Here is a 72,089-nt window from a genome sequence, read left to right on the forward strand (position 1 = left end):
ACAAGGCTACGTCAAGGCTGAGATCTTTATTCCTGACTTTAATGGAAACACCTAGTGAGACAAAACCAAGTGTCATGGTGGTTGGCTGTTTCAGATAATTCTGCTAATTCTATGAATGCGGGACGCATGTTACTAGATCCCTCAGAGCCCTTTGTTTTTTGTTTTGTTTGGGGGTTTTTTGGTTTTTGTTTTTTTTTTCTGGCTGCACCCGCACAGCATATGGGATCTTCTTAGCTCCCCGACCAGGGATCAAACCCTCACCCCCTGCATTGGAAGCATGGAGTCTTACCCACTGGACCACCAGGGAAGTCCCCAGAGCTCTTTGATTTAAAGTCAAGAATGTAAATTAATTCTGTAAAATGTCTTTTGGAATTTATTGAAATGAAATTTTTCTCTTTCAGTGATTTACATGTTAAAATCTATTTCTTGTAAATCTAGAGAAAAACCCACCTGGTCAAGTGGTATATTTTATTTACTGATATGAGAGCATTTTTTTTCTATTCATATTAATAAGAAAAGCTGATAAACAGTTTTCTTTTGAAAGATACTCTCTCTCCAGTTTCACATTTAAGGTTATCTTAACTATTTGAAAGCGGATTAGGTAACTTTCCTTTTTTCTCTCTGCCCAGAAGTGATTTAAAGAGTAAAGATGTTTTGTAGTCTTGGAAAGAGCTTATCCATAAAACTTCCTAGGCCTAGATACTTTGTGGAGAAATGGTTCTTTGACAACTTTTCAGATTTTTCTCTTCATTATTTATCTAATTTTTCTTAGGGAAGTTTTGTATTCTTTGTAAGTTGCCCATTTCATCCAGGTTTTAAAGACTATTAACATGGACTGGAATGTAAACTTCTCTCATTTCTCAGTCTCCTCTACATATGTAAATTTCTTCGCCCACCCTTATTTTGTTATTTTCTTCAGAGAAATGTCCTTCTCATTAGTGTTTTCAAAGAAATCAGTTCTTATAATTATCAACTGTGGGTTTTTTTTTTTTGTCTTGAGTGTAGTAATTTCTGCTTACCTTCCTCTAATTTTCTCATTTATTTTGTTATTTTCTACCTCCTTGAGTTGAATATTTAATTACATTCATTCTCCTTATCTAAATAATTCGTTTAAACTCTGCATTTTCTTCTGATTACAGCCTTGACCACACACACATTTTGATATACAATGTATTTAATAGCCTCTTAAAGTCCAAAAGTGCTTGCTGTTTCTTTTGTGGGGTTGTTTTTTTTAATGGTGGAAAATATCAATTTTATGACTGATTTATTTCTTGATTTGTAATCCCTACACTTTTGATACAGACTTAAAATATCATATAAGGCCCTTAGTTTGTCTGCCTTGAGAGTGAAGCAGACAATACCTTTCTTCTTCTTTCCTTCACCTACATCACATCATGCAGCTCACATCTCAGTGTCCACTTCACAAGGTATTGGTTAGGAATCATCCTACCCTCATCTTCCCAGCTCAGAGGTAAAGCATCCCCTGTACAATGATACCCAGAAACACACCTTTTTTCTCATCAGTTGTTCTTAAAATGTGCTGAAACCCATGATTAAAATAGGTACTTTTTTTTAGGTTTCAATACTCAATATTCTAAGAATGAAGTGACATTAGAGAAGTAATTGCTATAGTGCAAGATGTTGAAAAGGTGAATAATAAAAATCAGATGGATTTCTTGGAAAGGAAACCAGTCTACAGTGCAAACACAAGACCTGGGTGGAGACACAGAACTGGGGGAAGAAATTAAAGCACATGAGAGTTAAGGGGAATGGTCAGAACAGCTTCAGAAAATGAGACTGAAGGAGCAAAAGGCATGGGAGTCCAGCAAGACAGAATGACCCTAAGGACAGAATTTCACATTGTGAGAGGCCCATTAAAAGTCTGAAACTATTAAAAGAATTGGGATGACATGACGTGTCCAATTAAATATGTTGGTTTTTCAATGTGTTTTCTCATATTTTTATTATCACTTGGAAGCCTTAGGCTTTATTATGCTTCCCTTGCATAACGGATGAACCTGGAATCTATAAAAGTAAAAGTTTCTCAAAAGAACAAGGTAGCGACCAGGTAATGGAATAGGTATCCATGTCCCTGAGCCGGAGCACACTGTCCCTTGGATGGAACGTCTTTTACTTTGCACCTCTGTGGTAGCTCTCTTCAAGATGCTTCCATCCACCCATCCCATTCCTGTACACGCATGCTGCTTCTTCAGTCAAGAGGTGGATTCCAATTCCATTCTCCTTGAATCTCGGTTGGCCTTAGTGACTTGCTTAACGAATAGAATACAGCAGAAGTGACGCTACTTCTATGACTCCCCAGGCTAAATCATAAGAAGCCTTGCAGTTTCCACTATGTTTTCTCTTTTTGGGGTGGGGGGAGGAAATCTCTTTTTTGGTCTCTTGGATTGCTCATTCTCAGAATCCATCCACAGTGCTGTAAGCCTCCGGTGCGACACGGAAAAGCCACGTGTAGGTGTGTCTCAGCTGAGTTCCCAGCTGGCTTCAACTGTCAGCTTTTGAGTGAGGCTTTTTAGCCACTCAATGCAACTGGACCTTTAGTTGACTGCAGCCTCCTCTGATATCTGTCTGCAGTTATCTGAGTCCCCAAACCCACAAGAACCATGAGAAATAATAACACACTGTTATGCACCACAAAGTTTTGGAGAGGTTTTTTAAACAGCAATAGATAACTAGAATAATCTTCTATGTTTCAATGACCCAAATATATGCCCTTCTGAGGATTGCATGCCTACTTTACTATATTCAGATTCCTTTTCCAGGTTAAAGTCAAACCATGTTTACCAGAAGCAAGTATACCTTTGATCCATTATTATGTTATTTATTGGTCAAAGAGCAATGACATTTCCAGCTTCTTATTGAGACACCTCATTTTTGTCCCCATTAATCACCTAATGGTAATTACGGTAAATCTCCAGACTCTGAACTTAATAATCTGCTAAGTTTATTCAACTCAACAGATATTTATCAACTCCCTTTTATGTATTGTGATAAAGACCGTGGGGGTGACAGAATACATGGGTTTCTGCCGTCAAGAATCCTTTAGTTGAAGAGCTAACTAAAATATAAAGACATCATAACTCAAGGAAGAATGTGATGTTTCCCCCCACAATAATCACAAATAAAGATACACTCGGGCTCAGAAGAAGGTATCATTCAGGAGACAGTGTAGGGCAGGAGAAAGCAGAGGCAGAGCTACTTTGAATGCTGGATCTGCCACTAACACGGACAAGTTACTTAAACTTCTGCCTTTATAATATAAGGATAAACACACTTCATTAACCAACACTTCTGTTAATAAGTAGTGTTTAGCAACTACTTTACAAGATTATGAGAACTGAATAAAATGAGGAAAAGAAACTACTGGTTTATTGATGGTAGCTAGTGTCATTTTCATCATCATCACTGTCATTCATCATTTAATTAGTAGGATCAGAAAAGACTTACTGGAGATAACAGCATTTGAGCTGGGACTTAAGAAAATAATGTTCTTACCCAACACCATGGACAAAAATTAACTTAAAAGGGATCAAAAGCCTAAACATAAGGCTAAAACTATAACTCCTTTAGAAGAAAGCATAGGTGTAAATATTTATGACTTTGGACTTCACAATGAATTCTTAGATATGACACCAAAAGCACAAGCAACAAAAGAAAAAATAGATACATATATTGAATTTCTTCAAAATTCAAAACTTTTGTGCTTCAAAAGACACTATTAAGAAAGTGGAAATAAAAACCCAAATAATGGGAGAAAATATTTGCAAATCACACCTATGATAATGGACTTGTATCTAGAATATATTTTTAAAAAATTCTTACTACTCAATAATAAAAAGATAAATAAACCAATTAAAAATAGGCAAAGAATCTGAATAGGCAACCCTCCAAAGAAGATATACAAATAATCAACAAGCATGTGAAAAGATAGTCAACGTCATTAGTCTTCAGGGAAATGTAAATCAAAACCACAGCGCGATACTACTTCAGCCACACCAGGACAACTGTAATCAAAATGTCATATAATAGCAAGTTTTGGTGAGGATGTAAAGAAATTAGAACCCTCATACTGCTGGTAGGCATGTACAATGTTGCAGACATTTTGGAAAAGAGACTGTCAGGTTCTCAAATGGTTAAACAGAGTTACCATATGACTCAACAATCTCACTCTTAGGGATATACCCCCCAAAATTGAAAACCTATTCAAATAGATACTTGTACATGACGGTTCATAGATGCGCCATTCACAATAGCCAAAAGGTGGAAATAAGGAAAATGTGCATCGACTGATGAATGGATAAGCAAAATTGTATGGATCTACAATAATATTGTATGGAAAATTGTATGGATAAGCAAAATTGTACGGATATACAATAATATTCCATCGTATACCCATACAAAGGAATATTATTCAGTCACCAAAAGGAATGAAGTACTGATACAGGCTAAAATATGGATGAACCGTGAAAACATTATGCTAAATAAAAGAAGCCAAAGACCACATATTATGTAATTCTTTTCATATGAAATGTCCAGAATAGACACTTCTATAGACACAGATTAGTGGTTGCCTATAACTAAGGGAATGGGAAGTTGGGTGATAACTAAAGAGTACAGGGTTTCTTTTCAAGGTGATTGAAAATGTTCTATAATTGATTATAGAGATGGTTGCACAACTCTGAATATACCTAAAAACACTGAATTTTGTACTTTAGATGAGTGAATCATATTGTATGTGATTTACATCTCAATAAGACTGTAACCAAAAAATCGATATTCACTATCTCAACACTCGGGAGTGAAAAGCAGTGAGAGGAGATAGAACCCAGAGGTCCAGGCAGAGAACAGCAAGAGTAATGTTGCAGAGGTGGGATGCCACCAAAGCATAAGATGTGCGTAGGTGATAGAGTTGGAGAGTAGCCTCAGGGGAGGCAATATGGTGGAGGCTACGGGGGCCAAACTGTCATTAAAGACTGCGCCTACAATTGGTCCAGCAAAAATAGGCCAGGGACATGAGCTAGTGTAGTGACAATGGAAAGAGGAGACACATCCAAGAAATACTATGGTGGTTGAATTAATGGGACATTAGTTTTGCCCGTTGAATGGGGGCTTAGGTGTACGAGGGACTCAAGTGTGACTATAGAGTTTTGAGTCAGAGAATAGAAAAAAGGATGTTTAGCTGCTAGAAATCAAAAGTCAGGAAAAGGAGCTGATTGGGCAGAGCCAGATGGAGAAAGTACAGAGTCATGGGCAAAGGCAGAACCCTGGAAAACACTTACCTTTCCTATCTGTGAAATGGGCCAAATGATGATGACCTCTTTCTAGTAGGGTTTTAGATTTATTGCTGTTATTGGTTTTGTGGGTGGTTTGGGGGTGGATGGGGATGAGGGAGACTGACATTTATTGAGTGTTTACTATGCATCAGTCACTCTGCACAGTTTTTTGAATATATATCATCTTCGTTTCTCACAACAACCCCATAAAGTACATATTACTCTCATTATCTTCGGGGCTTGAAACCAGATCTATCTGGTTAATGATGATGTCTACTTCCTGTAGTTGTAAACCATAAATGAGGCAGCGTGTCTGAGAGCCTAACCCCGGGTCTGGCACTCAGAGGCGATCAACAAATATTCACGGTCTTCCCCCAGACCTGCAGCCACCTGCCCTCCATGGCTGCTGACCACGTCTCAAAGCCAGGATTTGAAGTTATGGTCCAGCCTCTCCCTCCCTCACCCAAGTTCTTTGGCATAGTGCAGTTAAAGTTCCATCCCTCTGCCCCGGGTCCCTTCCATATCTGAAATGACTCTCTCCCCCTCTACATCTGTATTCCCCCTGCTTCTCTCCTCCAACCCACCCCTCCCCCGGGGCCCCCATCCCACCGATATCCCTTCGGGCATTGCTGAACCAGTGGGGCTTGAATAATGATGAATGTGTGTTGGATTTGGGGCTAAGGTTAAATGCTTGTTGGGAATTTGATGGAGGTCACACACCCATCTCATGTATAACTGACGTCACTAGGATCGAGACTGCTGAAAACAAACACCATGCTCCTGCTCTATCCTCTCCAACGAATCTCAATCACAAGAGAAGAAAGTTGCAGAAGGCTCACCTCTGTGAACTCTTCCGGACGCGCAGGCTCAGCGGCCATGGCTCACGGGCCCAGCCGCTCCGCGGCATGTGGGATCTTCCCGGACCGGGGCGCAAACCCGCGTCCCCTGCATCAATCGGCAGGCGGACTCCCAACCACTGCGCCACCAGGGAAGCCCTCTGTGAACTTTTATAACAGCAAATTGTAGCTCATCAGAGCCAATTCTTCAAGCCATTTGGTTTAATCGAAACCAGAGTTTCTCATCTCCCCTTTTACGATCCCATTTCAGGGCTCTGTGAAGTGGTTGGACAACGTGTCCATATGTTATTATTCTGATGAAGACAATCAGAGCCTAGTGGTTAGGAATCACCTGGCCTTATCATCCATTAAAGGAAAATCTCATTAACCAAAAGGCCTATGTTTTGTTTCTGAATTCCAGAGATAAAAACCCAAAGGAGCTGAGAGACGTGAACTAAAAAATTCAGTTGCCTTGGAATTTTGAAAACAAATTCTATCTCTTCGGTAGCGTCTTTAATTAAGCGCTCATATGGAGTTGGAAGCAAAATATTCAGTCCTAGATGGGTTATCTGAGCATGTTTCTCTCTTTGCGATTGTAATTCTCATAGTCGAACATGAGATTTAGAATTCCCGGAAAACCAGAGTAGCTTTAATCAGCTTTTTAACTAGTGTTCAGAAATCATTAGGCCTCCTAAGTGGTATTCAATGACCACATTTGAATGGGGCTCTCTGAGGAAACCATGACCTAGAACCCTTCATATACCGAATTGTACCCAGTTTAAGGTTGTCCATAAAAAAAAAATGTGTAAACAATTTAAAGAACGTGGTTAGACTAGAAGACGGGTGGATGAGTTATAGAATCATTGTAAGGAATTTTGCAACGCTAATTTCCAAGGCCGGGACATGAAGACAAGGGATATGGATTTTGCAGCAAGGAAACCTCCTATCTGGAGACAAATTCTCAGAGCAAAGCCACATGCACTTCTGTGACCTCTAGTTCTCTCCCAGCTAAAATAAAGAGACATTTGGGCAAAGGAAAGTTACATGGAAAATCATTTGAGTGTCCATCCATTATTTTGTTTTGCTTGCTGTCTTAATGGAGAATGTGTTGGATTTGAACCAGCGTTTCTCAAAGGGAGTTCTGCAGAGCATCAGTATAGAGTGGTAATCCACGGAGGAAAGAGTTTGGGGACAACCCACCGACATGCCTATTATATAAGATCCAGACGAAAGAGAGGTGCCGCTGAAAAGGGATGTCAGAGGACCAAGACGGACCACGCTGTCAGCCCCAGGAAGTCCTCTGACCCTGACCCTCAGGAAGGTGGGTACCTGAGTTTTCCGTCCAACGTGCTCTGCAGAGCTGAGGCAAGTGGACACAAGTCAGCAGGACAGCCCGTGTCTCAAGGAGGTTCTACTTTATGAAACTCTCCAGACGGTAAACTCGGTTGGTGGGGGCTGATTGTAGTGCTTTGCTCATCCCGCGAATTAGGCGGCCTGAACTCCTGCCTAAGACCTGGGAATGTTGAAGACCCCTTCCCGGGAGATTTGACTCAGGAATGCTGGGGTGAAACCCAAGAGTCAGCTTTGTCCCATCGGGGAACTGAATATGCCCCCAGGATGGAGCTGTGTCCACACCCCGTGGTCAGCTACGTGGATTCCAGAAGGATGGTCTCTAACCAGCCCCAGTACCTCTTGATAATATGATTCACGTCTCTCCCTTCAGTGAAAGACTGACCTTAGGTATGGAGGAATTTAATATATTCTGGAAGAACTGTAGACTTTGTCTTTTTTGGGTTTTTTGGCTCCGAATAATTCCTGTAAGTAAGGTATGCAAATATTACATTTTCCTGTGGCTCGCCCTGTACGTTTTAACTCCCAGCATCTCGGCAGCCCTCATTTAACATTCGGATGACAATACGTTTCTCAACACTTAGAAATAAGTCGTCTACGGCCATGACATCGATAAATTAGAGCTGCTAATAGTGTGCGATGTCGATTTTTCAAGCTCTCAGCAAACATCAGAGTTTTCCGTTGCCAGAAACTGGGTGGAATGAAACGTGAAAAGGAGCCTTCCGATCCAACACGTGATGGAGGACCGGCGAGAGGGTTGGATTTACGAACTGTGAGCCTTCGTCCTTGGATGCCTGCGTGGCTACAAGTGAGGTCATCAAGAAGCAGGTGTGTGGCTTCTAACAGGTGTTTCCAAAGGAGTCTTTCAGTCCTGGCTCTGCTGCTCTCTGGGGCACAAGGACGTCAGATGGTGTCAAATCAACACAAATGTTCTCCTGAAGGGAACTGCGAAGTCTGAAAATGATCGCCACGTGATTGGAAAAGTTGCTTCAGAAAACTGTCATGAATTTCAGTGCAGGCAAAGTCCGAAGTCTGAGAATTGTATGGAAATCGGGAGGGTTCTTTAGACTTCAAAGAAGAAATTCCTAAAATACATGCTTTTGCTGGTCTTGCCTTCTCTAGAGTTCAGAGGTGAATGCGGGAAAGGATGGAAAAGCTCAACGGAATGGGTGTGCCACCCAAGAGAGCCACGGCACGCATGTGGCTCTGTCCGCCTGGCCTGTGGCTGACTCACCAGCTCTCTCCCAGTCTCAGTCTGTGGGGCTTATGGGGCGGAGCCTACATTGCAGCTCCAGGCTTGGACATGTACCTGCTACCCAACCAGAATCCCCGAGTCGTCTACAGAGTCCCCAGAGAAGGTGTGCTCTTCTTATCAGGGTGGTGAGCCACTTGGAAGGGAAGCTCTATTTACCTGGGCCTTTTTGGGTACCAGGTGACGAAGGGCAACCTGAGGTCAAAGGCAACACCAAGCACAGTAGAGCTGACAGCAGCCCAATCCTGAAAGCTCAGTTTGAGTTCCTGGTCCTTGCCATGCCTGAAGATTCAGCCCTGATTTAATTTACATGAGCCCATGTATTCCCTTCTTTGCATACGGCATCGGTTGTGAACATAAGATGCAGACTTCACCAGACAAAAATGTCATGGTAACTCGTTAAAAACAGCACATCCATGGATTGTAGAAAGAAGGTGGGGAATCTAGGACGGAAACCTGGCTTTTTGACATCTGTGGCACACTTGGAAAATTATATTTTGAATGCATCAGGTTTTCTCATTTATCAGATCAGAGGGTGGACCAAGGTCGATTCTCAGTACTTCAACCCCGTTATCTTATTACGAACTCGATGATTTTATAACCCCATTATCTTATTATGAACTCGATGATTTTATAACCCCATTATCTTATTACGAACTCGATGATTTTATAACCTAACACCATCTTTAAATTCATGCAAATGTAATCTCTTCTTTACGTCTAACTGCCTGATTCTATTAGCCACTCTGAATGTCTTCACCTACAGAAGAAGGAATAAAAAATTTGACCTCATAAGTGTTAGCAGGCATCACTTTTTATCTATGATTAATTCTGTTTCCTGATGGTCAATAGGAGAAAGACAAGTACGATTACAATGAAACCCATCACTGGAAATTAGTCATATTGTCAAAAAGCAAGAGGAGGGGCTTCCCTGGTGGCGCAGTGGTTGAGAGTCCGCCTGCCGATGCAGGGGACACGGGTTCGTGCCCCGGTCCAGGAGGGTCCCGCGTGCCGCGGAGCGGCTGGGCCTGTGAGCCATGGCCGCTGAGCCTGTGCGTCCGGAGCCTGTGCTCCACAACAGGAGAGGCCACAGCAGTGAGAGGCCCGTGTACTGCAAAAAAAAAAAAAAGCAAGAGGAGTATATTTGGAGACATTTACTGGACTTCCTTCCTCTACACCTACGTCTAGATCTTCTCTCTCAGAACCTAGGCTTCCATCTCAGCCTGTCCTTCATGTGTCTTGGAGACAAGTTGGGACAAGAATTCTCTGCAAATACAGTAGTTCTAGGGAACTTTCCTGGCTGCCTCTCACTTGGCTTGTGTGTTCATAGCAAAAAGATACCTTGTCTGCCCACGGTTCTCAAAGGATTAATGTCTGCATGTTTCTCCAACGACTGTCTCAAACCCTAGAATCCTGGAAGTATTACTGGATTAGTTGCAGCTAAAAGTCTCCAAATTAATTCAGTTACCCTAATAGGTTCATATGTAATTTGTGAAACGAAGATGCCCTGACATCAAATCCCTTGTAATCAGACATCCAGAGAGACAGAGCCTGGCTTTTGTTTTGATAGCAATCAGGCTGTGCTCAGTTCCCCTCCACATGCTCAGAGGAGGAACTCGTGGAGCCTGTAGACGAGCCATCCATGTGCACTCACTTTTTTCCACCTATAAATCAGAGACGATGACATTTGCCAAGTCTCTGCTTTAAGCCCCGAAGGAGGTAGAGTTGAGGGTCAGAGAGGAAACTGCTGTACGAATGCAATACATCGACTTGGGAGCCTTTGGTTTGGGGAAGAAAAAGAGGGTTCATTCAATTGTGTACTAAGTGTTTCTTTCTGCTCCATGTTGGTCATTGGAAGTGTTGGTAGTTGCTAAGCCAACTTTGGTTGCTCCGAAAAAGGCACTGGGAACCTAAGGTCCAGATGGAGTCATGTCTGATGACCGAATGCAGCAAAGACACTCAAGGTCAGAGTATTTATTCGTCTAGATCCTCCTTGTCAGGCTGTGGTTTGGCAATGGCCATGTGCCTCTACTTATGGCCATGTATCCTATGGACTGGCCCCCTTCCCACTGCAACAGCTCCCCAACTTTTCCCCTTTGAGCCTGGGGGTGTTAATGGCTTTCTGCCCATCAGAGTCCCTGACACATTGCTCTCCTTGGTTGGTTCACTGTGCTCACACAGACCCTTCATTAAACTCTTTCTGGACGTTTGGACCCCCACGTGAACACAGTTAATGACACGTAATCATTTGCGATACATGCTAAGGTGTAAGAAGTCAAAGAGTTATCAATGGTACTTTCCCTACTATCAAAACAAGTCATGAATGTATCTCTTCTGTATCTGTAGTCAAGGTTATCAAAGATGGTTTTTCTCCACCACACGTGGTTCCATTCCCAGCACACCTGTGAGCACATGTGAACATACCTGCACATTTCTCATTGAGAGCTGATTCTGGGGCTCTGCCCACCTCTTCTGCTCCCCAAAACCCCACTAACATCAAAGAGCAAAGGCTCTGTCTACTCCTAATCTTCCCAAACTTTACTTTAGGTATTTCTGAGGACCCACCCAAGATGCTCCATGCTCCATCCTTTGCCGAAAAGACCAAGCCTAAAGGTCTCAAGACCCAAAGGACCCAAGGCAGCAGACACTGCTGTGCCAGGGAGCATGAAAAGTGCAGTGTTGGGACAAGCAGGGAGGAAGGTGAGGCAGGAGCTAGAGATCGATTAAAATGAGGTCAGTGGCCAGAGGAAGGGGCTCTAGCACTGTTGCCTCTAAGGGTCTTAGAATGGCATCTCGGAGTCTTGGAGCAGACGAAAGGGTGAAGACAATGACTTAGTATACAATGCAGTGTCCAGGTAGACTTGCTGTTGGAGTTCAGGAAATCAGAAGCCATGGTCTGCAAAGAATAGAATAAGAAGGGGCGAGGAAAAGTGCCTGCAGAGACGTATCAGAATGAGGATACAGGATTTTGCTGCACATTGGAATCATCTCAGATTTTAAAATGCCGATACCTGGGTCTTATCCCTCCTATCCCCAATTTTTAATTTCATTTGTCTAGAAATGTAGCTTTGGGCATCTGGAGTGTTCAAATCTTTCCCCAGACGATTCCAATACGCAGTCAAAGTTGACAATCGCTGCTTTAGAAAATGTCAGCCAGAATTCTTTGGACTTGGGGTATTCAGGGTTTCTTAGCCATGTTTGAGTACACGTGAATGAGAACAGATACTACCATTAACCCTGGAGCAGGACATAGTGGCAAAGGGATCAGACTGAGGCTGTACCACAGAGGAGATACAAAAGTAATATCTGAAGAACATCTGGTGATGCTCTATCCAACTGGCCAGATCGTTGGGTTGGGTTTGTTTGTTTGTTTGTTTGTTTGTTTTGAGCAGTGGTCCTCAAACTCTAGCAGCATCAAAATCATTGGAGTCTAGAGCTTGTTAAAACACAGAATATTGGTCCCAACCCCAGGAGTTTCTGATTCCGGAGGTTTGGTGGGGCCCTAGAATTTGCATTTCTGACACATTTTTACCAGATGATGCTAATGCCGTTGGTCCAGGGACTGCACTTGGAGAAGCATTGCTCTAGAGAAAGTTCCTCTCCCTTCATCTCTTAGTCTCCCTTGTTTTATGCGATAGAGTGGTTTCTTTACAGTCCCACGGGGAGCCTTCCCACTCTGTGACCACACACAGGGAAACATCAATCATCCCAAGCCAGAAAAGGCAGCAAAATGTTACTTATTCCCCACCAGGTGCTTGCAACTTACCCTCATTGGGAACGCAGGTTTTAGCTGCTGTCATGACAAACCTTGGAACCTATGCGGCAAGGAACGCCCATTTGTCAGCAAGAGCATTTCCTTCTATGATCACAAATGGTTTCCAGTCATGGAGAAAACCCAGGAGACGTGTGAAAAGAGAACTTGCCAAGTCTATGGCTGTAGTCTCAGTTCATCCCCAGAATCAAATTGAAAAGAAAACGAGAGGAATAATTTGGCTTCTCTCTACCCATGCTTGTACTGCTCTCTTGGGAATAAACAGATTTTTTTTTCTATATTTCCAATTTTCAATATTTGCAAAGAAATTCTCCCTTGAGACGTAAGTGGGGTCTTCAGAGAGGTTTCAAGCACTTTTATTAATATCTGAGGAGTCCGTTTTTTTCTTCTTTTCTCACAAACACAAACATCTCATCATTCATTTTTAATTATTGTCTTTTATTTTTTAGGTTGAAACATATTTTGGAAATGGAAAACTCAGTGTTGCCAAGTTTCTCCAGCCTCAGAGGAAAGAAAACGTAACAGCTGGCACAAAGATCTGAACTCTGATGCATTCTTTTAAAGTCACCTCTTTGTGAAGGCTCGGCTGAGGCACTCCGATACCTCAGTCCAGGCGAGGACCAAAGTCTTCTGTTTGTGTGTGTCCCGCATCCACGCTGAAGCTGTGGGACCAGAGGGGTCTGAATCTCAAAGCTGTGTCTTGCAAATGGCGTCCCTGATTCCCTGGATATTCTGATCCCTGCAACATATGCAGACGTGCCTAGGCTGCCCAGAGCAGAGCTAAGGGACACGGGACCACAGAGGACAGGTCCCTACCACCACTTAAACTGACACCAGTAGGCATGATGAACTAGCCTGGTGTACCCTGAAATCTACTGCATGGGACACTAATTCCACAAAGTAGTCATGGACGCACGATTTGGGGAAACACTGAGTTAAAGAAAGTCATTCATATCAATTTCTTTATACCAGGACTTCTGAGAACTCAATATACTATATGCATGGTGAATTTTCAAGAAGAGGTTTTATGGGACCATAGGATACGTATTAGATCATAGGGAAAACGTAGGGGAGCTTCTCTTGGGACATTCCTGAGGAATGGCTTTGGGAAACGATAGTTAGAAAATGTCTAGTCTCTTCCCATATAAATTCTCCCTTCCAAGTCTCAGGTCTCTACTGTGTGGGAATGAGTCTTAACTAACCGACAAGACTCAGAAGTGAGGTTTGGGCTTCCCTCGTGGCGCAGTGGTTGAGAGTCCGCCTGCCGATGCAGGGGACACGGGTTCGTGCCCCGGTCCGGGAAGATCCCACATGCCGCGGAGCGGCTGGACCCGTGAGCCATGGCTGCTGAGCCTGTGCGTCCGGAGCCTGTGCTCCGCAACGGGAGAGGCCACAACAGTGAGAGGCCCGCGTACTGCCAAAAAAAAAAAAAAAAAAAAAGAAGTGAGGTTTGAGCCATCCATGCACCTATGACCTAAGAAGCAAATTTCTCCGAAGCCTTTGAATGTTCCTGCGGCTTCCTCCGCATCACCTCTCTGGAGTAAGAAAACAATTCTGGTGCAAAAGGAAAACCAAGAGAGGACTCTAAAATACTAAGTTTCAACTTTTATAGGCATATTATAGACATTTTCCTTCACTACTTTACATATAAAATATTTGGGTTCGAATATTCTTGCCAACAGAGGTCTGCTTTGTCTAGAGATCCTTTGAAGAGGCCAAGGCATCTTGGTGGAAATCCCTTTTTCCTAAAGAACACCAGCCATTAAATATTGTAAATGGATCCTCAAACAGTAAGCCCAGAACCGGAAATGGTGTAACCTCTTCTACTCATGTCTCTGTCTTGCTTCTTATGCTACGATACATGATTTGCTTTGATATATGACCAAATCCATCAGCATTCAATGTTTTGGCTACGAGTGATGCTGTTTTCTAACACTGTAAATGTTTTAAGTTCCCAATGTATTATATGTTACATTGATTATATATTACCACGTATTGTATGATTTAATTACATCATTTTATAGTCACACTAGTGATATACTGATGAAGTAAACATTGTCAATATTCCCCTTTTCTAGGTGAGAAAACCAAATCTGAATGGAGTTAGCTAATTAACCTTGGTCACACAATTAGTTACCACCAGAGCCAAGATTTGAGCCAAAACCTTCTAAAACCAAAGCCTCTGTTCTTCTCCAACACCTCAAGTTACCTTCCATAACTATTGGAATAAGACTGAGGAAGAAGAAAAAGTGAATGTTTAAGATAATTTCTTATAAAAAAAAAAAAGAACCTCAAAATGCTTGTGAAGTAACGCATGATTAAAAACTGGAAAGGGATGGATTCCCCTGACACCAAAACATGCAGTTGACACACAAGAACAGATGAAAGCGATCTAGAGTTTTCATCATCTGCAAATAATCACATCTCACTGATAATAGATTTTACAGCAAATAAATAGATAGCTCTACAGATAAAAGCTCACAGACCATGGAGGCTACAACTCCTCAAAAATACATTTTTAAAGATGCACTCCAAACTCTCCAAACCAAGGGACTGCAGAGGCTCTTCAGCGTTGTTTATTTCTGGGCCACCAAATTGATAAAAAAAAAAAGAGAGAGAGAGAAAGAGAACTTTCCAGTTGGGAAAATGCAGTTAATCTTCAAGTGTGATTTGTAAAACTCAATTATACCAATTAACTTCATTATTCTATTTGGAAGATCTCTCTCTCTCTCTCTCTCTCTCTCTCTCTCTCTCTCTCTCTCTCTCTCTCTCTCTATATATATATATATATATATATATATATATATATATATATTCCAACCTTCTTTTAAGTTTTAAATCTGGTCCATTTTTACTGCTTTATTTCTTGTTAAGATTGCAATAACTTGTCATTGGTGTGCAGACACTTTCTTAACTATTCCTGTGTTACAAATAAAAGAACCAGTATCGCTCGCAGGTCATCTCTAGGGTCCTGCAAAGCCAAGCACTATAAAATGGTTAGACATTAAGGTGCGGAGAAAACCCCATAAAACGATACATAAAAACGTGTCTTGCTTTGCCATTTATGTGGAAAGATGTTGCAGTTCTATCTTTCAAGCCAAAGACTATTTTAGAATTAAAGTTTCAATCAGAACAGGAATGGGGATAGGTTTCATTCTTTCCTTTTGACCCTCAACTGCCATAGTAAAAATCATGTGCCGTGTTGGCTTCCCCACTGGCCCTTTGATACCTCTCTCCCTCCTCTCTCTCTCTCACGCACACACACTGCAAGCGAAATCTGCTTCTTCTAGCTCAGAAGAACTTTGCTAAATCAGACCTCTAACTCTTGCAGGAATAACTTTGATTTGTTTGTTTAGTCAGATTTATAATTAGAAAAAGAAAGCTTGAGAAATGCAGTTCTGTTCATACTCATTGGAAGAGTTGTTCGTTTAACCATTCAAGGGAGTTGATCCTTTTTGAAAGGACTGCTTTTCACAATTCGTGCAATCACTCTGGCCAGGGGTATGACCTGAGCTCTGCAGGGCAGCCATCGGTATGACCACCAAAAGAACAGTAAGCATGGCATAACACGGAGTAAGACATCAAATTCCAGGCATCAGAGTTTTAATCTCACCATCGTTAAGGATAACGGTGTCATAGGAAGTCAGATAGGTCATCCAGGAAGAGCAAAGAACATCAGAGGTGAGCTCTGGTTCGAGGGCAGAGGACGTCTCTTTTCTGTCAGAGTTTATACCACATTTCCTCTTGGTTATGGATACAGATGGTGATAACAGCTAGAAAGAGGGCAATGATTTGCTGGTTGCTGTAGCAGATGGTCTCAGTGAACTTCTGCCCATATCCCCTTAGCTGTTACTATCTCTGCACGCACCAGTCTGACGGCCTCCAGCTATAAACAACTATGACTGTTTGACCGAAGGCTCTCTCTAGGTATCTGAACCTTCCCGGAAAGCTGATGGTTACGGGGAGTTACCGTCACTTCCAGGAACCCCCAAACAATAACTAACTGGAGTTAGTAAGGACCTTGGGTGGAATCTTCTACACTGTGTCCCGGAGTTCCCAGTGGGGATGAGTCTCAGGTGTGCCAGTGGTAACTACTCAGCAGGACACCCTTTATTTTGATTCCTGTTCTTCCTTGCTCATGTCTCTACCTTTCACTGAGTTTTCTTGGGATCACCTCCCGAATACACTTTTGTACTTGAACCCTGTACCCCCAGAAACCCAGCCAAAGACAGGTGCCCATGCTGATAGAGAAAAAGTAAACATCAGAAATTCTAGATTCATCACAAGAAACTAAAGTTGCCCCACTGCCAAAGACCCTATCTTTACGGCCCAAACTTGTCAGGACAGATGCCGTGAAACATACGAAGTTCTGCAGGAACTAAGTTCTATTCTGTGGAATCCCAAGACCAGTTTTCTGAGCCACGGCCCATCCAGGGAATCAGATGGAAAGCAGATCTCTCTGTCCTTTAGGAAAAACCTAAATGACATTAGCCGTGGAAGTCAGCCAAGGTGTGGCAAGTAACCAAGATGGCTGGCCAGGAAGACATCATTTATGCCAGGTAAGTGTTTTGACTGTGGGATCTGTGAAGGGTCCTACATGGGGAAGTGTGGAGTGCATTCAAGAATGAAAACTGTCAAGTATTCAGAAGCGGGGGTGTGGCTGGTGGAGCTCTGAGCAGTGATCTCTGTGAGCCCAGATTCAGGAGCCAGAGCTTCTCATCCTACTTCTGGTTTGCTTCTCAGTCTGAATAAAACCAGCCGTGGGTAGCTGGACAAGATAAGTGCCTAGAAGACTCAGGATCAGGACACGAATCGAGGTCAATAGTTTCAGAGGAAATTCTGTGGAGACCTTCAGAAAGAAAGAAAGAAAAAAAAAAACCATGGTCTAACAGTAAGTGAATGGCTGGGGCTGGGTGGAACACCAGCGAACAGAAACCCATGGGAACAGTGATGTCTTGACACGTGATGGAGGAAGGTGGAGGAGGAGATCCCATGGGAAAGTCTTGGGGACGTTTACGTGGCTTCAGAAACTTCTTGGAAGTTGGTGAAATCTAAAGAAGAATCGATGTAGCAAGAAAAATGAATGAGGGAGGAATTGGTAAACAAGAGCTCGCAAAGTAAACCGAGAACCAGACCCTTGAAGGACTTGTAAGCCACGGTGAGGAGTTTTGATGTCATCCTACTTGCAATGGGCTGCCCTGGGAGGATTTTAAGTAGGAGGACAATAGGCTCCGATTTGAATTTTAGGAGATCACTTTGGTTGCCAGCAAGAGAATGGGATCATATTTACTGACTACAGTAGAAATTATGCTTTCTCTATGCTTATGTCACACAATCCTCACCACATCTCTATGAAGCAGCTCTTTTTATTATCCCTGTGGCTCAGAGAGGATGTGTTAGCCCCAGGTCACCTCTGGCAGGTGATGGAGGTAGTATTCGAATCCAGCTATAGCTAATCTCAAAGACTGAGCTCTAAATAAACCTCAGCATACACTTGAGAACCTCTATGTAAATTCTCTCTCCCAACTCATTACCCAATGCTTGTTGATGTTCTCTTGGGTCCAGTAATTTGTATCACAGAATCCATTACCTGGTCAATGGCCACCCAGTGTGAATTTGGGGGTTTAATGACATGGGGCTTTGTTTGGGAGCCCCTTTTGTCTGGGGTTGCAGGTATGCCTTCTTCTACCCACGAATCTATTATACCTGTTTATAAGTTATGCTACATTCTCAGTGGTTTTTGGGCAGGTTGCAGGGACAGCAGGATATCACCTGTGGCCGATGTAACTTGGGGTCCTTGAGTTTCTAGAAGCTCTTTCAGTAGACTCAGGCTGGTGCTGGGTTTTTGACTGGGACCTTATCGATGTCCTTGTAAAACCCTATAAGGGTCTTCGTGGATACTTGTCTGCATAAATCCTTGTTTGTGTAAACGTGGACGATTAAAGTGCATCTTGGGACGTCTATTCCTGCCCCCTGCAGCTTTGCTTTTTCTCATCTATTACTGACTAGGAGGGATCAACTCTGTCAGATCTCTAGAAAAAGAGAGGTCGCGTGTTTTGCATCACAGGAACATATTCTCATTTTGAATTTACAGAAACATTCCTGTTACCTCGTACCACCTGGAAACAAACCAACCCAGCTCCAAGCTCCGGCCGTTACAAGTCCCTGCAAATCCCCACCGCACCCCAGCTGCCCTCACTCACTGTCTTGTTTACTTAATAATCTCAAATTCTTTGCAAGTTTTCTTATCTGAGGTAATCAAGACAACTTGAGATGGCTTCCTGGCTTACAGGGATTCCCCCACCCCTGTGGTGAATGACCCTTCCTCCCACGTTCATTCCTCTTCTTGTAAAAGGTAATAAACCCGTGACCCAACCCTGGTCCCCTGCCCCAGTTCAAAGACTGAATGGGTGATTCAAGCCTGGCCAATTAGTGTTCTTCTTAGGACTTTTTTTTCCTAACTAAACTAGAAGAAAAAAAGCTTTTTCCCTTCTCCAGGCATGGAAGTGTTAGGATATGCATCCGGATCTGCTGGGGGCCACCTTACCCACCACGCAGTTGTGTGGCATTCTAACAAAGTAGCCACAGCAGAGGGAAGCAGAGAAGTGAAACTGACAGGTTCCAGATGGTCCCAAGTCCTTGCTCAGAGTGGTTACTACCTCTCTTCTGCGTTTGTTCACGTGAGCCACTAAATTTCTCTTCCCTCTTTATTTTTTTTAATTTTTTTTTTGCGGCACGCAGGCCTCTCACTGTTGTAGCCTCTCCCGTTGCGGAGCACAGGCTCCGGACGCGCAGGCTCAGCGGCCATGGCTCACGGGCCCAGCCGCTCCGCGGCACGTGGGATCTTCCCGGACCGGGGCACGAACCCGTGTCCCCTGCATCGGCAGGCGGACTCTCAACCGCTGCACCACCAGGGAAGCCCTCTCTTCTCTCTTTAAACGGCTCTTGATCCAAACTAGATCCAACCTTTTGTGGAATAACAAAGAAATAAATTAAAGAGCAAGTGGAAAGCAACATCTCTATATGATGAGACAACATAATCATAAGAGTAACAATTTACGGTCTGACGCCGAGGGAGAGAACAGGAGAGCTGAAGGGCAGACACACAGTGTGTACTCGACAGGGCAGTCCTGGGTGTTTACAACACCCATCCTGAGTCTTGGCCAAAAATTTTATGTTCCATAGACTGTTTAAGTCAAGAATAATCTATCTTAGAAATATTTAAATCCAAATGGAGATTTTTTTAAGCTCAGTTGTTTGAAGGACTGAACGTGGTTATTAAGAACCACAGGCTGAATTCCAGATAAAGTATCTTGAAAAGGGTCGACCAGATCCAATTTACAATTTCTTCCCACACTGTGAAATTATTTTCTCCAGCAGATATCAGCTTCTATTCCACAGGCAAATGCTTGGATGAACGTAGGTTTCCCTTCTTTCCTTTCAGGTTTTGTCTTCTTGTTTGATTCCTTTTTTGTGTCATTGTTTGGGCTATCTGTGCCCCACTTGCCCTAGCTTCAGTGCTAGGCTGTATCCCTGTCCCCAGAAAGGAGGGTTTTACAGAAGGCGCTTAGGTTCAAAATGCAGGGACTCTACTTTCTAGCAGTTTCTGTCCTGTACTTTCCCTGGAGCCAAGATCCCAGCTTGTATTAGGAACGGGAGAGGCAGATTCGTGAGTTAACAGGCCCTCCTGTGAGTCACGATTCTAACCGACGCTCCATCCTCCTAGGATGGAGGCTGCGCCATGCTCTTGACAGTTTGCCGCAGGGAAGGAGTCCCTTTGGCAAATTGCAGTTCACCGGCCAACTCCATGGCTCTTCACTGATCACCTTCCTCAGATGGTTTCCTCTCCACCTGCCAGACCACCCTAGACAAACTTGCTGGAACCTGCTCATCACGCACCCTCTCCCACTATGCTGTGAGACCCCTACTCCCGCCTGCCAAGTGTCTTTCCCTATGACCTGCCCCCTCTCCACTCTGCTAACTCCTGTCTAACGCATCTCGGTCCACACCGCAGGTTCCCCCTACAGCAGCTAATATTCCCCTGGCTTTATGTATTTTGTCCTCTCGACCCCATCCTCCAAGTTTTTCAGAACTGTGCCACTATGTACCATCCCCCTGATCCCAAGACAGGTATTTCTAATCTATACCCAGCTTCTTGTCTCCATTTATATTGGGTATTATCTACCCTTTTTTAATAGTATAATTTCCTGAGTATATGATTCTCATACACTTTGGCATGTGAATCTTCAAGGGTTTTTTTTCCCGTAATTCTTCTAAACTTTTTATGGATTTTTCCAATAACTTGTAATTCATATTACATTATATCTATCAACCCCTATGTCATCACCTCTTAAGATCTTTTTATAAAGTCTACCCTGTACTTGTGTTTTTTGTGTAATCTCTCTGTATATAACTTTCCTTTTTCCCCCCTTTTAAATGTTCTGATTTTTCAGCATTCTTCCATTCTCACCACATCGTTCATTTCATAATTCCACCTCCTAGGCAAAGGAGGACTCCTACCCTTCAGCATTTCCTTTTAGGTTGATATCATTTAAATTTTCTGAGAATTTAAAAATGCACTGAAGATCTTGCCCTTTTCTTTCTAATCAAGCCATAATCTAATAAAATACCAAGTAGTTACGCATTTATCATTTATCATTTAAATTTGATATCATTTAAATTGGTTGATATCATTTAAATTTTCTGAGAATTTCATTGATATCATTTAAATATCATTGATATCATTTTAAATTTTCTGAGAATTTAAAAATGCACTGAAGATCTTGCCCTTTTCTTTCTAATCAAGCCATAATCTAATAAAATACCAAGTAGTTACGCATTTATCATTTATAACTGCCTAACTCCGGTGGTAGGAATGTGAACTAACTCTCCACTACCAAATCCTTGTTATTTCATAAGATATTAGAAATAGTCTTCACCAGTGAGACCACCTAACTGACATCCAGAAAGGCAGCAGAATTTCTTGACTCAATTTGTCTGATACTTTTAAAATCCTCCACGTATTCATTCTCCCCTCTCTCATTTTAATTTTCCACTTATTTTCACACATATGAAAAGTAAAACCTTTCTGCATATCAGATGCTGCCTGCTCCTGAGTTTCCTGTTATCGTACGTACTCCATCCGGTGACTGGAGACCACGTTCCTTGTCTCTCTGCCCCGCTACCCTACTCAGCCTCACCGTTCCATCCCGCGGTGGCTGAATCATCCCTAAGAGTTTCAGTTCACTTTCCAATAACAGTGTCTGTTCTGAAGCACACAGTGCAAGTTTTTAAATTCTAAATACATCTTTGTATTGTATGACTACAAAGAAAAAGTCGTTTTCCTTAAGGGAAACAGGAAAGAAAACAAGTTGAAAAGATGAACGGCAATAGAAAAATCATCAAAGACTGGGAAGAGATCATTGATTTAAAAAATTCCAGTGGACCATAAACATATGAAAAATGTTCATTCTCAGGTTCAAAAATGAAAATTAAAATCACAAGATGCCCCTTGCATCTATTAGATTGGCAAAATTAAATACATTCTCAATCTCAGAATAAAGGAAACTTTCTAGGAAATTGCATTCTCCTTGCTAGAAAAAAAGGTGAATTAAAACAGTCTCTCTAGGGCTTCCCTGGTGGCACAGTGGTTGAGAGTCCGCCTGCCGATGCTGGGGACACGGGTTCGTGTCCCGGTCCGGGAGGATCCCATATGCCGCGGAGCGGCTGGGCCCGTGAGCCATGGCCGCTGAGCCTGCGCGTCCGGAGCCTGTGGTCCGCAACGGGAGAGGCCACAACAGTGAGAAACACTCTCTCTAGATGCCAGCTCAACAAATGTACCAAAACTCTTAAATTATGAGTCAAATCTATGCAAAATTTTCTAAAAACTTAATTTCTTTGTTAAAGGAAATAAATAGTAACGTGAGTAAATTTTTATCCATCTGTATTGTTATACCAACATTATTTAGAATAGTATAAAAAGGGAAACAGACAAAATATCTATCAACTCGGGATTGGCTATTTCAGTTTTAACACGTCCACGTGATGGAAGCCGTGATGCCATTAGAAATCCCATCTTTACGGTACGTTGCTAAGTGAATAAGTCAAGTATGAAAATAATATGGATGGTTAATTATAATTATTTTTAACCACTTTTAGACAATTGTACCCATGCCTAAGACAGAATACCGAAAGATAACAAAATAAAAAGTGGGTATTTCTGGGTGATCAGATTTGGAGAGAATTCATTTTCTCTTATATGGTTTTCTATGTTTTCCAAATTACTTATAATAAATAAACCTAACTCTTTTTTGTACTTTATTTTTGTGTGTTTGTTCTTATATATTTATTATTTTATTGAAGTATATTTGTTTTCCAATGTTGTGTTAGTTTCGGGTGTACAGCAGAGTGATTCACTTCCACATATATATATTCTTTACATATTCTTTTCCCTTGTAGGTTATTACAAAATATTGAGTATAGTTCCCTGTGCTAAACAGTAGGCCCTTGTTGTTTATCTGTTTTACATATAGTAGTTTGTATCTGCTAATCCCACACCCCTAATTTATCCCTCCCAAACTTAACCCTTTTAAGATCAATATTTCATTGAAAATATCCTATAATTCAACATCCATACCCATCTGTTTCCTCGTTTCCTCTAATTTCACCTTAGTTTAACCGAACAGCAATAACTATGAGGGGGAAAAAAAAATACCATTTTTTTGGTTTTGTTGTTAATATTCCACGATTACTGTTTTTTGTTCAATCAGTGATTGAAATAGACTCAGGACCATGCCAGTTACAAGAACCAACAATGATGATAGCAAAGGATCACAAGGGTCTTTACTGGGTTCGAAGGGGTGTGTGTGTGTGTGTGTGTGTGTGTGTGTGCGTGTGTGTGTGTGTAATTCTCATACAACAGCTCTATGAACTAAATCTTAATATCATTCTCCCTTCTGTGGACAAGGAAACTGAGAAATTAGGTAACTGACCCAAAGTCACACAGCTAGTGCTTGTCAAGTGCAGTTAGTCTGTCCCAGACACTATACCCAAAGCCACCATTTGATACCATTTCTATAGCAAAGAGTATTGTGTGGTTCTTGTTTTCCACTGCTCTCCACTGAAGTACCCAACCGAGGCATGGGTTAAGTAAGAGTTAATCCATAAGCTGGGGCTAGCCTGGGTCCTGAACCGCCATTTGTAATATTATTTCTATGGGGAAAAAAAGGCCTGGTGCATTCCAAATGACTGACTTACGAATGAAATTTCTGAATCGTCTATTTGCAAGTTGGGGGTTGCCTATCTATCTCACAAGGAAATCATTTCCAGGGGAAAAGACATGTGTTTCCATCCAAAATCAATGTCTGGAAATTATTTGGCCTTTGAATAAACTCAGGCCATCCATCTCTGGCCAGGAATTTACTGTGAGGTCTCTTCATCAAGTACTTACAATGTGAATACAGAGTTTTCAGAAGGCTGACAGCGAGTCACAGACGTGGTTCTGGAAGCCTTAGCATTTTCACGTGGGCACACACGTGCTTCTAGAAGAGAGTCCCCCTTGGCTGCCTGGCTCCTTGAAGAAGAGGCAAAAAAGCACGTATGCTGGGCTTCCCTGGTGGCGCAGTGGTTGAGGGTCCGCCTGCCAATGCAGGGGACACGGGTTCGTGCCCCGGTCCGGGAAGATCCCACATGCCGCGGAGCGGCTGGGCCCGTGAGCCATGGCCGCTGAGCCTGCGCGTCCGGAGCCTGTGCTCCGCAACGGGAGAGGCCACAACAGTGAGAGGCCCGCGTACCACAAAAAAAAATAAATAAATAAAAAAAGAATGCCCTTGGTGTCAAGACCCATGGAAGGGAGAAGAAGGAAGCAGGATTGGGCAGAGGGCAGCAATGAGCTGCCAGGAAGACCAAATGACAACTCGGTGTATGCTACAGGCTTCTGGGGAGCTATCGTGTAACCTGAGTGTTGTCCTAGTGACGCTGAGATAACCAGGCCTCTGGACCCCGCATCCATGAGCCATGGGCTGTGAGGCTCCCCAGGAAGGGGCATGTATTTGCGCAAGGAGGGCTTTCTGCAGCTGAGACATCCTGGAGGGGCCAACAGCTGGGGGCTGTGTGCTGACAACATGCCCAGCAGCTGTAGCCAGGAGTCCTTTATTGACGTGGGATCTGGGAGCATGCGGTGCAGTCACCACTGTGCATCACACAAGGCATGAGTCTGCATATCTGTTGGTGACTTCAAAGCAGAGAGGGGGCGGGGAGTGAGAAAGGAAGAATGGAGAGAGAGAGAGGGAGAGAGAATGCGAGTAACTGCTGAGTGGAAGAACAGATGGATGGATATACACACATAAGTCATCTTTGCACAGATCCTACCGGGAAAAAAATTGAGAAAAAAAAAAATCTGAAGTTAGCCATGTGGGCAAATTCCAGATCGGCCACTTCCGATGACTTTAACCAAGTCACTAAGCATCTCTGTTACTTCTCTGCCGTCCCCACCTGATTAAAGCAATTATGCTCCAAGCATGTCTGTCCCTAATGTTTGTGTGACCTGGAGAAGGATACAAATGGGGGTCCCCACCCCACGTGTGTGAGTCAGCACCTCAACGCACACAACCAAGTCCTGCCCACACACCTTCTCCAACTCTCTCATTAGCAGCAGCCCTGTGGACGCCCATGGGCCTCGAGGGGGATCCTGTGGTGTGGGCCACCCTCGGGTGAATAGACCCAGAACAGGGGCCCTGGGTACCAGATCCGTGGAAAAGCTCCCTTCTGGGAGATGCTGGGGCTCCTGAGCTGGCAAAGGGTAAGCTCCTGCCAGGCTCCACCCTAGGGACTGTTCCCGCATGATCCTAGATGTGTGTGTGAAATCAGATGCCAGCCCTCAAGCTGCTGCTTTTCTATAAGCAGGGGACCCTCCATCACTTTCAGTCTGGGTGCTATCAGCTGCCACTGAGTTGAGCCCTGGGGCGGGTGCGTCTGAGTTGAGGAGACTTCAGGAGCCATTTCTCAGATCCTTACATTCTGATGGGTCTCAGGGTGTGAGCCCCATTGGTTTTCAAAGTTAGATGTTTGGGAGGCTTGTCTCTCGAGTGTACGTCTTAAAAGTCGGGATGTCTGACATGGGGTTGGAACCCTTCACTGTTCAGGGAGAAGCTCTGGGTTTTGAATTCCCTCCCAGTTGGGGGACGCTGTGCTGTGGGTGGGGTTTAGGGTGAAGCTGTTCCAGCCTCTCCCACCCACTCTGATGAGGTCTTCTTCTTGTTTGCCTGATTTGTCGTCGTCACTCAGCCAGCTCTTAGGTTTTCTGAAGTGGAAATTGTTCCCTAGGTGGCTGTAGTCTCAGTGTGTCCATGGAAGGGGGTGAGTGCAGCATCTTTCTACATCACCACCTTGCCCAGATACTATGCCTCATGTCACGGCTGCTGCTTCATGTCCAGCCTCAATATCACCCAGGATTCTCTGTGACCAAACCTAACCTTACAGTTCAGTAGAAGGAAGTCTCACGAGGATCCCACCAGGCCAAGATCAAGGTGGCAGCAGGGTCCATTACTTCCTGGAAGCTCTCCTTACCTCTTCCAGCTTTTGGGGACTACCTGCTTCCTCAGCTGGTCCCCTCCCTCCATCCTCAAATCCACGGTGTCAGGACGTGCAAAGCCTCTTCATGCTGCCTTTATGTGAAGGGACTGGACCAGAACACCCATCCTCGTCCTACCGACAGAGAAGTGGGCTTTTGGGGGTCAGTTCTATGCAGCTGTCCATAGCCTGAGCCAGGGAGAGACATGGATAGAAGCCAAGAGAGAGAGATTGAAGAAACAAAACCCTTCCCGTACATCAGGCAGAGGAAAAGCAGCCCCACTTCCTACTTGGACCACCCACCATCCTAGAGAGTTCTACCAGTGAAGATAAAAGTCTCAGTCTGAGGCCCCAGTTGTTTTGTTTCTAATGAGCGTCTAGTGTGAAGAAAAGATACTGTAACATCCAGCTGTTCGGCAACCGATGGCCTCAGTTAAATGGAAACAGAAAAAAATATTAGAAAAGCATTGGGGAAAGTAAAGAAAAAAGAAATAGCGTTTCTATTTTAACACCTCACCGAGTCCACAACTCTCTCTGGTGCCTCAAGCTTCAAATCCATGGTTGTGACTATTTACAATAACCAAGACAAGGAAGCAACCTAAATGTCCATCGACAGATGCCTGGATAAAGAAGATGTGGTACACACACACACACACACACACACACACACACACACACACCATGGAATACTACTCAGCCATAAAAAAGAATGAAATAATGCCATTTGCAGCAACATGGATGGACCTAGAGATTATCATACTAAGTGAAGGGAGTCAGAGAAAGACAAATACCATAGGCTACCACTTCTATGTGGAATCTAAAATGTGATACAAATGAACTTATTTACAAAACAGAAACAGACTCACAGACATAGAAAACAAACTTACAGTGACCAAAGGGGAAAAGGGGTGGGGGAGGGATAAATTAGTATTTTGGGATTAATAGATACAAACTACTGTATATAAAACAAACAATAAGGATCTACTGTAGAGCACAGGGAACCATATTGAATATCTTGTAATAACCTATAAGGGAAAAGAATCTGAAACAGTATATATATATATATATATATATATAGTAAATCAACTATACTACACATCGCATACTTCATTGTAAATGATTGTAAATTTACGTTTACAATGTAAATAAAACATTGTAAATCAACTATACTTCAATTTTTTTAAGTTAATTTCTGATTTATTATATTTTTTTCAACAGTTCTTAGCAGGCTAAAAAGAGATTTGATTACTTGACAGACGTAGGTTACAAGTAAAGAATCTCTAACTTACAGAACATGCTATGTTCCTAGAATTCTGAGAAAAGTTTGATTAAAACGGTGGCACAGGAGGGAGCATTTCCACCTAATGGCACTACCTGCGGACGTTCTGCAGGTCATTTTGACCTCATCGTGTGCAAACTGGAAGTCCCCAGTCTGCCCCCAGTAACTCCCCCCGCCCCATGGCCACTCTCAGGGGGTGATTCAGCGGCCTGAGCCTGCCCCCCAGGAGCACCCCAGACACTCCCCTGCCCCTCGCTGCAGGTGTCACACCCGACAACCCACACGACCCGGAGAGTCAGCCTCGTCGCAGTCTGCGGTCTGCCACCTTTCCCCATCACCGCGGCATCTCCTCGTTCCGGCCACCGTGATGTCTCCCCGGAGAGACTCCAGCCCCCACGCCCGCTCTGGCTCTACCTCCAGCCGGGCCCATTTGCCACTCTGCAGCCGGAGTGATCGTCGCAACCAGAAAATCCAATCATGTTACTTTCCTGCCTAGAAGCTTTTCCAGGGACGTCCCTGGCAGTCCAGGGGTTAAGACTCCGCACTCCCAATGCAGGGGGTGCGGGTTCGAGCCCTGGTCTGGGAACCAGATCCCACCTGCCTCTCGGCACAGCCAAGAAAGAAAAAATAAAGAAAAAAAAATTAAAAAATTTTTAAAAGTCTTTGCTTAGCTCCCCACTGCCCTCAGGATGAAGTTCCAACTCCTCAGCAGCACATAAAAAGCCCTTCCATTTTTGCCTATTTACTACTGTAGCTTTAAAAAAAAAATACATCCCACACACATATTTATTTATATACTATATTCCACATACAAGTATAATATATACATGAGTGTGTGTATATACAATGTATAGTCCGCACATATCACGTGTACACATACACACGCATCTGTGTGTATGTACAGAATATTCCCACATACAGCTAAGTACAAAGAAAATACAAAACAGACACCAGTGTACAATGCCTTAGATTTAACAAACGTTACCATTTTGTCCTATTTATTTCTGTAATTTTGGATACTATTTGAAAGAAATAAAATATGGCAAATATACTTGAAAACCCTACACCCCAGCCCCAAATCCTACCCCTTCCTAACCCAGACTTTGCCAGGTAGAATCTAGCTTTACTTTTTCCCACCAGCCAAGTCCATCAGCGCAGCATCCTTTAGTGAATGGTCTGTCCTTTCCACACATATTTGCAGAAATTCTCTTCTGCCTGTCTCTGTCCTGTATCAGCTGATTCTCACCCCTCAATTCTGTAATTCTGATCCACTGGTCTCTCTGTCTATCTGTCTCTCTCTCTCCTCTCTCTCACACACACAGAGTTTTCATTGCTATCAATTTAAAACATTTTGAGAAAAAAAAATACTTGCCACTTACCGACCCCACGTGCCTGTGTCATGTAGCTCTGAGTGAAAACAAATTCCAGCAAAAAGAGGATGAGAAATAACAGTGCTTCAGGGAAATATGTTGATCTTGTCAAACATAATTTTGGTGTGTCCTCAGCTACATGTGCCCAAAACATTTCAGAAATTAAGAAAACGTCATCTTTGGAAGCGATCCGGTGAAAATGACGAGGAAACCAATGTATATCTCCAAATCAGCTTTATTTTCTTTTGATTAGAAGGAAAAAAAAATACATTAAACCTAAGGTCAGCCCTTATTAAGAGGAAAGAAGCAGAAAGCACTAATGGTTAGGTGCAAGGGCTCCAAATATTCTTAACTTTCACAGCCAGGTCCTTTTTCTTAATGCTTTCTCAATTTTTTTGATGTTTCCTCCTGTTGAGGCAGTTTTCTTTTAGTTATTCTTATACAGTAACTTTAAGAAACTGTCTCCATGAGGGTCCCGCTTCCTGTGGCTTTGTTTCCCGGGATGCTATGCCCCTGGCAGCTGCATCCCAAAAGACATCACTGACCGCCCCCCCCCGGCCCCGCCCCTCCCCGGTCTGCCCTGTGTCCCTGTATCCCATAGACTAAATACTCAAATTCTCCTCTGGGGGTAAGTTTTCTTTCATTTTTAATTTTTTCAATCTCTTCATCCACCTGTATTCCTTTTAGCCATCAAGTCAAAGTGAGATTGACAGCTGCTGACCGTTGTTACAGCTGCTGCTGGGCACCGGTTACCTTAGCAATGGAGAGAAAACAAACATAGGAATTCCAAGCAGCCATGCGGACACCCCTCACCTCTAAGCTTCTGAAAATTTGAGGGGTAAAGGAATCGCAAGCCCTCCCCACATCTGTCTGGCTGACATCGTGGCTGCATTAACGAGATGCAGAGGAAGGTAACGGAGACAGTAGCTGGGGTGAAACAGAAGTCGATTGTTACCAACCGTTGAGGGTGGAAAGCTCTGCCCTTCTTTTAAGCACTTTGATTTATAGCTTGTGATCTTATGTGCAAGGGCACCCATAACCCCAAGTGTTTTGTGTCCTGACCTGTGACAATGTCTATTAACCCTAATCAATCTCCCATTACGCAGAGGTGTCTGGAATTTAGCAAGCCAAGGGGTGCCGAGGTCTTGCGGGGCAGGAACTAACCATTGTCTTCCGCCATCAGCAGGGATTTTGCACAAGCAAAATTATCATTTCAATGAATGCAGTGGGGGAGGGGCTTCCATCCTTTAATGAGAAAATGGAGGATTGTTTTCATTTTTAATTGCTGGGGCTAATTAAGGCCTGGGGCTCTTGTGCGGACCGGGACCCTTGTGGGTGTGCGTTCCCAGACACCTCTGCAGAGCCTCACCCCAGCTGTGGGTAAGCCGCCTGCCCCTGCCCTTACAACTTCCTGCTGTAATTAGTAAGGGCTTCTATTCACGTTAAGTACTTTATTACAGAAGCTAATTATGGAGTCTATAGCGGGTTCGCTGTGCCTTAGGAGGGATTTCCTTGTGCTTTGTGAGGGGAATTCTAAGGGTGGCTGTGGTTTCAAACTTCGAAGGAAAAGGTAGGAACTGGCGCATCGCACGGATGGTCAAGTGTTAATCTATCCGTGGAAAATGGAAATATTTTAAATCCACACCAGGAAAACCAAGCGAACAAAGCTCCTTTTCAATTGAGATTTGGATTGGGGGTTAGAGAGGTGACACGCACTATCGTCTACCAGCACCTACAAACTGTTACAGCAAAAGAGCCATCTTGGATCCCCGCACAGAACCCGGGGTGAGGAATCTGGGCTTCGTCTAATATATTAGCCCAGGGTGAAATCACGTAGTAAAAGGGTTTCAGTAGTAACTACATATTTTATCCTGTAATAGTCTGTTCATTCCTGTTTTCTCAGAATCACCAAGGTATTTGGAGAAAAGACAGATAGCGAAGAAGAATGAAACTGGGAAAGATTGGGAATCTGTAATACCGTGTAGTTGTTTTTTATGTCATTCATCTTAAAGCCCTTTTGATAAAGAGAATTAAGAAAAGGCTTGTTCTTTCTTTATTAGATATGTCTTTATAATTCTATATGGATTCCTGATATTTCTAGAGAGATAGAGCTATCTATACAGACATCTATAAAATATAGATAGATGAAAGATAGAGATAGATGGATAGATAGATATTAGGTTTTTGTCTGTTTGTTTGGGTTTTGTGGAATGTGTGTGTGTGTGTATAAGATTTAAGAATTGGAAGATTCCACCCCTTCTCTTTGCAAATGAAGAAATTGAAGTTCAAGGATGGCAAGTCTTGTGATCAAGGGAATTCACTCCAGTGGTGATCAATCCCAAGCTTCCAGCAAGCCTGCTGAGTGCAGCATTGATCAGTTCACTTGAGTTTCATGACTGTTTAAATACCTCAACCGACTCTAAGATTGTGTACAAAACTGTCATGATCCTACAAACCATTTTGCAATTTTAGTTGTAGTCAGGTCCACCCAGCGCAAATCAAACCACTGTCAAGGCTGTCGCTTCTCTTTCCCAGTCTGGGAATTCCATGCTGAGAGGGGTTACCTGCCTGAGGGGTTTGTATCTTCACCTGGCTCAAGGCTCCAACCTCCCATAAATACTCCTGCAAACTAGTTTGCCAGGTTGTATGAGAGAGGACAGTCTTTAAAAATCAAAAATAGAGGTTTCGGTACATCTCTGCAAAATGGGGACAAAGCACTAATCAATAAATCTAGCCTCCCAGCTGACCTGGATATTGGAAATGACACATGCAAACACCTTCATTGAAAAATGGATAAAACTAAGAGAAGTTACTGTCAGATTTAGTGTAGAGTGGGTCTGGTTTAAGGAAGCACATTTCATTGAGTCACCATCCCCACTTCCCATCAAAAACTAGAGTGGCCTTGGAAGTGGAGAAGACCCTGACAAACTTTGCTAACCCTTCCTTCCTTGGAGGGGGAAGGGCAGACAGTGGGACCTCAACACGCAGGGTGCAGGCCGGGCCCCCAACCCCACGCAGCCTAACTCACCCCGGGCACGTGCATTAGTTTCAGCCAGCACAGACAGCGAGATGTCCTTTTGCACGAGGGCGAGTTTCCCAGCTGTGACTCCCTAAACCCCATCTCTCAACATCCACTCACACCCCCAAGCTACTGAATTCCTAATAAAAATGCATACTCATGTCCATTTTCTGTTCTCCCCTCATATAGAACTGCAGAATTTGACCAGGAACCCCCATCTATTTTTGACAGAATATTATCATTTTTATGGTTTAAACAAGCACAGAACTTCCTCTAAAAGAATTGGCCTAAAGGAGAAATAAGTCCCAGCATCTGAAATGATACTGCTATGCAAAGAAAACACCCCTTCTGAAAAACTAGAGAAAACACCTCTCTATGAAATGCATTTGCCACAAGAAATAACAAGTTTTTAGAAAACGGGTGATCCATGGACTTAAATTTCAAGTGGGTATTGCATTTATTAATCCCATTAAGCAGTTCTGAGAAGAAAATCATCTCTGAGCAAGAGAGATGGGCATTGAAAAACGTAAGTTGCTAAACTTTCGGTTACCGAAGGGGAAAGCAGGGTGGCAGGGAGGGATAAATTAGGAGTTTGGGAGTAACATATGCACACTACTATATATAAAATAGATAACCAACAAAGACCTACTATATAGCACAGGGAATTACACTCAATATTTTGCAATAACCTATAAGGGAAAAGAGTCTGAAAAAAATATTTATATTATATGTATATGTACACACTCACACAACTGAATCACTGCTGTACACTGGAAACTAACACAACATTGTAAATCAACTATACTTCAATTAAAAAAATAAATATATCAAAAAATAAATTTTAAAATACATAAATTGTGAAGCTTAAATGTATGTAAAATCTGTTGAGGAAAAAGAGGTGCGTTCACAAAAAGTCATTTAAAAATCAATATACCTGATTACATTAAAATGTAAACGTTTCTGCCTCAAGAAATGAAAAGGTGCTTTTAGTTAAGAGATTGAGTCACAATATATAAATACACCTTATAGGACACTAAAAAGACATTTATTCTAGTATAAATATAGGCCATGGATGTAAACAAAATTACATAAGAATTAGAAAAGACCGCTAAACAGATGCCAGAAAAAGAAAAAAAAAAAAAGAAAACCCCGAGAGTAAAGAAGGAATGCAAATTGTAAAACAAATTTCCTTTTTCTAATTTTCACATGGCAAAGATTTTTTGTCTTTTGCTCTTGTTGTTGTGTTCGCATGATTCCTTGATGAGAGGAAGAGAGAATTCTTTTGCTCATATGCTGCTTGTACAATGGTCAGTAACGTAATTTTTCTGATGTTTAGTTTGGCAAAGTGTGCTTTGAAAGCCTGAAAAATGTTTATATTCTTCAACCCAGTAATAATAATTTTGTATTTTTATAGTGAAGAAATCATCAGAGCTGCACACCAAGATGTGTATGGTTCTTGGTATAATTTATGATACAAAAAATAAGAAAGAATCTACATGTTCCTTAGAAGCTTGGTTAAACACAATTGAATATGTACAGGCTTTAAAAAAACATATCTGAAGAATTTTTATGAATTTTTAAGGAATGGGAAAATGCCAAGGATAACTTATGTAAAAGCTTAGCTTATATAGAGCAAGACACAATTGTGTATAGATAAAGGAAAGATGAAACGCATTTACAAAGGGAAGGAAAGGCCAAATGCTACAATGTTAAGCATGTGTATCTCTGGGTTGTCATACTATGGAGTATTATTATTATTATCCAAATGTTCTGCAATAAACATTTATTACTAGTGTAATCAGAAAAAAATTCTTTTTAAAAATCCTCGTAAGTCAACTATACTTCAATAAATAAAAAAAGGAAAAAATAAAATACAAAACAAAACAAAATAAAATCCTCATTCAACCTCCTCCTTCCACCTGGGAATGATTTGTGATTCTTTCCCTAGTAATACTGGCTTAGAAAAATAAAACATTCACACCTCAATTATTTTGCTATTCCTGTCTCCAGCCAGATCAAACCTGACCTCAAATCGACAATGAACTTGTAGGAATCAAATATCACCAACATCCCTTGCCAGGGGGCCAGAGCTTTTTAAAAGAATTTCTCAGACACTGAAAAAGAAGTCCGTTCCTTTGGGAAGGCTTTGGGGGAGTGTCCAGGTGCAGCAATCACCCCAGGAATGGATGGTTGGTTAGAACAGGTGCACCAAGAGCAACTGATGCTGTGATGGGGATGAGAACGAGGTTATAAAAGATGGCTGTGGGCTTCCCTGGTGGCGCAGTGGTTGAGAGTCCGCCAGCCGACGCAGGGGACGAGGGTTCGTGCCCCGGTCCGGGAAGATCCCACATGCCGCAGAGCGGCTGGGCTCGTGAGCCATGGCCGCTGAGCCTGCGCGTCCGGAGCCTGTGCTCCACAACGGGAGAGGCCACAACAGTGAGAGGCCCGCGTACAGCAAAAAAAAAAAAAAAAACAAAAAAAAAGGTGGCTATGTTTGCCTACAGCCTCCATGTCAATACAGGCAGGACTTTCCAACAGAGGTTAGTATAAGTGAAGGAAAGGAATTACCATCACTCATGGACCGTTTTTTAACAGATAGCCATTTTATACTTTTGAAAACGCAAGTCGTATTTGGACATTTCCTTTCTGAATGAAAGATAACAGAAGGGCAGATGGGTCCAAGTGGATGTTCAAGGACAATGTGTCACAACATAGTCTTCAACCACTTGCTAGGTGTGTTTAGTGACAGGTCCCCCAGCAACAAATCAGGATGAGAAATGGCATCTATTAGTGGACTTGTTGAGCATCCCTGGTCTCTGTGGATGAGAGCCGAGTATCTGCCTTTCGCTGCAAACATTAAATCATTCTCCCCAGAAAGTTACTGGGCAGGCGTCACACAACACTAGAAAAATCTCAACAGTGATTGCTTTATTTTGGAGATGACATTGAGAACACCAGAAGGTCTGGTTAGAAACACATGGAGATATAGTTTTGTGAGTTTTAAGCCTCAGGAATGATTTACAGCGCAACTCCTGAGACAAAGTCATAATTCACCATCGACCCACGGGGCTGTGTCTAGGTTCTGAAGCCTTGAGAATACAAGATTCATCTTTTATTATGTCTGTGGTCGTGAAAGTGAATGCTGAAAGTTAGCGATCGGTAGGAACTCTGTCATGCTAATGTATACTCTTGCCGGTTTCAAAATTAATACTCCTTCACCTGTGTGCCCACAGGTTCCTGGATTCACCTATCTTGACTTCTTTGTACCACGCATCACATTGAGTTGAAAACATAATTTTGTATTGGATGAAAAAGACGAATGTGGTCCTTCAGTAATTAACTGAGTGCCACTGATCCTTCTAACAGAGGGAAGCATGTCCCATCGATAAACTAAGCTCATGGGCAATCAGTAACGCACAGAGTTAGTCATGCTGAGATGATATTTGACTATGACTGAGAAATCTCCACTTCAGACAAAGGCAAATGCATTTATCACTTGTCAGTGCTCCGGTCTCCACACCCTTGCTATCTCAGGGCACATGTGTTTACTATTACCTACTAGATCTGTCTCTTAAAGTATGGTCGTGCTGCCTGGCCATTTCATTTATCCAGTAGTCCTTGGATTGATCAGTTTTTCCAGATGAAAAAAATATATGTACCATGTTGGTCACAGAGGTTTCACAAATCTATTTCACAAATATAATCGTCAGATGATGATTTCCTCCAAATCTCTACAAGTCCCCTATCACCGTTATTTCAATAAAGGTGGCACAGGGACCGCATTGCTCTGGCAGTTCCCACCATCCCACACCCCGGCCCCCACTCCCACTAACATTCCAGAAGCTATATCCCTTCACTTACAGGTTATCACTGATTTTTTTAAGTGTGCATTTCTAGCTCTGACTGTTGGATTGCATTAGAATCTCGATCCACATAAATGGGAAAAAGCCAACCGGTAATTATGAAAACAGTGTTGCCTACAAAGAGCACTGCTACGCTGCATTTTGAGATTACTTGGGTCACATGAAAGAATTCTTTCTCCTACCAAGTCTAGATTTCAATTTTCTTCTCAGATAAGGGCTCTCGCTTTTCTTTTTAACCCTTGATTTTTTTTTAACCCTACATTTACAGTTTGAGGTTCCAAATATGCCCGCCCACAGCTCAGAATGGAATCTCTTAGCCCTGGTCCCAGTAGATCTCTGCTTGCATTTTAGGGTTTTAATGCTGGGTTCTCATCCAGTGTCAAAACTGTGTGCTCCCCACTGGGCTGAAGAGAGTGGTATATGGAGGTGGTCTTGTCGATGCAGAGGGGAACACCTGGAAGGGTAGGATATAAATCAAACTATTACCAGCAGTGAACACTGAGGAGTGGGGCTGGGAGAGACTGGTGTGAAAAGAGGAATAAACGCACCTTTTACTCTGTGCATTTTTGTTCCAATTCGTTCCTAGATCTTTCCAAAGCCCCTTGCCATGTGCTGGGAGAGAATGCAGGGGCACCTGCTCTCAGGGAGCTTACCTTCTAGGGGGAAAGCCTAATTCGTAAACATATAAACAAAGAAATCAATTCCATAAATACACATTGGTAATAGCACAGTGAGGAAAATAAACAGTCCACGGACGTCGGCTTTGGAGACAAGAATGACCTCTCCGGAGCCGACCACATACATCCTCTGGGACACGTAGACAGTTTGAATTGTATTCAGAGAACACGTATCTCCTTTAAAGAAATGCTTTTGAAGCAAACAAAAGCAGAGCAAGCCTGGCAGCCCTCAGTGGGATGTTGGACTTGAAGCCCTGGTATCTGCCCTTCTCTCCCTCAGCAGTGGATTTGGCTGGGCTGGATCGGGGGGAAGGAGCATTGAGGCTGGACAGGGGCCTCTCGGAAGCAGAAGCAGATCCTTGTCAAAGGCTTAGACCACAAAACAGGAGACAGGGGGCCTCCGTTCATTTTCTGCAATGCAAAGAGAGGCTTCAGCGGGGGATGGTACTGTGACTTCCTCCAGCTCAAGCGGCTGCCAGGGCCATCCATCTGTGCATTCCTGTAACCCTGCTGCTTCTGATGCAGTAGGTGCTTAATAAATGTTGCCTCAAAGAAACGGGAATAGTCGTCGGACTTTCTGACCTATTCAGTGATGCGAAGACGGGGTCCATTGTGACACCGACCTCAACTGGGAAGGAAAATTCTTTCATCTATTTTTGCAAAGAATTCCTGAGCACCTGGGGTTCTATAATCCTCCAACTGCTTATAACCCTCCTCCCCATAAATGTCCTTGAGCCACCAAATATCTGGACCAATTTCCTGTTCATCCATTCGTTGAGTGCAACATAACTAAATGGGGAAACCAAAAGCCAGGCTCATTGGAGGAGACTGGAAGGGCACCGGGGCTGGAATGAGACACTGGCCCCCGGGGGAAAGCTTGGCACTCCAGCTTGGCATGACCTGATTCCCCACTGGGCTCGGAAGACTGGTGCAAACTTAATCATCTCTGCTCCGCAGCACCTCCCCCAAGTGAAGGCAGAAGTGCCCCGGCCCCGGCATCTCCCAAAAGGAACCCTGGGCGGTCAGAGGCAAGCAGAGTGAGAAGGTCTGCATCTCACGCAAGGGAGAGTCTAACCCAGTTGAGACCCACGGAGCCAGCCAGCAGCCGCCACCCATGTGGTGCAATGAATGCGACTGGAAAATAAAGGAAATGTCCCATTCTTTCCACCGAAGTTGACTGTAAAATTCCAAAGGCAAGTCAACTCTTCTAACAAGCGGAAGAGAGTTAGACTTTGCTCCACCGTCCCTGCATGCTCGGCTGGCCTTTATGTTACCGTGTGAAGTTCTGTCCTGTGTGAATTTATGCAAGTTACTAAAACACTTGGAGCACCAGATTCATCCTTGGGAAAACAGAAGAAAAATGGCCCAGCCCTCTCTGTCTCGTTGGGAGAGCCCCAGTCTTCAGGTGACAAATGACAAGTAGGTTCCTAGAATCCACAGAGTGGGGCTCAACCCAGGTGTATCTCTCAAGCAGAAAAGAGGTCTTGATTTACGTAAAAAGAGAGCAGCAAGGCCTCCCTTGCTCCTTAGGGAATGAGGTCAGCCGCAGGTAGCCCCCCGTTTTGTGCACATGGGAAAAGTACACTGAGTTCACAAATGTTTGTTAGGACCTACTGATCCTGCTTTGGGCCTAGAGATGATCATACTAAGTGAAGTAAGTCAGACAGAGAAAGACAAATACCATACGATATCACTTATATGTGGAATCTACAAAAAAGATACAAATGAGCTCATTCACCAAACAGAAACAGACTCACAGACATAGAAAACAAATTTACGGTTACCAAAGGGGAAGGAGGGGAGATAAATTAGGAATTTGGGAGTAACACACACACGCACTACTATATATAAAATAGATAAACAACAAGGACCTATTGTGTACCATAGGGAACGATACTGAATATTTTGTAATAACCTAGATGGGAAAAGAATCTGAAAAAAATGTATATATGAATCATTTTGCTGTACACGTGAAACTAACACAACACTGTAAATCAACTAGCCTCCAATAAAAAATAAATACATTTTAAGGGGTGAATTGCAATCAGGAAGGGAAAAAAATCCAAAACACGTGAAGGGAACGAGCATCTCCATTTGGTGACAATTTAGAACATAGTAAGAGTCCTGACTGACAGTATAAGAAGGAAGCAAAGGATGTGAGGAAACCCTGAAATGTCAAGCCTGGATGACTCAACGTGGTCACCCCACTGGGCAGGAATTAGAGCAACGCAGAGGGGGAGCCACCTCTGAAATAAGGACATGCCTGCCACCACATCAAAGACAAGGAGGGGGCCTTGCATTTCCACGCAGACTGTGAAGTCAGAGGCCATCGCGTGCTAAGCGGTCACTGCGTGTTAAATGGTAGACAGCACGCACGTGCAGACAGTCCCGTCTGATAAGAGAAAGCACAGCCTCCGAAAAGAGAGTGATTGCAAAGCATCGTGAAAGCAGGTGCCCCCTGGTGGTCACATTCTCCACTACAACATAAGCTCCAGGAGGGCAGGACCTGTGTCACCTCACCGCTGCATCACCGATGCCCGGACCAGTCCTGGCACCAAGACAGTGCTCCATGTGCCACTGCAAGTGGGCTGGACACAGAAGAGCCCGGGGTAACTGGGCAAGGGGAGTGAACGGAGCATGGCTTTCTGGAGGGAAGGGATGGAGGGTCAGCTCATACAGGGAGACATGAAGAGGGACAGGGAGGGAGAAAGGAAGGATAAGCTCCAGGTAAAGCCAATCACCCAGGAGAAGGACCAGAAGATGACAGGGAACAGCAAGAAGAGGAAAGGAAGAGAGGCTGGGGCCCACCTGCCGGGGGCAGACGGACTTACAGGCACCCAAGTCAAGGTCTTTTTCGTAGTATTACTCAGAAAAGCTATCGTCCTTTTGAGGAGGTGTATAATTTAGCTTAAAATCTCCCCAAAGATTCCAGTGCGGAGAGAAAACCTGTGTTTGCTGAGTGTGAAACGGTTCAGCATCTCATCAAGTGCTCGGTGATCACCCTATGAGCGGACGACTTGCTTTCTCATCGTAATAAACCTTGACTGAGAGAAAGACTCCTGAGATTCAGAGGTGTGAGACCTCAGGAAAGTCCCTTGACCCCTGTTTTCCACCAAAGACCCTTATGCAAAGAGAAGAGAACGTGGGATCAGACCATCCTTAAGGCTCCTTCCAGCGCTGCTCAGGAACCCTAAATGGGAAGATCTAGAATTGCCCTTTGTCCCCTGTTTAGCCGATCCAGCTTCCGTGCTCAAAGCAGAGAGCAAAACCCAGCATCTAGGAGGTCCTGGGAGGAAAAGCTCGGACTGCCGTTCTTCCTCCAGTGTTATGCTTGGCAAAGAAGTTTTGTGAAAATGATACCATTGATTTTCCCTATTTATTTTTTTCTCAAAGACTTTCATATCAAACAGAACAAAAGAAATGAACTCACCACCGTTTGTTAAGGTAGTTCCAATGCAGATTATCTATGGGTGCCTCAACTTTAAGGACCAGATGTAAATACAAGTCTATTGTGTGTAAAAACTAAGTCAGTGACCAGCGTGCGTATCAAAATCCCGTGCCTGTTACACCAATCTGCTTCCAAACACACCTTGAATGTGTGCAGCAGATAGAGGATGAATTTCTTCAGCGTACTGGGAACGGTTGCTATTTTCTAATTCAGACCTAGAAAATGACCCCCCAAGTGCCCCTTTGGGAAGAGACAGAAGATAAACACAAAACCTTCCGTGGAGCCCGGTCATCACAGCCGGAAAGTCAGAAAGGGCTGAGGCATGACCCTGTCCCCAGAAGCCTCATTGTGGATGTGCAGACAGGAGAGCCGAGAATTCCAGTGGGAGGGACCCAAATGGACCTGTGGAGATTGTACGAGGCCATGAAAATGCAGCACAAGGCGAGACTAGATGGTACCAAACACCGGGATAAAACACTGGTGATGCAACCTTTTCAGCGATGGTAACTCATTTCTGCTAACGCAACCAATGAATGGCTACTCTGGTGCCGAAAAAAATGTCACTTAACTGCATGAAAAAAACGGTTCAATTAAAAAAGTGAGGGCAAAGAAATACTGTTTAGCAGCATGTTAAATATTTGCAGATAAATGAGAGGGAGCTGTGGGCAACCTGCATCAAGTCACTGTTATTTCCAATGCTTCTGGCAATGGCTTCACTAGGGTGGCCTTAACGTTCTCTGGTCTCATGGAAAACTTTCCTTTTTAGTCGATCCTTACCGGGATTTCCTGTAATCCTAATACAAGCCCCTAGCAATCCTATTGTACCATTCCTCCTATGGGAGATAGATTTTATTCTTCTTGTGTCTTCTTATCAGTTGCTTCTGATAAGAAAACTGAATCTTAAGAGAAAAAAAAAATGCAATTCAGAAGAGCCTGGGAAGTGAGAGTATTACAGAAATCATCTCAACTGGTTTCAAATTGGAGGTGCTTTTGAGCGAAAGCACTAACTCAGTCAGGAGGTTAGGAGGTGGAAATATGATTCATGTGAGGCAACCGCATAGAATTTAAAGAGAAGAACCTTAAAAGAGAGGCGCTGAGGGGAGCCTTGGAGTGCATTTCTGTAAAATCTGGTGCGATGGAGTTGGGGATATTCAGGAAGAGGTGGGAAGATGATCGATTTATATGCATTTATAAGATGCCATTTAGGGTACAGTTGAGGTGGGAGAAACTGTAGTGTAATAAGGTCAATTCAAACCTGAATACAATTTAAAGGGAAAACAGCCCAAGACTATGACAACTGGGTCTCAAATAAGATTTACATTCAGAGCAGATATGCTTGATAGCCATCTGTTAAGAATGATGAGAAGCTAATGTTTTCTTTCTTTTTGTCCAAGTGACCAAGGTCCGACATGCACTGGTGGAAGCCGATAGCACCCCCAGATGCAGAGCTTACGGGGGAACCCTCTGCAGACACCCCTCTGTTCTTGGAGGGTAGGATTTGGAGGGCAGAGCACGCCTTAACGATCACTTGCTACCAAGCTCTCTCCTCTGCGAAAGGAGGCCCTTAGCAGGAAGGTCTTGGAATTTGTGGGTTCCCCAGTTCCCCTGACCGTGCTGGCACAGAGGGTCTCGTCTTCCTGTGAACTTGACCCTCGTGTTATTAAAACCCTTTCTATTCATTCACTCATCAGCTATGTATTGAATGTCTTACCGTGCTTACAAGGCATTGGAGGTAAAACAAGGAACCGCTCCTGACCTCCTGCCTCTGGGGATCAGTGGGGAAGATAGACATTTGTTAATTCATAAAAATGTAAAGACGCAACTGTGATCAAAGTCCCCGAAGTAAAGAACTTGGTGCTGGAATTCGGTCTAAAAGAAGGACCTGCCTCAGTCAGCGGTATCAGGAATTCAGCCAAGTGGTCTGAAAGATGAGTAAGATTAACGAGGTGAAGAGCAGAGGGTTGGACACGCCAGGAAGAAGGAACAGCATGTGCAAAGGCTCAGAGGTAGGAGGAAGCATGCCAAATGGTAAGGACTAAAAAAAAGGCCGTGTGACCAGAAGAGAAAGCAGAAGGGGATTCTGGAAACCTAGGTGGGACCATGGCAGCCTAGAACTAAGGTAGCAAGCAGCAATGGATTTGAAGACAAGAGGGGAATTGGAGAGAAAATGGAAGGGATTTGATGATAGATTAGTCCGGGCATCGGTTGAGAGAGAAGAAGAGAAATCAAAAATGACTCCTATGTTTTCAAATTGAATCCTTGAGCGGTAACATATATTGATTTGGGAAAGCCGCGTGGCTGTGTGTTGTGTTGGGAGGGGAGGGTTTTTTCCGGGAGGAGGAAAATCAGGAATATTGCTTTCACCATGCTAAGTTCAGGTGTTCTCTGTGACACCCTAATGAATGAGTCAGGAAGTAGAAGCAGATTTGGACTCAGAAGAAAGGCCTGGGCTTTAGAGGAAGATTTGAGAACAACCAATATGAAGATGGTACTTAAATAGGGAAGAATTGAGATGCTCACCTAAGTTCAACATCTAAGCCTCAAGGAACCTCAACACTTAGAAGTCTGATAAAGAAGGAGAAACAAGCATAAGGGACTTTAAAAAAAAAAAAAAAAAAAAGAACCAGCTCAGAGAAGATCTTTGAATCACAGCAGCCAAGAATATAAATGTTCCAAGAAGGATGTAGCCATCATCAATGCCAAATGCATCTAAGAACATTTTTTGATTTGATTTGTTTGATAAAGACAAAGTGATATCCACTGGTTCAGGAAGCATGAGGTCCCTGGGGCACTTGGCAAGGTGTTTCAGATGTATGTTAGGGGCAAAATCTCTAATGTGGAGAGTTGAAGGATAAATATGGTGGGGTAGGGGGTGATAGCATAGAGACAGCCTGTGTGAGACAGCCCTTTGGGGGATGCTTGGCTGCTACGGGAAGAGAGAGGATTTGGACTCAAGGAAAGTTTGGGGTTTGTTTATTTTTAATGAGTTATACTTACTGTTTGTTTTTATCAGTGGTGTGTTGGTAAATGTTTAACCACTGGCTCTCTGGGGGGAAAGCCCTGATTTATAGCATCAGCCAATCTCTGCAGTGTAAATACTCTCACAGGGGTTGATTTCCAGCTACCGATGTGATATCGCTGGATGTAAAGTTGGAAAGAGATGCTTGGAATTGGTTTTTACAAGCTAGTGACATCTGGTTCCAGCACAGCCCTGCTCTTAAATGTTTGCATTTTTAAAACATCTAGTTCAGAGCAAAGGATTCACAGTGCAGGATATGGAGGCCAAACCAAAGGAACAAAATCCTTGCAAATGAGAGAGAGAAAGGGACTGGAGAACAAGAGGGAAGAGGGAAGCTGGCCTTTGCCAAGAGGAGGAATATTCCTCCAATGTAAAAGCAGTTAAGGAGGAAAAGGGTGTAAATGAAGATGCTGAGGGAATTCTCGTCTGGCCTTTCTCTAGGTACTAGGTGCCAGGAAACTTTAAGTGCTTTACATACATTATCTGATTTAATTCTCACAGTCACCAGAAGACAGAGATTTTATGAGGAGCCCTTTTCACAGATCAGGAGACTGAGGCTTGCAGATGAATGGTAACTTGGTAAAAGTCAGCCAATCAGTAAGATTAGAATCCAGTCGACCCTAGCACAGAACCCATGCTCCTGCCCACAGGGCTGCCTCTCTGCACTGCTTCATAGGCCGGAGCTGCTGCAGCTATTTTGTCACTAGGAGGAGAGAGCCTGCCTGGGGAAAAAAATCAACCAAGCCAAAGCCAACAAACAAGAAAGAGAAATCAAGTCCTGATCATTTCATTTGAACCTGTAGATCAAACCACGCATCGAGCTAAAACTACCTCTGGCTAAGAGATGTATGCCAGTAAATTCTCTCTCTCTCTCCTCTCTCTCAGCTTCTGCGAATTTGATCTTCCCATTACTTGCAACAGAAGAAAACTTAACAAACACAGTAAAGGAATACAAATATTTCAGACTAGAACTTTAGAAATTCTATGCCAGAATACATTGCAGTGTTAGGAATCAGTATCATAAGGATCAATACCAGCGTACAGCTCATCCACGTGTGTGGATTACAGCTGTTACATGTACAACTCATGTATGTGAGTTTGGTGTTTTCAACATTATCTAAGTTATGCTAGAATCAAAGGACCATTTTTAAAAAGAACAAAAATATTATAAATAGCAATCAACCAGTACAAGCAACCAGTCTGCATCAGTGAAACTTCGTTTCCTGTACCCTAGAAGTGCTCCTTTGTTTTGGTAAAGGACATCCCGCAACCTGATATGTGAGGCAGCATGATCCCTTCACGCTTGTAAAGTACAGCAAAGATCACAATTCCTGAATAGAACATAATGCTTCTAAAGAGAGATGACCTCCTGGAAAGAACCCTGAGACGGCAATGCCCTCACAGAAATATGAGACCCTAGACTTCACTGTTGTTACAAAAAGACTCTTACCTCGACGTTATATGGGATCCCTGACTGGGGTACCAAGGCTCTGTTTAGCAGAAAGTGAAAACAAAAGAGTAACAAAATGAATCACTGAGACGGAAATCTCTCTCTTGTAAGCCAAGGTCTAGTTTTGCTAGTAATCCAGCTCTTGTTCTGAATTGTTGACTAACTGGTCTCACAGCCTTTCTACCCTCCCCCTATCCGAACCCTCCAGGCTTCGCCCTAACTCGATTGCCCTGAGACCTGAGACGGACGTGAGCACTACAGGAGAGACCAGGACGGGCCGCTGGTAAAGAAACCCCAACCCCTGGTCCCATTTGGCCCTGGGTCTTATTGTCCTGCAGAGCCTGAGCGGGGGTGGGAATTGATGTTCTGGGGCAGGGGAATTATGCCCGCGGGAATGATAGCAATTATGCTAATTGAGGAGACCTCTTTGTTGTGAGATTTCCAGAGCAGGAAGCAGCTTGTGTTAGAGACTGACAGTAGAAGTCCTAAAAATAGCACGCCCCCCAGGTGTGCCCCAGGGGGTGACGACAGAGATAGCTGGGAGGTTAATCCGGGAAGAAAGCAAATATGCTGGAACCAGAGGTGAACAAGCAGTAACAGAAGGTCTAAGATTGTGAACCTCTTGAATCAGAGAGCGGAGCGGGGAGGGTTGTCCCGGGCTGGGGGTGGGGGAGGGAGGCCGTGTTGGCGGCGAGGGGGCGGGGCAAGAAGGCAACACACTGCAAAAAAGCATCCTTTCTGGAAACTTATGCGTTAAAAAAAAGTCAAGCCCATAACTAATTTTAAACAGCAAAGATAATAAAGACTGCACAGTTGCTGATCAGAAACGAGGTCAGTCAGTCGAGGTGGGCGGTGGTGGGCTGGTGGAGGGGCAGATGCGCATGCGTGCTGCATCTCCAGGCAGGCGTTGGACCCGCAAGGACAAAGGTTTGAGCAGATGCTGCCGCTGGGAGAAGCTGCGGCCCCGGAGGAATGAAGCGCCCCCTCTCAGCGGCAACTCAAAGGCCCCATCCGGGCACCCAGGAAAGTGCCTTAAACCTGGGAACACAGAGCGCGCTGAAACGTTTCCCCACACTTAGACGGAGGGAAGAAAACCACTTTTTTCTCTAAACTTTATCCTTTTGCTGCAAAAGATCAACGTAAAACCAGAGGAAAGAGACTACTGGTTTACCCAAATTAACCTTTAGTTGAAAGGACATCTCTTCCTGACCCAGAAAATGAGTAATCACCTTTTTTTTTTAATTTCCAAAACCAACCCTTCTCTCTGCGCAGGAACTTCTCCCTCTGTTTCCAAATTTGTTTTTTTGTTTTCTGGTTTTTGTTTTTCCCCTAAAAGGAAAACAAACAAAAATCCTCTTTGCGTGAACTTAAATGCCACCTCCAGCCTCAACTCCAGTTTTCTGCCTCTTTTCACAGCTAAGGGTCTGCAACAAACAGGCCATACACACTCCCACCACTTCCTTACCAGCTCTTCAGCCTTAACCCTGAGAATCATGACTCACATCCTCACCTCTCCACCGAAACTGCTCTGGGGGACCTCTGCTCCCCTCAGCAACTGAACTCAATGTCTTTCCTCAGGTCCCCATCACTCCTGGTCATTCTGTGACAATCAGAAGTGTTGGCTCAGAACTGTCTTTCCTTGCGTCGGTGATCCCTTAGCGGTGTGGTTCTCTAACCACTGAGATACCCTGCTGTAGTGCTTCTCACTCAGTATCAGAATTCCCTGGGCGCCTATGAAAGGCAGATTGCTGGGCCCCAAACCCAGAGCTTTTGACTCAGTAGATGTAGGCGGGACCTGGAATTTACATGTCGAACAAGCTTCCAGGTGATGCTGGTGTAGGCGGTCCAGGGACCACTCTTCAAGAACCACTGCTCCAATAGGTGTCAACCCAGGCTTGGCTTTAAAATTGCACAGGGCTGAGGTGCTTTTAAAGGTACGATGCCTGGCCCCGACCCTGGACCAATATAGTGTGAGTATCTGGGTAAGGGTCTGGGCTGTCTCTGTGATTCTGACATGCATGACTCTGTGATTGACAGTCTCTACACTTACTTCCTGTCCCAGTTTTACTTTGTCATGTCAACCTCCATGGTGACCATGTGTCAGGTTCCGTCCCTTAGATCTTAGCCCTTCAAGTTTGGTATTCTCTCCCTGCGTGCGGGTGGGAAATTAGGAGGCCTGACCGAACGCAGTGGCTCTGGGGAAAGAGACAAGGTCAGCTTTGAGAGATATTTGGGATCTAGAAATAACTCTTCTTAATGACCAATTAAATGTGGACGCTGGAGGAGACAAACAATTCATTTATTTAGTAGTAAGTATAGAAATAATATTTGCAGCCCTTTTCACATACCGGGAAGACCACAGCCAACATCCCACCCCAATAGTTTTACAGAAATATTACGCCAAAACTTGTGTCCACCAGATGGAAAATACACATCTACTCAGGAATCAGAACGCATAATGGCCCTTGGCATCTTGCCCAAAAGGTAATTAGGCCTATGTGGAAACAAAGTTTTGTTTTTGTTTGTTTGTTTAGCATTCTTGGAGGTTTCTTTTCTTTTTTCTCCTGATAAATCCAAACATCAGAAACAATACCACACTTGCTGTTCGCTTTTTGAAGTCTGTTTTCTTTCTCTCCCCACACATTCACACAGAGCTTTTGTCTTCCTTTTCTTTTACTATTTTTTCCCTCTTTGCCTTCATAGTAGTCATGTGTTCCAGGAATGCAAGATGGAGCAATGTTAAAACATTTATCTATAAAATTCATTACAACAACAAATTAAACATGGAGGCAGTGAAAAGGCATTTGATAAATTTCAGTAACCACAACTATTGCTGAAATAAACAGAAATGCCTCAAGCATGATAATGACTATTATCAACGCCTAAGATCAAACATAATATTAAATGTAAAATAGTAAGCAATCTCATTAAAGCCAGAAAGAAAAAAAGGGCTGCCTTTTTGTATGCAACATTGTTTTGGAGGTTCTAGCTAATGCAATAATAAAAGAAAAGAAAATGAGTGGTATAAATTTGGAAATGAAAAGAGTAAACTATCTTTATTTATAGATTATATAACCATATGCCTAGAACACTCAAGAAAATATAGTCTTTTTTTTTTTAGAAATGATTAGCATTAAAGGGCAAAGTTGGATTTAAAAAAAAAAAAGATTAATAAATACACAAAAATGCAAAAATTGCCTTTATACCACCAGGAGTCATTTAGAATGAAAAGAGAGTTTTTAAAATTCCATTAATGATCACATGAGAAACTTTAACTTGCTAAAGGATCTACGTGAAGAATAGAAAAAGGTCTATGTGAAGACTACGATGAAAAACGTAAGGTCTAAATCAATGGATAGAAAAGCAACATCACAACAAAGTCAATCCTTCTCAATACAAATTAAATTAACTTCCCATAAAAATCATAAAGGGCTCTTTAACGGAGACGGGCAACATGATTTTCAATTTTACGTTAAAAATTCATGTGTAAGAATTGCTAAGAAAATGTAGAAAAATAAAGAGGAGGCACAGAGTATATGTGAACTGGTGCAATCAGTATAGTTTGGGACTGGCACAGGACTGGTCAGAGGCAGCAGTGGAAAAGAGTCCAGAAATAAATCCAAGTATATATAGGAACTTAATATATGATGAAAGTGGTATTTAATTCAGGCATGAAAAAATCATTTATTTTATAAATGAGACTGGAATAATTGGCTGTTCATCTGGAGTAAAACAATTTTAGTTCCTTATTTCGGGCCATAGACAAAAATAAACTTCACATGGATTAAAGATCTAATGACAAAAAAAAGAAGAGGAATAGTGATTACTGGGAGAAAATTCAGAAGAAGATTATCTCGCCATTGAGTGAGAAAGTTCTTACTAAGCAAAAAAGAAACTCACAAGCCATTAAAAGGCTAAATACATTGTATTCCAAAAGTCAACAATGTCTAGGGAGGGATAGATTGGGAGTTTAGGATTGACATGTACACACTGCTATGTTTAAGATAAAATGCTTGTCCGTGAAAAAAAAAAATCAACAATGTGTAAATGGCAAAAGACACCATTAAAAAAAAGTCAAGGGGCCTATAGATTGGAAAAAATATGAGCTGAGAGTCAAGAGTTAATATTCCTGTTGTACAAAGAAAGAGAAAAGAATTTTTTACAATCAAATAACCAAGAGACAAATGGGCGTGGAATAATAAACAGGAAATATACTCAAGGGAAAATGCAAAGGGCCGATAAACAGATGAAAAGAGAATCAGACTCACTAGCAGCACAGGCGGACACAAATTAAAGGGCAAATAGGATGCCTTTCTCCACCTTTTTTTATTAGAAAAAAAATGAACGCTAGCGAGGAGGTGAAGAAGGAGGAGGACGGTGACGACATAGCTTACTGTGCTTACAAGGGTCCAGCCGCTGTTCTGAGCACTTTACATATAATAGCTCATTTGATTCTATCAGCGGCCCATGAGGTTGGCTCTATTACTATCCCCATGGTATAGATGAGAAGACGATACACAATTCTCATAAAACAAGACTTATCCTTACCACATTGAGTTCTCTGATAATTACTATTCTATCCTATGTTACTTTACTTAAAAATCGCTGGTCAGGACCCAGTAACTTAATTTTATGATACACAGATGCTTAAGTCCACAGTTTGAAAAACACTGATCTAGAGAGATGTTCATAAAATATTAAATTAGAGTAACAAGTTTCTGAGTAATGTGTGTACTGAAATCTCATTTATGGAAGAATAAAAGGAAAGGAAGGAAGGAAGGGAGGGAGGGAGGGAGGGAGGGAGAGAGGAAGCTGCGTCGTGTATATGAGTATAGACTCTGTAGTAATGGGTATGTGTATTCAGGCAGAAAAAGGAAAGGGTCACACCTTTCATCATCTCTTCATTCTTATCGGTTACCTCAGGGGGTTGGACAAGGTAGAGGAAAGATTTTTCAGCTTTTCCTTGTACATCTCTGTTTTGTTTTCAAACTGCAAGAAAGAATCCTTTGCTTTGGGGGTCTTTAAAGAACAATTCAACAAAACTGGGACAAAAGAGTTTTGCAATCTGTAAATTTTTGTGCTCTAGGATAAAACCTAAGTTTTTTAACTTTCTTGCATCTCATGCTTCAATGGCCCCCATTCAGCATTTGGTTCCCATTTACTAAAAGAACAAATCTTGCAATTCCACCCATAAAACTTACTGGGAGAGGGATAAACCTGATTACGGTGTCTTCTTATCAAGCGAGAAGGGTAAGTTCTTATTCTAACCTGCAGTAATAATGCAACTGAATGAAAGGGAAAGGATCTCCGTGGAAAAATACCCAAGGAGGCTTATAGGAGAGAGGTCTAATTCCACTTGAATGAAGTCTCATTCATTCATTCAGCACGTACCTGATTTGATTTATTTTACCTTAATTTTACATACCAAAACTGCCACCTCTCTTTCTAAGTACTTTGTACCTTACATGAAATAGCTCATTTAATTGCTGGGGGGTTCCCCTATAAACCAGAAGGTTTAGTATGTCCTTTAGACCCTCCTCTAACTGAATTGTTCAAGATTCTGGAGGCTTATTCAGTTCAAACATCAAATAAGCCTGGTTCCTTCTTCCAAAGTCTAAGAGAAAAAAAAAAAAAAAGAATTTTCTATCAACTTCCATGGTGGTTGTTAGTGCTCTGTGCCAACTCCATCTTCTGGGCTCATACTAGGACTGTACTACCCTGCACACTTGGGGTTAGATGCAGCTACAGGTCTGGCTTTGACAAATGAAAGGAGTGAAGAAGCAATGGCTCATGTAAGATCCAGTGTGTGAATTTGCCTCACCCTTTTCTGCCTCTGTAACAATGGAAATAATCCCCATCAGCCTGTCCTCATGATGGTCATACAGGGGGTGAGAAATAACCTGGAGTTGTATTATGCTGATGACACTTCAGGACTGCTTGTTACCACAGCATAACTTATCCTATCCTGACTGATACACTCCATGAGCACAGAAGTCTTAATTGCAAACTCCTGACATGCATTACTAGTAAGACCTGTACCTTGACACCAAGGGGATGTTTGTCCACGGCTGTGGTGCTGTCTCTGCTCTCTGGGAACCTGCCAGAGCCCAGTGGGCTTCGTGACTATAATATGTTTAGTTACACTCAAATTCTGAACCATTGTTGTCACTGAAGGATTGGGGGGGGTGACAAGGAATTGAGAATAAAGAAGGGATCAGTGATGTTTGTGTACAAAGGGAAGGAAGGAAGTCAACAGCCAGAAAGGTAATGAATACTTAAACATTTTTTCTGGGAATTCCCTGGCGGTCCAGTGGTTAGGGCTCTGTGCTTTCACTGCCGAGGGCGCGGTTTCAATGCCTGGTTGGGAAAGTAAGATCCTGCAAGTCGTGCAGCCAAAAAAAAAAAAGCAATAAAATTCTTTTCTGCCCGTTTGGAAGAAGGCCCAACGTCCTGTAATCTGAACAATGAACAGAGTCTAAGAAGGCAAATCCTCATGCTCTTGAAGTCATCACCACCTTCCCTTCTGGAACGGCCAGTCCGAGACGATATTCCCTGTGGATTCAAAAGGCACCCAGAAATCTGCTCAGAAGGTGGTAGGGTTGATGAGCTGTAGAGAGTGTGGATTCTCTGTGATTTCTGTGCCGAATTAGGAGCTGAATTGAGATGCTCTCACCCTAATTTGAAGTGGTCTTTTGAAATCAGAACTTCTGGCAAAAAAAAAAAAAATAAAACCACAAATTATACTCAAGGCAAAATATACTGTAGAGGTATCCCAGATCCTTTGAGAACCATGAAAATAATCGCAGTTCCTAAAGAAACGGCTCATCTGTATTAGAAGTACATGTACCCCCACGACACTGTCATGAGAGGCCCAGGGCTGCTGGGATAGAAATACTTCTCGTGGGGAAGGGCTCTGGAGTAGACTTCACTATTTGGATCACGTGTGCACACAAAGTTGCCAGATATTAAAGCCTGTATGTCATGCCATGGTTCTATGTAAGGAAAAATCGATAGGAACCAGACTGTTTACCCATCCTTTTATTCACGTGTTCCATAGACTCTCCCAGGTACAGTGCAGAGCACCAGAGATATCCATATTTAAAAATAACAGTGACACAATTAAAAGGCAGTCTTTGCCTTTCCGATTGTAACGAGAGAAATAATAACCTAATAATATAGAGGAAATATATTCTAATAACAGACCTATGAAAAACCTGCTATGGTCAGATGGAGAAGAGAAGGAAAAACTGACATCTGGGTTCACAGAGCTGGTAAGAACCAGGGATGAATGCCACTTACCTGAACTGGGACACAAGAGACTTAAGCACGGGGTCCCATCTGTTAGCGACTAATGCATGATGTTGGAGAAATTAGGTGTAGCCTGTAGAGTTCTAGGGTTGTCATGATACATGTGTTTGTGCAGATGTATTTATGTGTTTTAACTATCAATGCATTTGCTAGGCAGAAAAGATTTGCACCCAGAGCAAAGGTAAAAGACCTCTGAGAGAAGAAAACACACACAGGCTCTCTTTATCTTTCCGTCCACGTTTCCAAATAACAGTGCAATTTCCCTGTCCTGTCTAATTAAGTTGATCTTAAACAGACCGTGATTTCGAGGAAAAAAAGAAAACCAAGTCTTTCTAACAGTTTCAAATCATTTATCTTGATTAAAAAGACAGTCTTTAGTCCAAACAAGCCTGTCTTATTGAAACCTGCATGAAGAGTAGGCCTTCCTCCTCAGGAATAGATGATCTGTACTTTCTATGATTCTTGATGAGATTGGAGTTAAAAGGATATCTTGGAAGCGCACACAGAGATCAGGACATGGTCCTATCTCTGTGTTAAAAGGAAACCAAAACCAACCAGCCCAGCAAAGAAAACTTCATGACCCTACAGACCCTCTACTTATCGCACTCTCTCCTTCCCTTTATCCTTGAAAGTCATGCTGGCTTCTTTCTTCCCACCTCATTCTTGTACCTGCAGCCCACCTGCAGTCAGACGCCACCCTGCCCCTCCTCCCAAGCTGCATCTTCCCAGGTCAAGCATCTCTTCTTGTTGCCAATTCCGGAAATGCTCTCTGACCTCATTCTAGGTGCATAAGTTCCAGAGCTGGACACTGTTCTCTCTTCCCTGGGCTCTGGGACACCCCTCCCTCTGGGTTTTGCTCCTTTGAGAACATGACCTGTTTCTCATGCCCCTGGAACTCTGCAGAGGATTTTACGTACGTCCTTATTGGCATATCACAACATCCCTATGAAATGTGTGTTACGATTGTCCTTTTACAGAGGAGAAAACAGGTTCAAGGTCACAAAGCTGGACCTTGGCCATATTCATTGGACTGCTTCCTAAGGCCATGCTCTTTTTTTTTTTTTTTTTGCGGTACACGGGCCTCTCCCTGTTGTGGCCTCTCCCGTTGCGGAGCACAGGCTCCGGACACGCAGGCTCAGCGGCCATGGATCACGGGCCCAGCCGCTCCGCCGCATGTGGGATCTTCCCAGACCGGGGCACGAACCTGTGTCCCCTGCATCGGCAGGCGGACTCTCAACCACTGCGCCACCAGGGAAGCCCAGGCCATGCTCTTTGCCGCTATAAACGGTGAGGACAGGAAGAGCCAGCCCTCACTGACCTCAGCTGATAGTTGTCTTTATTTTGAATTCTGCCATTTGAATGAAAAAGATACCTTTAGCAGGACATAGAATTCCTGCCAGTGCATCCTATGCGGCAGGTACCAGAAAAGCTTTGCATAAGCTCTCGCTCAGGTAATCAACAAAACAAGCCATGAGACCGTTACTATTATTATCCCTGTTTTACAGTTAAGGAAACAATGGTCGAAAGAGTTTGCCCCAAACCACAGAACTTGTTCGTGGCAAACTCCTCCTCGGGTAAGAGAGACCCAAAGCAAGTGCTCAGAACAGACGCTCTTCTCCCCAGCACCCCTGAGGGTGCCTCCCCCATGTCCTCCTGGGCCCTCCCCCATCCAATCCTCTCCCCCTCCCTCTGTCTCCTGGCTGCACGCTCTGTCCAAGAAAACCTCAACCACACATACGAAGTCACCCCTGCACTGCCAACCCTAAGTCTGCATCTCCAGCCTCTTCTAGGTCCAAAACCATCCATCTATCTCACCACGACAGTCTCCATTTTCAGATTCCAAAGTCATCTCAACCAAAGGGGGGAAAACGTCAAAAGAAAAAAAAAAACAGAAACGGGATCATCTTGCCATCAAAACGTCAAAGCCTCCCTCCTGCCCCTGCTTCCCCGGTGAGGGCATCCCCATGTGCACCATCAATCTGGCAAGAAATATGAGTCATCCTTACCCCCATCTCGTCTTCTCACCAAGGTGGTCCCCAGGTTCTCTCAGCTCCATCTTCCCGTAGGTGGCATCAGCCCCTCTCCTCCTGATTCACGTTGCTCCCACCTGCATCCACCCTCATCTTATCCTTCCAGGATTTCTTCAATGACCTCTAGACAGTTCTCCCTGTGCTGACATGGCCCGCCTCTGACATGGACACCTCCAATGCTGCAGAGCATTCTTTCTAAACTTTTCTTGTCATCTCATGGACTCCCACAGATTTGTCTACCCCCCCCCACACACACACACACATTTGTCACACTTGTGGATCCAGTTCCAGCTCCCCTCCCAAGCTCTACGCTGAAATTTCCAACTACCTACAGGACATCCTACGTAGATGTCCCGCTCGGGACAGACATCTCAAAACAGGAGTCAGCAGGTGACTTCTCCCTATGCAGACATTCCCTACAGGAGTCTCTTCCTCTTTTATAGCCCATCTCAGTTGGTGGTACCACATCGTCCCAGTGTCACAGGCTCAACACCTTGTCAGCATCTTAGACTAAATCCTTGTCCGTCGTTACTATTTCTAAAGCATCTCTCTTCCGTGTCCTTGTCACCTCTGCTGCCAACGCCCAAGTTCACTGACAGGTCTCATCCCCCTTCAATGTATCCTCTGCCCAATGGCAAGGATAATCTTTCTAAAGTATACATCTTACCATGCATCTTCCCATCTCAAAATCTTTAATGGTTTCCCCTTGGTATAACACAGATGCACAATGTAAATATTAAGAGAAGATTGTTGAAAGTTGAGGAGAGATGAAAATGGGGCAGAACTACTCAGGAGAGGCTGCCCGGAAGGTGAACTTGGAGTCAGATTTGGTGGAGAAGGAAGCAGAGACGTTGTCGAGAACAGAATGAACGGGCATTCCTTTCTTATCCGAACACTTCAGAAATTAACGGCATTTAAATGAGAAAAATGGTATTTGTCAGACTTCCTGCTTCAGAAGACTAACATAATAGTAATGATTTTTGACAGTCTAAGTATTCCCACTGAAAAAATTGAGGAACGAAGCAGAAAAAAACTGTTAGACTTTTGTTGTCAGCATTTCTATGCTGTTGCAATACTCTTGCATTGATGATTCCAAGGGAAATGGAAGTGTGGACAGTTTTGCTACTGAGAAACAGGCCAAATATTTAGCACTTGAATGGAAGAGTTCCTTTTGACAGTTGCAGACTGAGAACATATTTGAGTATTTGTTCCAGGAACACGTTTGGAGATGTTGCCAGGCAGAATCAGGATCCCCCCAGGATCAAGGTGGCAAAGAACTATTTCAAATGTTTTGTAAGTCAGTGAAGTAGACCCTAATCAATTGGCAAAAATCCTTGGACTTGTTTTATTTCAATTCCTGTATTTTTGTGGGGCATATATAAGGGAACGATCTGGTTTTGAAACTGTCCATACCAAAGTAATGTAACACCCAGCTCAGCCTAATGTTACATCAACGTCTAAAGTAATTAGTACAGAGAATATAAATTAGATGTTTTTCCCAACACTCAAGGGACTATCTGAAATGCAGAACAAGTGTTATTATCAGAGTTATATCAATACACTAAAACTTTAGGACATTTAAGCAACAATCTCATTCCTTCCCACAACTACCAAATGTGCAATCTTTGGAAATGTTATAAAAATAAATAAAAATAACAGAAGTAAAAGTTATTTTTTTAAAAGCATCTGATTATATAAAGGTGACCCATTTAATCATCTTAGGAGACAAATTGATAACCAAGGTTTCTTTTCTCAATTAATTGATGGAAACCCAACTGCTCACATCATCAGGAAGTCCAGGGTCACCTCCTTGAGGTCTCCTTCCCCACACACACACCCCCTCATGTATTGTCCAAATCCCCAGGCAGAGAGAGAAATGGGAAGTGTGACCAGTCCCCTAAGAGGACCCAGGCTGGGTTTGCCATTGTTCTCATTGTTGCCACTGAACCTGGTCCCTTAAGCCTTGTTCTGCCCCAAAGAAGCATCCTGCCCTTGGCCACGGCCCTCAACTACCTGGTTCCCTGTCCCGAGATTCCCAGGCTGGGCCTTGGGACCAACTTGCTCAACCACGTGGGGTCACTGGGTATTGAGAGGGGTCACAGCATCTTCAAGGACACTGTCTGCTTCTACTCAGGCCAAGGGGGACTGGAGGCATCTTTTGATAAGTAGGTCATCGCAATGCCCCCAAGTCCTGCTGCCTAAGTCAATGGAGGCTTTGAAAACTCCTGGAAGGACAGATGTCAAAACGCATATGTTGTTATGTCCACCTGGTGAATCTGGACTGATCTTCATTGTTCTTTTAGTTTCTGTCTTTTCTAAACACCTCCCAGGAGAATGTATTACTTCTGTAACCAGATTTTTCATGCTAGAAATTTTTTTAGAGCATAAAGAGGAACTACCATAATGGTCCCTGGATTGTTGAACAAATACCTGTTGAGCGTTTCTTACATGCCAGCCACTTCCTAGGCACCAAGAATGCATGAAAGAACAGGATGGCCCTACGTTCTACTAATTCATTGGCAAATAAGTAGAATGTAAATTGGTCCTGGTGGGCACGGGTGGAGGGGTGGCCAGCAACCGCTATCTGAGAAGCCATCCGGAAACCATCCGGTACAGAGGAGGTACTGTACTGTCTTCACTTGTTTTAGGAAAATCACACCAACTGTTGGAAAGAAATTCATGTTTATCTTGCATTTCAGAGTAAAACCCCATTACTTCTGAAATTATCTATAACTAGGCTGATTTATCTGTTAAAAATAACTTTCAAAATGTGGTTTTTTCCACTAAATTCAGGTTGTATATTGGCATCTCTCCTCATGTTTGTTTTTCCCCTCTTCCCCCCCTCACCCTTCAGGCTTCTACTTTGCAACCCAGCCTGCACAGAACACAGAGCAGCAAATCACCACGGAGACTCTGGCCACCCATCCCACAATGCAGAGCCGTGTGTCAAGTGGGTCACAAGTCATTCTTCACCTGAAGTTCGGGCTTCAGAGGCTGGGGCTCAGAATAATCCCTTTTCACTGTGCAGAATAAGAGTCTCTGAAATTCGCCTGCCCCTGGCAGCCTGGGTACCGCGGCTGAAGGTTTCCCTGTTGAAGCAGAGCATCTGACTCACCACGAAACACCATCAAATCCACAGCCACGTTTGCTCCGCTCCTTTGGAAATGGTCCGATTGACTGTCTTCTTCTTTTTGGGTTCTCAGACGTTTCCCAGTGTGGTCCAGGGTGTCCCAGGAGGCCCCTTCATGGCTCATCCAATGTGGCCAAGAACCACACCCTGACACAGCACACACGACAGCTCTCAGCGGTGCTTCAGAGAAACACAAAGAAAAGAAGGATCAGAAACCAAGGAGAGAAACCTGTCTATTGGAGGTTCCCTTAATGAGACACCAGAGGAGACCCTAAAAATGGTCGTATAATTAAGAGCCCCAGTGGTTGAGCTTAACCAGCTTCTGTACAACAAGTTTCAAAATTCTTAAAGAAAACACTGCTCGAATTTAACTGAAAGGGTCCACATTCTGCAGTTGAAAGCTCTCACCACGGCCTGAGTAAAACCTCCATCAGTCGGCCTCTTGGAAAGTGGAAAAGATCTGCCCAGCCCAGCCCTCTGGTTCCACAGAGATGACGGACGAGGCGGAGTTTTGCTTCGTCTCCTGAGCCAAAGAGAAGCTGAGAATGCAGGGTGGTCAGTCTTCAGTTATCCAAACCTGAGAGGCAGGAAGACACCCTTGAACAGAAAAACGCCACCAAGCCCACGCACTAAATCTAGACCAATTCATTCCTAGGAGCGCCCTATCACTTCTATTTTAAGCAATTCTAAAAAGACTGATTATCTAGTTTTCTAACCCATAGCAGATTAATCAAGGCAGGGATGCTGTTAGAAGCAGGAACACTGATTTAAAAATAAAAAATGACACACGTGATAAAAGTAACAGGTGTTGGTGAGAGGAGAGATTAAAACATTTTTCAAAAGTGAACAAGGGGCTTCCCTGGTGGTGCAGTGGTTAAGAATCCACCTGCCGACGCAGGGGACACGGGTTCGAGCCCTGGTCTGGGAAGATCCCACATGCCGCGGAGCAACTAAGCCCGTGCGCCACAACTACTGAGCCTGCGCTCTAGAGCCCACGAGCCACAACTACTGAGCCGGCGTGCTGCAACTACTGAAGCCCACACGCCTAGAGCCCGTGCTCTGCCACAAGAGAAGCCACCACCATGAGAAGCCTGTGCACCGCAATGAAGAGTAGCCTCCACTCGCCACAACTAGAGAAAGCCGGCGCGCAGCAACGAAGACCCAATGCAGCCAAAAATAAATAGATAAAATAAATAAATTTATTTTTTTAAAAAAGCGAACAAGAACCTCCAACACAAAGCAGTGCAGGCTCATTGGGGGAAGAGGCGAACTATTCTAATCCCTTGACCCACTTCTAAAGATTCCACAATAACTGATACTCATGAGGAAGCCTCTGGGTGGTAAATAGCAAATACACTTGACATTCAGTATCCTGGTCCAATGAAGTGGAAGGGGTGTGCCTCAGACAATTTCCCATCAAAAATGATCATGTAGGGAGAGCTGACTGCAAAGGGGCACGGGGCGGGGGGGGGGGGGGTGTCGTTGAGGTGATGGAGCTGATCTATATCATGATTAGAATGGGGGGGTGTCACATGGATGTATGCGTTTGTCAGTTCATCGAACCCTATACTCAAAGGGATGCATCTTATTGTATGTAAATTGCACCTCAGTGAAATTGATGTCTTTTTTTTATCAGTATGTTTTATTGAACTGTAGCTGATGTATGATGTGTTAATTTCTGCTGTACAGCAAAGTGATTCAGCTATATACACATTCATCAGTGAAATTGATTTCTAAAGTAAAATCAAGGTTCAAGTTAAAAGTTGGCACTTACGGGGCAAGAGTCTACCATCTGGGAATTCACTGATAAATGCAATGCCAACTTCCCTGCTGGTACAGGCTACTTACATTAATTCCAGATACATCTATGAAACCTTCAAGAGGAGAACTGGACTCTTTGGAAACTATAATCCAGGAAGGTTAAGAAAAACTTTCTTCCAAAGTGTTCTTGACCGACCTCAATAGCTTTTGCTGCTTTTTCTTTTGTTTCCAATTCCACAAAGGCAAATCCCTTTGTATTTCCAGTAGACTTATAATGTGGTATACTTATATGAAAAACATTGCCACATTTCCCAAATATTCTTTCAATCCAACAGTGATTAACATTTTTGGGAAGTAACTCCTATGATAAGTTTGAAGCCATATTTAATAAAATAGTAAACCTTGAAAGAAAAAAAAAAACAGAGCGAGATACATCTATAGGGCCAGCCACTGTGTTGGGTCCTGGTTTGCAAAAATTGGGGAAATATACCCCCTGCCTTGGAAAGGCTCCTAGTTTGGTGAATTTAGTGGCTAAAGGATGTATTTACTTTCAACTCTACACGCTGGGATCTGGCGTTGGCGGAATTCAGGACCACGGAGAATCTCTGACATGGGTCATGCTTGTCCCTCTCCTGTCTGGTTTGCTGAGCTGCACAATTCCCTGCTTTTGGGAAAAAGCCCTCACTTTCGAGCATCATTTTAAACAGGGATCATTTCTACACCCTCACCAAGCAAGAACCCCCAGGGACTTGCTGGCAGAGTGGAATTCCCTCTAGATGTTTGAGCAATAAAACAGGACTTGTCACAAGCTGTCAGAATCCAGTAGCTTTGAAACCACTGATGCAGTGAGAGAGGAGTCGTGACATTGAAATCATATGCCGTAACTCCCCAGACTGGGCCAGGAGAAACTGTCTCAACACTAAACGTTCTGGGACTGTCTCTGAAAAGCTATGGAAAGTGACAAACAGGAACAGATTAGAAGGCTGAAGAGAATAGCATCGTGGCCAGAACCTCTATTCAACAAACACATATTTGTTGAATGAATGAAGAAAATACAAGCTTTAGCTCCCATGGCTACTTTAGAATAGAAAAGGACTGTAAAGCTGAAACGCTGACAAAGTGAAGGGATTCAGTCCCTGAGTGTGGGCAGCCCTGTGTGTTTTCCCTCCACCCAGTCCTTCCCTCCTCTGGCCTCATCCTGATTCCAAAAGGTACACATGCTTACTCAGAGGCCACCTGGATGTTTCTGTTTGTCTGGGGACCCGGAAGGAACCTCTTGCCCAGAGCTAAGCCAGGCCTGTTATGCAGGACAGTGTGTCAGTCAGGGTCCCAGCAGGAAAGAGAATCTAGCCCAGGCTGTAATTGACTTCATGGCAGGAATGCTCCTGGGGGTGTGGACACATTTCAGGGAACCAAGGGGGGGTGGCGAGGTACCCAGAGACTAGCAACAGGCCTAGGGTCACCAGATTCAGATAAAAAGGTGGGATGTGCAGTTAAATTTGGATTTCAGAAAACACTGAATAGTTTTTTAAGTTATAAGCGTGTCTCAAATATTACACGTACTTAATACTTAAAATGATTGGTTACTTACCTGAAATTTAGGTTTAGCTGGGTGTTCTGCGTTTTATCTGCAGCCCTACCCAAGCCCGAAGGTGTTACTGGAGCCCAGGAGGAGGGACAGCCCTGCAGGAGTCATGGTCATGGGAGGACACTTGTCAGAAATGGAGCCAGGGCAGCGATGAGCTGGGAAGGAAGACAAGACCTCTCTCTCCTCCTGCCCTCTGATCCCTCGGGCACCTCCCACTGGCTGAACACAGTCGGAGTCCAGCCATCAAGAGGGCACAGGTCTATAATCCTTAGGTGATGATCTCCCAAGACAGAGAAGTGAGCAAAGAAGCATTCGGGTATTCTTCTTCTTTTTGCTAAAAACCACCAGCAAGACCAGATTCACAGCAAGTATTTACAAACAGTGGACTCCAAGCAATTATACAATAACAGTAGTGTCCAGGTTTCACAGGGACATATTCACACCCAAGCCTCTTTCTAAATGCGGACGTATTCCGCCCACAGGAAGCTGGGGACAGTATAATAATGAGCAAAGGTAGTAAACGGCTTCTTGGACGGGTGGGAACTTCTTGTTGGCATCTGGGAACGATCTGGAGAGAAAAACAAGTGATTCCTTTGGCCATCCTTTTGCTGGAAGTTAAAAACCAAACACTGTACCGGGTTTAATTTGCCATCATCATTGAAAGAATCAAGCATGTGGGGACTCTCAACTTTTTCTTTTTAGTAGAGATCGTTGTGTCGTCATAACTCAATTCTTTATCATTTCTAACCTCTTTGCCCTCTCCAAGATCGAGTTAGACATCAAGGGCCTAAGAGTAAAGTCACATAAAGACCCTTAATTTAAGGAAGTGGGTGGAGGGAGAAGGGTCTGGAAACACTGGGGAGGCATTAGGCAGTCACCCAGGGTTTTACTTCCAACTCCCTCTTCGCTCAAGTCACCCAGCTTCTCCAGGGCTTAGTGTTTTCATCTGTATAATAAAGGGGTTGGTTTTGAGCCACTTAGGACCTTTCCTGACCTAGGAGTCCCTGAATCCAGTTTCCCGATGTTTCGAAAACTCAATTCTCCATAACCCCATGGAGGGAGAGTGAACAGAAATCTTATCCAACTGTCAGCAAAAGTGGTTTCACTATTGAGAATTAACCAAGGAGACTGACCAAGCCCGTTGGAATTCACCTTCCATTCCGCTGAGATTTCTCCTTCTGGCTTCAAGAGGAACCATCATTATCGTAGGAAGGTAGATAAGAAGGAAATCCTTCCTGAGTGTCTATGACGGGCTATTCCTCACATAAACTCCAAAAGGGCTTTATTTCATCAAAAGCACAAAAGCCCCAACTTCTAATGGGCAGAGGATCCAACCAATGGCCAAAGAGAGAACAAAATGGGGAAATCCCTGTAGTACATGGACCACCTTCCTGGAACCAGTCCTCTTAATTGGAGCTCATCTGTTTATTAAATGCTGTGTCCCTTCACATTCCTTGTGTTCAACGGTCCCAAGAACAAAGTAAGACATCTTCGATCATTTTCATAAGAATATAAGACTCTGTCTATACCCTCTCAAGGAGGGCAGGAGAAAAGGTGTGGAGGAGTTTAGAGGAGTATCCTGACACTCTGTCCAGCTCAAAGGAAGGAAAGGAACACAAGGGCTCATCTCACTGCTCTCCGACTGAACTGCACCATTTCTACATGGAAATCCAATCGATGCTTTTCTGTCCCAGCGGAAGAGTTCCAAATGCCTCAGTTGTTCATCTCTGTGTCGAATTCACAGCCTAGAAAGGTCCCATAAGCAGGAGCTGACCCAGGTTTGCAGAGGGCAGAGGGGGCAGAGGGGGCAGAGAAGGCAGCCTCCCCCTAATGCGTCCTTAGTAAACAAAAAGCAATATGGGCTCATATGCAGAAACCAGTTTTCAGATGAGCCCACAGAAAGACCCCATCTAAAGAGTAAGTGTTCGAAATTCTCACAAGCCATGGGTGTCCCAGGGCAGTGGCCATGGTCTCCAGCCTTTGAAGCCGGCAAGGAATCTAAGAAGCCACCTGGAGTTTCCACGGGGGCGGGGCGAGAGCCCCACAGGACCGTGTGAACAGGGGTACTGCAGGCATTCGCCCTGGGTTCCCATCTATAAAATCACCAAATTTGAACAGACAGCTGCTGTTCAGGCTCTTAACACGGTATCTAGAGGGAGATGAGGAGCTCTCCTCGAGCTTGCAACCTGGCCGTCATTCTGATGAGCAATACAGTTGAAAGAACAGGTTGGAAAGCCAAGGACCTGTCAGGCTCCTTCGCACTCCGGTGTTGCCAGAAGGTCTATAAAAATGTCATTGTCTCTCAGCTGATGGTGATTATATTCCCCTTTACATTGGCTGTTGGTAATAAAAAAAAAAAAAAAAAAAGCAAATACCATTTTTGCACTGCTCTGGCCTTCCTCTGGCCTTTTTCAAGCAATAATAGACTAAATATGAAGAGACAGAAGTCATTACTCGGCGCTTTAACTAGTGCCAAGGAAAATGAATAATTAGGGAAACATTACTTGCGAGAAATGTACACGGTTGCTTTTAAGTTGGAACCAAGAGAGGAGCTCTTTAAAAATATATCATTTCCCCTTTATCTTAACATGGCATTCGGACTCTGGCATAATATATTAGGGTCGCTACTGTTTAGATCTCAGCAGAAAAAAAAAAAATGCTTTGAGTTTCCATTATCCTATTATACGTCCCAAATCAAACAGAGACACAGAGGAAAGATGAAGAGGGTGGACGGGGGATGCAGCCCTGTTTGCACAGTTTCCAGATCGTCTAACAGAGCAGATGATGTTTGATTTTGGTCCCCTGGGACAGCAAGGCCCCAGCACGGCTCTCTGACCCCCCTGGAACTCAATTCGATCCTTCAAGTTGCCAGGAGGAGGCCCGCCCAGGTGACCTAGCACGTGCCTGGGCACCTGAACGGTGCTGGGCAAGGTGGTCCTCCCTGCTCTCTGTGGCTCTCTCTCCCTCTCACCCCATCTCTCCTCCTCCCCAACCCCTGTCTGGGTCTTCAGCCTCCCCTTAGGCAGGAGGAGCGGGCAGAGTTGGCACCAGACACAGCAGGACCCCCTCCACCCGGCCTCTGTCCACATAGCGATATTGACCAGGTAGAGAGAACAGGGCAGGCGGTCGCAGGCTCAGCCTGGGGCAACGACAGAGGTGGTCCTGAGGCTCCAGAACCAGAGGCAGCGTGAAGCCAGAGTGCGCCCAGGCTCGTGAAAGTGAAGCTACGATCAGAGAGACACCCTTGGTCCCTGACACTGACTCCGTATTGGTATAGATGAAGCCCGAGCCATCGTCCTCGGGAATTGTTTGACTCACTTGGTCAGACAGAGAGCCTGTGTCCTCTGTTCCCTAATACCTGGGCTCCCCACTCCCAGCTGCTTCAGATGGCAGAGCCCTGCTCCTTTCCTCTATATTATGGGCTGACTTACATCCCCCCAGATTCACATGTTGAAGTCCTAGCCCCCTGTTCCTCTGAATGTGACTGTATTTGGAGACAGGGTCTTTTAAGAGGTGATTGGGTTAAAATGAGGCTGTAAGGGTGGAGCCCTAACCCTGTATGATTGGTGTCCCCATAAGAAGATGAGATACCAGGGGTGCCCGCAGAGGCAGCAAGAAGGTGGCTGTCAGCAAGACAAGGAGATGGGCCTCAGAGGGCCCTGGACACCTTGATCTTGGACGTTTATCTCCAGAGCTGTGAGACAATACATGTCTGTTTTTTAAGCCACACGGTCTGAGGCATCTTGTGCCAGCAGCTCGAGCAGACTCCTACGCTCTACAGAGGTCAATCATTTGCCGCTTCCTGAAAAGTTACTGCACTCATTTCCTAAGCTGTCATAACAAAGTACCACAAACTGGGCAGCGGAGGAGTCTGAGACTGAGGTGTAGGCAAGGTTGGTTCCTTCTAAGGGCTGGGGAGGTAAGTTCTGCTCCATGCCTCTCTCCTAGCTTCTGGTGGTTTGCTGGCAATCTTCGTTTCCTTGGACTGTAAGAGCGTCATCCCAACCCCTGCCTTCCTCTTACATGGCTTTCTCCCTGTGTCTTTGTGTCCAAATTTCCCCTTTTTATAAGAAGGACACCAGTCACATTGGATCAGGTCTCATCTTAACTTGATCGTCTGCAAAGACCCTATTTCCAAATCAGGTCAAATCAGGTCACAGACACTTAGGGTGAGGACTTCAACATCTTTTTGCAGGCTATAATTCAATGCATAGCAGTTACATATAGCAAAGGATTTACTTTCCAGAACGCCGACGTCAGATGGTTATTTATGAGTGAACATAGGAGAAACCACCTTCAGCCCTGCTCCTAAATCTTCCCCATCTACTCACTGATGGTTTGAATTGTCTTATCAGAGAGCAGAACTTCTCTGGGCTCCCTAAGAAAGAAAGCTTCCACCTCAGGTCGAAGAATTCCTACTGCAAGACATCCCTACTGCAAGACACACGCCCAGAGTGGAGTTCTTCCTGGCAGATGGTGTCATAACCAAGGAAGTACAAGAAAATTAAAGGGCTAATGCATAAAGGGCCGCCACGTTGGACCCTGGAGGGGGAAGAACAAAGGGGTTTAAAGGAGGTTGGGAGTTTCAGAGATGTGTGTGTGTGTGTGCTGATCAGACCACTGCATTTTTCCATCCTGTGTCTGTTGTCGTGTAGACTTGGCCTTTGCAGCCAGAAGAGAGAAGAAGGAGCTGGTTCAAAGGAGCTGCTGATGAAATGCACATGATCACATAAGACGCAGAGCTGAGCAAATCAGAGGGGAGCTGCAGATTCTTCTGACAAGAACAAGACGGGGAGAGAAGAAGAAAGACCGACGGAGGCTTTCAAAGCCACCTTGGCTTGTTGGCTGGCCTGGAGGTGATTAATTATACATCATCACAGGAAAGGCACAGGTTTCAGAAACGCTCTTCGGTGAACTCCATCCATCTGTGCTCTTACGGAGTCAATCCAGGTGATTGACACAGGAGGGAGGACTTGGATAAAGAGAAAACCTACAAAGCAGTTTTGCTCCACATGTATTCGCTCTTTCAAAGCACATAGAGCAGGAAATCCAAATCACTGGTGCAAACCTTTGCATTTAATTTGTTCCCAGGGGCACCATGGGGGCCATTATCCCAGAGGCAGAGACATGAAAATCCCATTATTTGAAATGCACTCATTGTATTTTTGTTTCGCTCTAGGCTGTACCCGGAGATGTTATCAGTAAACCGAAGAAAGTCAAGAAGCACAGGAAGTAATGTTGGGGGTACTTGGTGCCAACAGGAAGGAAAGCAGCTTGGGAGCACGACTGTTAGGAAAGCTTGTTTAAAAAATCACAAGTAGCAGCAGGTCGCGGGCTGGGGTGAGTGTGTGTGTGTGTGTGTGTGTGTGTGTGGTGAAAATACAATCCAAGTGATTTACGTGAACCACTGCTTTGTGAAGCGCGGGACGGCACAGTTCTCCCCACATTTCTGAAATTGCTCGTTTCAGGAGAATCCATGGTTCATGACACCACCGACCTTTTCAAGTCTGCACCCCCGTAAGGCACGTGGCTGCACAGTACTACTTTGCTGGAAAAAGAGATAAAATATCAACAGGGTAAGTTGTTTAGAAGACACTCCAGCCTCACTTGCCTCCAGCCCAGCCCTGTCGGTGCCTCGGAAGCAGAAGCTACCTGTCCCACATTTTCTTGGTCTTCGCTCATTCCGCAGCCTCGACCACACCCAAGGTCACCCCGGGCCTGACTTCCAGCCATTTCTATGCTCCATTACCGGGGGGCTCACACACCCCACCCCTCCCTGCTTCTTCCTGCCTTCCCGTCCCTACTTCAGTAGAGAACCTCAGTGCAGTGTGAGTGCCCGCACACGATGGAACCCTGTTCCAGAAGGTTCCATCACCTCTCGCAAGAGCTCATCAGGGGCTGCACATTAACGCACAGATGGCAGCGAGGGCCAGACTATGTTCCCCACACCTGCTGGACCCCACAGGCCCAAACTCCAGGTAACCCCTGCTCTGGCAGACCTAGAAGTTCAGCCTGTGTCACTCCCTCTCTCACTCCCTCTCTTTCGTACAACTGATCTCTCGACTCCCACGTAGATCATGCCCGCGTCCATTTTGGCCAGAAGGAGTGGGCCATCCTTTCTCCCTTCTAAGAATCCCACAGGAGGGGCTTCCCTGGTGGCGCAGTGGTTGAGAGTCTGCCTGCCGATGCAGGGGACACGGGTTCGTGCCCCAGTCCGGGAGGATCCCACATGCCGTGGAGCAGCTGGGCCCGCGAGCCATGGCCGCTGAGCCTGTGCATCCGGAGCCTGTGCTCCGCGATGGGAGAGGCCACAACAGTGAGAGGCCCGCGTACCACAAAAAAAAAAAAAAAAAAAAGGAATCCCAGAAGAGATATTCTGCACTTGTTCCTGTAACTACATCACATTACAGAGCACGAGGACTCAGCAAGCCAGGGTTGCTTCCTTTGCATCTCTTCTTCCTCTCAAGGCAGAACCCCAGCCTTTTCAGCTACTCTTCCTCACACCCAAAAACAGAGGGGGGAGGAGTCATCGTCATCATCACCATAATCTTCGTCTTCATCATCACCATCACCACCTTCATCCTCTTCATTTTCATCTACGTCATCACCACCACCATGGCATTTCCCTTAACATGAATAACAATATAAAACAAAGGGAAAAAAAGCAGCCTCCTGGATAGAGGAAATTTTTCTAACTCTTAACTGACTTGCAATCATCTTTTGATAATCCATTGTCTCACTCCTCCAATGACAACTGTTTTAAACCAAAGCCCATTAACTCCGTATTCATATTTTTCTAATGAAACATCGGTTAAGAACTGCCTTTCCAATTGCCCTAGACTGATTCTTCTTTTAGTTATAACAAGCCGTCTAAAGCCTCCCACTTAGAGGCCATTCCTGGTTCCAAGAACTTTCAGTGCCTCTCGGCACCTTCCTCGTTGGAATGAACCTCAGCTGCACACAATTAATCCCCCACCAGGATGCTGCTGGATGAGTGATTCAGCAACATTTCAAAGGACCCGACTCATCTTCATGCACAAACAACATATGCTACAACGGAGTTAATCCAACAGGGAACATCAAGAAATTAAGCAGATTTATTCGCAGAGGGTGGGGAAGAAACTGCAGACAGGGAGGGACAGGGCACATTCAGCTAAGAGAGGGAAATCTGCCCGTCCAGGAAAAAACGTTCTTCCTTTCCGAGGTCAAGTCCCTGTGATTCCAACCAGCATTTCCACATACCACCAAAATCTGGCAGTGAATATTATTTTGAGGGGGAAAGGAAGGAGTTTGTGGTCAAATAAGCGTGAGAAACAGTGGCCTAATGGAAATTCAGCACATTTTTTTTTTCTTACTGCAGGACTTCTCAGAACCTTTATTATTGCGAAAGTGCACAGTGAATCTCTGGGAGGGCCGATGGTCAGCATTTTCCAAATCATTCTCAGCGAAACGTCCTTGGTGGTCATCAGTACATGGTTTAGGAAACAATGACTTAGATCGTGAAGTAATTTTTCTTGGGGAAATGTATTTCCTGGGAAAGTGTGTAATGCCTGCCAGAACTCTGAGAATAATTGCACTTCGTTACTTGGAGTTACAGCAACCTGGCGGGCAAACTTCAACCAAGCAACTATGCTGCTTTACAGCTAAAGTTTGGCCCTTCCTTTCCGTTATAGGGTTCTTGATTAGTACGGTCAGGCCCTCTATAACCTTAGTCCTCCAAGTGTGGTCCAGGAACCGGAAGTATGGAGACTGCTAGGAGTTTGCCAGAAATGCAGCATCTCATGCCCCAGCCCGGACCTCCTGAGTCAGAATCTGCTTTTGGACAAGCCTCTGGGTGAGTTGTACGCATGTTATGGTTTGGGGAGCTCTGTGCTCCGCAACAGGACTGGCTTTCGATGTCAGCATGCGTCAGAATCAACTAGAAGGAAGGGAGGACAAGAGCCATGTGTGATATTTGGATGCAGCCACTCTGACATAGCTGCGTTGATCCTGAATTTGATAAATCCTGAAAAGAAACTTTAAGGTACAAAACAAACATCCTCAGCTCACCTCACCCATCAGCTTCTGCCTGTGTTTGAAGCTCACAGCATCCCTCAGCCTCAGCTGGTCCCCCAAGGAGATGGAACGAGGGATACGTGCAGAGGAAGGGGGGGTCAGGGATATATCGTACACAATACTTGGGAAGAATTGTCAAGCCATACTGTTCTTATGTTTTGATATGACTCTTTTTATACAGAGTCCATGATGCACAGTCGGCCAAATCGGCTGAGTGAGTATTTCCTGCCCCGCTTGACTTCATGCACGTAACCAGCAAGAAGTGTTCTTTGAGCTTTGCAAGTAAAGGAAGCCGATGATGGGGAATCAGGCGTTCGCTCTGCCCGGTGGGTGTAAACATGTGTGAGCTGCATGGCTCAGAGTGCAGGGCTGAGTCTGTGTCTGGGATTAGGTTGCGAAGCTCTTGTCTAGGATTAAGAGTCCAGGCAATGGTCACAAAACCGTTTTCATCCATGTGAGCTGATCGGGAATCAAGCCAGCAGCCCTGATCCCGTTAACACTGGGTTCTAATGAGCCTGTCCAACTAGGTAGAGGGAAACAGATGGCCCCAGGAGCCCAGGGGTGCATATATGGCCAAACAACCAGAGGGTGCTTTCCCTCTTTAAAAAAAGGAACCGTGCTCCGTGGTACAGACAGAACCAAAGTCCACGTTTTAACTCGGCCACTCTATCCGGATGATTAGAACACAGTGAGAGGGGAGTGGAGGAAACACGTAAAACATTACTGTTTTACGCTGACCCTCTAGTTTTTCCAAGCAGGCTTTTCCAGAAGCCTAGCTGATTGGCACGTCTCAAACCGCTGTAGGTCACTGAAAGTCTTGGGCTAAACCTGCAGCCTTGTCGAGGAGCCACACAGGCAAATCTTACTGAATATTATTAATAATAGACTTGGAACTATCCCCACACGGAACTCCTGCGTGACGGGAAGGACCCTCGTTTCTCTGAAGGAAGAAGGGCACTGAAGACGAGAGGAAGCAGACACTCACCCTTTCTGTCTAACTTGAACGCCTTCGGTTTCCCCGTCTCCGTGGTCTGTGGTTGCCTTCAAGAGAAGGGTTTTGCAGGGTGAGTTCCTCTTTAGGAATCCAGAGACCCAGCCAGGTCAATTGTCAGGATGTCCAGCATACAAGCGCCGCACTCTTGGGCTTCCCTGGTGACGCAGTGGTTGAGAGTCCGCCTGCCGATGCAGGGGACGCGGGTTTGTGCCCCGGTGCCCCGGTCCGGGAAGATCCCACATGCCGCGGAGCGCCTGGGCCTGTGAGCCATGGCCTCTGAGCCTGCGCGTCCGGAGCCTGTGCTCCGCAACGGGAGAGGCCACAACAGTGAGAGGCCCGCGTACCGCAAAAAAAAAAAAAAAAAGAAAAGCAGCACTGTTTCTTGATAAACCGAGGGACTAGTGCCTTTACAGGAGAGCTTGCTGGAGAGGCTGCGTGCGTGCGTGCGTGTGTGTGTGTGCGCTTCTCATCTAATCCCTTATTAACACCCACAGACAAGCCTTGAGCTCTTTCATTAAGTTCTTTTTAGCACCCTTTCCTTATAGGGAGAGAGCCACCTGAGTCATTGGCAACCCAGCCAGCAGTTTCTGATTGCAATGATTCATTTTACTATTGTTTGAGAAATCTCAGGATACGGACTCTCTGCAGTAGTTAGATTATGTGTATACAGGATGGTCAGAGACTCTGGTCACCGGTACAGACCAAGAAGTTCACAGACAATCGTAAGGCAGGAAGGTCGGTGCCAAGATCCAGGTTTACATACGATGCTGTGGAAGCACAGAGGTGTGTGCGCCTCGTCGGGGGTGACCAGGGAAATCTTTTTAGAGGAGGAGATGCTTCAGGTTTGGCTTAAAAATAACAAGGAGTCACCTAGGAAATCACAGAGGAGAGAATACCTAGATCAAGCATAGAACCTTTGGGAAGAAGAAAAAAGAACAGAGAAGCTTAGCATGTTCACAGACAAGGGGCTCAGGGTGCCTGGGAATGATGGGGGTGAACAAGAGATGCAGGCATGGGGGCGGGGTAGGGAGGGGGCTGAGGTCAAAGGGCCCCATCAGGTAAGCCAAAGAGTCTGGATCTCATCACAGGGGCCGTGAAGGACTCAAAGGCTTTGATGTGGCCAGACTCACCCTTCAGACCCCCTACTCCACCAGCAGTTTGGAGAATGCGTTGGAAGAAGGAGAGCGCGGAGACGGAGGCCAGTAAGACAGCCATGGCATGTCCAAAAGGCAGGGTGGTGAGTGTGGATGGAAGAAAAGAGGGGCTGAGGAGTGCGAATGCCTGGGAAATTCTGTGTTAAGAGTAGGGATGGGACCGGCCTTTTCCGGGTCCAGGCAGCCTGAGCCCATGCTCACCAGGGGACGGGCTCAGCAGAGTTGGGAAGCCTGGCTGGGGGGGCTACCCCCAGGGACGGCAGCTCTAACTCAGAAAACATCAACTTCCTGGTCCCTTCTGACCATGACACTAAACCCCACAACTCCTGCCTCTGCTGGTGGAAGGGATGCAGAGAAGAATGTTTCATAGTCTCGAGAACCTCCTGGGTGTGAGAGATTCATTTCCCCTGAAAGGGCTTGGAATTTCACTCCCTGCCCTTGTGTCCTTAGAGCGCTTGAGGACTGGTCTTTCAAGCCAGCCATCCCAACCCACCCCAAGCAAGAAACTTTGGGGCAACTGGAGAACAGCTGGCCATAGTAAAGTCCCCTAAGCCCGTGGAGACATATGCTAGCCATCAGCAGGAGGCCTGGGGTTTCCTGGAGAACCGCGTTCAACCCTGTCCCCTTCCCCAACCACCACTGCCAGCACCACCCATGTGTAGAGAAGTGTTCTAGGATCAGCTGGAGATTGTAAAAGAAACAAAAGACACAGTCCCCATCCTAAAAAACGTCTCATCTAGCTGGGAGAAGCAGAACATTCACATATGTACAAAACAACTTAAAAACACATTTACACAGAAACAAAATTGAAAGCAGAAGTGGAAGAGACCACTTCCTAAACGAGGTCACAGTTGTAGCCTGTATGCTGAGCGCCGGCAAAGAAAACCTCCCTTTCAGAGCTCGCCTCGTCCTGGAAAGGTTTTGAGAGAACGTGGAAGAATTGGTTGAAAGAAAAATAGAAACCTAGACCAAAAATGCCCAGCGTTAAGTCAACATAAGCAGGGGATAGCTGTGCTTCAAAGCTACGGCTTCTTCTTCCTGGTGAAAACGAAGGCATGATTTGTTATGTAGATTCCATGATCGGATATCAATGGGACACTGAATTCTAAAATTCTACTGCTCACAGTGCGGTCCTTGAACCAGCTCCACTGAGCTTGTTAGAAATGAAACATCTCACGCCGATCCCAGACCTACTGAATCAAAATCTGCATTTTAGGAAGATCCCAGGTGGTTCCTGGGGGCATTAAAGTTTGAGAAGCATTGCCCTAAAAGTCATCCGTCACCTGGAATTTCACACAGGAGATCCTGAATAATAAAAGAGGCCATCTATCCACAGGGTTTTCACAACAAATGTGGGAAGTAACCGAATGGCTGTTTCTGACAGCAATTTTTGAAATAAAAAAGGATGTAACAATAAACTTAAGGCAAAGAGTTCTTAGATCTGACACCAAAAACACAACTTATTTTTTAAAATCTGGTAAATTGTAAATTGGAGTTCATCCAAATTTAAATTTCTGTCTTCGAGAAATTACTGCTAAGAGAGTGAAAAGACAAGCTACAGTCTGGGAGAAAATATTTGCAAACAATATATCCGACAAATGACTAGTATCTAGATGATATAAAGAATTCAACACTCAACAGTTTAAAAATCCAATTAGAAAATAGACAAAACATATGAACAGACATTTCAACAAAGAGGAGATGTAGATGGCAAGTAGGTCAAAGAAAAGTTGTTCAACCTTATAAACCATTAAGGAAATGTACGTGAAAACCCTGATGGTTTATATCTCCATATACCTATTTCAACAGCTCAAAGAAAAAGTAGTGATAACACCAAATGCTCGTGAGGATGTGGAGAAACTGGGTCTTTCACA

At 44.3% G+C, this 72,089-nt stretch overlaps 1 long non-coding RNA gene across 2 annotated transcripts; it reads left to right on the plus strand.

The window, feature by feature from the left end:
- Positions 1 to 29,502: 29,502 nt before the first annotated feature.
- Positions 29,503 to 56,510, plus strand: LOC125962057 (uncharacterized). 2 transcript variants are annotated; one of them, XR_007473376.1, is made up of 4 exons: positions 29,503 to 29,630; positions 31,928 to 32,264; positions 44,404 to 44,478; positions 56,388 to 56,510. It is a non-coding gene; the product is annotated as an uncharacterized LOC125962057 (long non-coding RNA). The 2 variants fall into 2 exon arrangements; XR_007473375.1 differs by lacking the exons at positions 44,404 to 44,478; positions 56,388 to 56,510 and adding an exon at positions 34,972 to 35,702.
- Positions 56,511 to 72,089: the final 15,579 nt, after the last annotated feature.

Source organism: Orcinus orca, chromosome 19 (assembly GCF_937001465.1).
Source record: "Orcinus orca chromosome 19, mOrcOrc1.1, whole genome shotgun sequence".
In the NCBI taxonomy this organism is placed as follows: Eukaryota; Metazoa; Chordata; class Mammalia; order Artiodactyla; family Delphinidae; genus Orcinus; species Orcinus orca.